The following is a 69,887-nucleotide window of genomic DNA, read 5'->3' as shown; positions in this document are numbered from 1 at the left end:
GTCTCCCCCCTGTCCGGGATCCACCCTACGGGCCCATTCCTTACATCAACCATTTACCGAGCATTTTGAGATAAGTGCCTTATGTCCGTTCAATAGTCCTCTCCAGCTGTGCCCCACTCTCCCATCTGCAAATCTCACCAGCCCAAAATCAAAGTGTTGGCAGGTGAGCGTTTCCTTCTGGGGGCTCTAGAAAAGGATATATTTATTTCCTCGCCTTTTCCGCTTTCTAGAAACTGCTGACATTCCTTGGTTCATGGTCCCTTCCTCCATTTTCAGAGCCAGCAACGTGACACTTCTCTGGCCCTATTTCCATTGTCATCTCTTTCTCTGCCTCCCTCTTCCACTTTTAAGGATGCTTGTGATTACACTGGACCCAACAAAATAATCCAGGATACCCTTCCTATTTTAAGATCAGCTGATTAGAGGGGGCGCCTGGGTGGCTCAGTCGTTTAAGCATCCGACTTTGGGTCAGGTCATGATCTCGCGGTTTGTGGGCGCGAGCCCCGCGTCGGGCTCTGTGCTGACAGCTCAGAGCCTGGAGCCTGTTTCAGATTCTGTGTCTCCCTCTCCCTCTGCCCCTCCCCCACTCGTGCTGTCTCTCTCTCTCTCTCTCTCTCTCTCTCTCAAAAATAAATAAACATTAAAAAAAAGATCAGCTGATTGGCGACCTTCTGCAACCTTGACTCCCACGTGTCATGTAATATAACATATGCTCAGATTCCAGGACACAGACATCTTTGGAGAGGCCATTAGTCTGCCAGCCACATTAACCAGCAGGCAGTGGTAGGTAGCACAACAATCCACACCGCGGATACTCCTTACGCAGACAGCTGCCGCTCAGCCCTGGCTGATCTCATCACGCGTGAATACGGGTTCAGTATGGCTACATCTACCCATATTTCAAATGAAGCTGGAAAACTAGAGTCTCAGGTGAAATTTTCCAATCTTGAAACCATTTGGCAAGGCCAAAAAGAAAAAAAAATTTTTTTTTTTCTTTTATGGGCCAGATTTGGCCTGAGGCCACCCAGGTGTGACCTCTGGATCCACTTTCACCCTATCAGCCGTGGGGAGACGATGAGCTGTTCTCTGGCATTTACAGGCTCTGCAGGCTCTGGGGTATGAGGAACAAGCTGGGCCTGGAAGTGGGAGGGAATGTGGTCAGGAGCCTAGCGGGTGCTGGTGGGGATTCCTCAGGGGAAAGTTTGGAGGGAGAAGGGACAAACCATTTCCCTAAGGGACCAACCATCACCTGCAGGAAGCAGCCGTGCATCAAAGGGCACAGGAAATCAGGCAGAGACTGACCTGAAGAAATCAGCCAGAGTGAGGTAGGCTTTATGCCTCATGACTTCAGAACAAATTAAGCACACACTTTCTAATTTCAAAAGGTATCAGTTCTTCCCTTCCCCTTGAAAAAAAAAAAAAGAAAAAGAAAAAAAAGAAGAAAAAAAAAGAAAAAAAAAGAAAAAAAGAAAAAAACTAGCAATACTGGCTGGCTGGGAGGAGACTGGCAGGCTGGGGGGATGGCAGGAAGCGGGGTGAGAAGGAGGCTTTCACCTTATGCCTTTTCATGCTTTTTGAATTTTGAGGCAGGTGTGTTACCTATTTAAAACATTAAATTGAAATCCTTTTATAAATTTTAAAATGGTTTGACATATGGTAGTTTATGTTAAAGGTAAAAACATAAATGCAGTTGTCATGGCAACTCTACTGTACTTCCATGAAGATGGTATATGTGACCTCAGGGCAGAAAGATTTAGAAATGGTGAAATGTTGGGGCGCCTGGGTGGCTCAGTCGGTTGAGCGTCCGACTTCAGCTCAGGTCACGACCTCACGGTTCATGAGTTCGAGCCCCGCGTCGGGCTCTGGGCTGATGGCTCAGAGCCTGGAGCCTGCTTCCGATTCTGTGTCTCCCTCTCTCTCTGCCCCTCCCCCATTCATGCTCTGTCTCTCTCTGTCTCAAAAATAAATAAATAAACATTAAAAAAATTAAAAAAAAAGAAAAGAAATGGTGAAATGTTAATAAATTTGGCCAGTTACTTTGGACCTGTCATCGTAACTGACTGACGCTTCTCCTGGTCCTCACATACCAGGACTTCGATAAACCAGACTGGAATCAGTCTTTCTGTCTTTCTTTCTTGAAGTTGTCTTTTTAAGTAATTTCTACACCCAACGTGGGGCTCAAACTCACAACCCTGAGATCAAGAATTGCATGCTCCACCAACTGAGCCAGCCAGGTGCCCCCAGACCGGGGTCTTCTTTAGGTCTATTCTATTCCATTCTAAATGGCAAAAGGCAGGGCACCTGGGTGGCTTAGTCAGTAAAGCATGCAACTTTTGATCGCGGGTTGTGAGTTCACAGCCCATGTTGAGCCTAGAGTTCACTTTAAAAAAAAAAAAAAAAAAAGGCCAAGAAGCTAAGACTTTGAAGTCAGTTGGCTTGCCCTTTCCACTCTGGGTGACCTTGAGGAACATGCCAAACTTATCTGAGCCTCGGTTTCTGCATCTGCAAAGTGGAGGTAGTAATAATACCAGCTTCAAGGGTTGTGATGAACATTAGTGAGTTAACATATGCAGAGCACCTGAAACAGAACAAAATCAGCATCCATAAATGCTGACTCAAATTATTTAACTACTTTTACTACCCTCTTTTAACCTTGTTTCTTTTGAGTGGGGAATTGTTAAAACCGTAACAACTTAGGCAATAACAATGTAGGCAGTCTAAAATGAAGTGAATTTAACCCCAAAGGATTGGTTCCCCAAATCCTTACAACCACCCCAGGGAGTATCATTGTCTCTATTTCACAGGTGAGAGAACTGAGGGTTGGAGGAGGTGAGCAAGTTGCCCAAGGACACTGAATGTGGAGATGGAGAAGATAGAGAGGCCTGAACCAGGTTTTCAAGATTCCAGATCCCATGACTTTCCATTCAAGTCTGTTCTATGGTGTGATTATAAAGTAACAGGGTTTGTTAGTTTGGTTTGGGGACAGTCCCTCCCCCACCATGGCCCCAGACCCAGTAAAGTCCAAGGTGGGGGTCAGGTCAGGCCTCTGGCTCACATTCTGGCCTCAGCTTTGGAGCCAAGTTCCTTTCTCCCCTGGGAGGGAGACAGGGTTGGGGAGGGGGTGTCAGAGCATGGGGGCTACCACACATGACCTTGGGCCAGCTGCTGCCGGAGCTTTCTCACGGAGGAGGTTCTCCCAGCATCCCGAATCTGCAGCCTCCCCCTGACCCTTGCCATCTAAGAAGTCGTTGTTGCAGCTCGAAAACATGTCTGGCACCAAACTGGGGAGTTAAATGTCCCCAGAAAGATGGAGGGCACAGCCCAAGCAGCCTTTATCAAGTGTGAGAGCCCAGAGGTCAGCGGCTAAGCTCACACGTTTCAAGCCTGGCTCCTTCACTTCCTAGCTGAGGCCTCTGCTTCACCTTTCTGAGATTTCCCCAGCTGTAAAATGAGGTAACGGTAGGATCTATCATAAACATTGTTGGGATACTTTTCTTTTTTAAAGGAGCTTTATTGAGGTATAATGCACATACCATAAAACTCACCCGCTTTAAGTATAAGTCAATGGTATTTCGCACATTTACAGAGTTGCAAAACCATCACCACATCCATTTTAGAATATTTTCAATCAACTCCCTTTCCTCCCCCCCCCCCCCCAAAAAAACCCTGTCCCATTAGAAGTCACTCTCCTTTTGGGGCACCTGGGTGGCTCAGTCGGTTAAGCGTCCGACTTCAGCTCAGGTCACGATCTCACGGTTTGTGAGTTTGAGCCCCGCGTCGGGCTCTGCGCTGACAGCTCAGAGAAGAGCCTGTTTCAGATTCTGTGTCTCCCTCTCTCTGCCCCTCCCCTGCTCGAGCTCTGTCCCTCTCCTTCTCTCAACAATAAATAAACATTTTAAAAAAAAAAGAAAGAAAGAAGTCACCCCCCTTCTTCCTCCCAGCCTTATGCAAACACTAGTCTACTTTCTATCTTTATAAATTTACCTTTTCTGGAAACTGCACATAAGTAAAATCACACTGTGCTCCTCTGTGTCTTGTTCCTTTCACTTAGCATAATATTTTTGAAATCTACCTATGTGTTGCATATATCATTACTATATTCCTTTATTTATTGCTGAATAAAATTCCATTCTATGGAGGTATATCTGTTTATCCATTCATCAGTTGATGGATATTTGGGTTGTTTCCACTTCTTGGCTACAAGGAACAACGTGGCTATGAGTATCTCTATACAAGCCTTTGGGTAGACATATGTTTTCATTTCTCGCCTACAAGAATTGCTGGGTTGGGGCACCTGGGTGGCTCAGTCGTCTAAGCATCTGACTTTTGGTTTCGGCTCAGGTCATGATCTCATGGTTTCGTGAGTTCAAGCCCTATGTCGGGCTCTGTGCTGGCAGCATGGAGCTTGCTTGGGGTTCTCTCTGCCCCTCCCCCACTCACGCTATCTCTCTCTCTCTCAAAATAAATAAACTTAAAAAAAAAGTCACTGGGTCATATGGTCAATTTATGTTTAACTTTTTTTTTTTTTTTTTTTTTTTTTAATTTTGGGACAGAGAGAGACAGAACATGAACGGGGGAGGGGCAGAGAGAGAGGGAGACACAGAATCGGAAACAGGCTCCAGGCTCTGAGCCGTCAGCCCAGAGCCTGACGCGGGGCTCGAACTCACAGACCGCGAGATCGTGACCTGGCTGAAGTCGGACGCTTAACCGACTGCGCCACCCAGGCGCGCCAATTTATGTTTAACTTTTTAAGAAACTGCCAGTTTTCTAAAGTTTTCCCTTCAGCAATGTCTGAGCGTTTGTTGAGAGAATTAAATGAGGTAATTAACATAACACACTTAGCATAGTGCCTGGTCATAGTGAATCTTCAATAAATGGTAGCTGGTGCTAATCGAGGTCTTCATATGGTCAACTAAATTACATTACCCACGGTACTGCTGCCTTCTTCCCTGAAAAGAAGGTAGATCTCAAAGAGACAGTCATTCTAAAGTAATAATGCCCACATTCTTGATGCTCTAAGCCTGGCACTCAAGCCTCTGCACACACCCTGCCTCCATCTACTTATCCAATCTTGGCCAGCATCCACCAACCGGTCAGCACTTTTGCTCACACCATTCTCTGCTCGCTCCCTCCTGTCTTCCTTCTGTCTGCCCTTCATGTATTAAAATCCCTCCTGGAGGCGCCTGGGTGGCTCAGTCGGTTAAGCGTCTGACTTCAGCTCAGGTCACCATCTCACGGTCCATGAGTTCGAGCCCCGCGTCGGTCTCTGGGCTGATGGCTCAGAGCCTGGAGCCTGCTTCCAATTCTGTGTCCCCCTCTCTCTCTGGCCCTCTCCGTTCATGCTCTGTCTCTCTCTGTCTCAAAAATAAATAAAAACGTTAAAAAAAAATTTTAAATCCCTCCTGGCCTTCGAGACTCAGCTCCAGTATTCTTTCCCCTCTGAGGTCTATCTCAACTTTCTAACTAATTAGATCAGTACTGTTCAATCAGTAACCACTAGCCATATGTGGCTACTGAGCACTTGAAATGCAGCTAGTCTGGACTGAGATGTGCTGGATTATAAAATGCACACCAGATTTTGATGTGCATGAAATCACATGTGTATAATTTTGATGGATGTGGATTTTCACCAGTGTGAAAAATAATGCAAAATGAATAGTTCTTTGTATTCATTGTATGTTCAAATGATAATATTCAGGGTTAGGTAAAACATATTATTGAAATTAATTTCACCTGTTCTTACTTTAAAATGTGACTGCTAGAAACTTAAAAAAAAAATTAATGTCGATTTTTGAGAGAGCAAGACAGAGTGTGAGTGGGGGAGGGACAAAGAGAGAGATGGAGACACAGAATCTGAAACAGGATCCAGGCTCTGAGCTGTCAGCACAGAGCCCGACATGGGGCTTGAACTCAGGAATGGGGAGATCATGACCTAGGCCGAGGTCAGATGCCCAATGGACTGAGCCACACAGGTGCCCCAAGAAAATTTTTATTGTTATGTTTTTAAATTTTTTAAATGTTTATTTACATTTGAAAGAGAGAGAAAAAGACGGAGCACCAGCGGGGGAGGGGCAGAGAGAGAGAGGGAGACACAGAATCCGAAACGGGCTCCAGGCCCTGAGATGTCAGCACAGAGCCCGACACGGGGCTCGAACCCACAGACCGTGAGATCATGACCTGAGCCGAAGTCGGACGCTTAACTGACTGAGCCACCCAGGCACTCCCCAAGAAAATTTAAAATACATACATGGCTCACTTCTATGGCTGTGTCATAGTTTTTTTGGACAGCATTGGTGTAGAGCACCAACCTCCTAACGGTTGCTATTTACTGAGCACCTATTTCTTAATTTTTCTATGTGTTATCTGATGTAATGCTCAGCACGATCCTGTGGGGTAGATATTATGAATATCTCCTTTTTACAGATAAGGAAGCAGAGGGAGGGTGTGACCTCCCCAAGGTCACACAGCTGGACATAGCAGATTCAGTATTCAAACCCAAGCTGTCTGAGTCCAAAGCGGATAGTCTTCCGCGGGATTTTGCTGCACAGACTACTAAAGCACCAAGGGCTTTGGGGGTCTCCCTGGGGTGTCTTCGGCTGGAATTAGAACAGCTCTGCATGGTAATGAATCATGCTAATCAGAAACTCTGAATGCTTGTCTTTCATAAATACAAATTGAGACAGCAGATTAATTAATATAAGCAATGCATTTGGAATAAATTGGATCTGGGGATCTGTGGGCAGAATGAAAGGCTGAGGGCCACTGATCTAAACAAATATCTCATTTTGCAGGTGGGTAGACTGATGCCCAAGGACGAGAAAGGATCTGCTCAGGGTTGTCAATTAGTGGCAGAGCCAAGTGCAAAAGCTGGGTTTCCAAGATTCTAGGCTGAGCTTCCCTGGATCTATGTCCCCATCTTCGCAAGGACGGTCTCTGCCCCCAGCTACTTGGAAGCCCTTTGTCTTGAATCAGTCTCCTCCTCCTTCCCCTAGGCCCATCCCAAGGACTATAGTGGAGGGGGCCAGGAGACCCAACCCATTTCCCACCAGGGTCCCAAGGCCACCATCCGGTCCTGGGCCAGGAATTCCTTTCAGGGACTGAACTAAACGGGGCGGAAAATAATGCTGAACCCCTGGAGGCCTCCAAGAGCCCCTGTTTCTACTGAACCCTGGCCTAGCAGGCCAGGCCTCCCCAAGTCTCCTCTCTGGCGGCTCTCCGGGCTCCCCCAGGCTTCCCCTTGTCAGCTCCCGTCTGCACACTCATATGTGTGCAGGGAGAGGAATGTTTAAACAAACTGCCCACATCCCGGGTTCCCTCTTCCCAGCCCTCTCCAAACAGGCAGGAGACTGTGCTAAACCCAGCACCGTCGTCCCTCTGAGCCAACCCAGGAGAGCCATGGTCAGAGGCACAGACAAGAAGCCACCAAGAAATAGAGACACGGACACAAAGAGACACAGAAAGTTGTGTCGGGCGACAAAGAGAGGAGGTACAGGATGAATGTTTAAATCAAGATAAAGAAAGACATGGAGTAAGAGGCGAAGAGAATAGAAATGAGAAGAAAGACGTGGAGGAGAAAAGGGGATTCGCGAAAAGGAAAATTAGAAGAAAGGAAAACGGGGAAAAGACCGAGAAATTAGAACTTGAGGAAAGTGACTGAGGGATCCATCTAATGGGCAGAAACGCGAAGGGAGAGAAAAGCCCAGACACAGAGGGCGAGGGCTCGTCGCGCTGGGGCGCGGGGGATGCGAGGGTCCCTGGGGGGCGCTGGCGGTGCGGGGCGTGGGGGACGCGAGGGTCGCGGGGGTCCGGGGTGGGGGGACAGCCCCTTCTCCGGGAGCCTCGCCCCGCTGCGCCCGTCCCAGCAGCCACATTCCTCCGGGTTTCCCACACGCTCGCCATCAAAGAGTCCCCAAAGCCCAGCTTTTCCCGCGCCCCTCCCCCGCCAGGGCTGGAGAAGCTATTTTTCACCCCCTCCTGGTCTTTAATCTGTTGTGGGGAAAGAAAGCGGCTTTTGTTGGGCGAGGGGCTGCGCGGGGGGTGGGGAGGGGGCGCCGGCGATTGTGTGTCCCGCAGCTGCGCGCCTGGGGCCGCCGGGGGTGGGGGCGCGGGGCGCGGGCGGGGAGGGCCGGGGTGGGAGCCGCAGGGCCCCGGGGAGCAGGCGGGGAGGGCCGGGGTGGGGGCCACAGGGGCGCGGGCAGGGAGGGCCCGGAGGGTCAGGCGGGGCCGAGGTGGGGCACCCGGGCGCTGGCGAGGAGGGCCAAGGTCGGGACAGGGCCAGAATGGGGGCAGCCAGGGCTCGGGGTGAAGGCGGAGGGGGGGGGTCACAGTGGGTGAGGGAGTGGAGGAAAAGGCCACCCGGGCGTGCAGGCTCATTGTCCTCTTGGCCCTGTTTGCACCTGGCCCCAAGATTGAGGGAGGATGGACACATCCTGAGCAGGCACATTAGGGAGAAGGCCGCGCGCCCAGAGAAGCTCATATACTAGGCAGGGGACCACGGGCACTTGGGGAAACACCCCCACCCTCACTGGCAACCCTCAAGGAGGGTCCCAAAACCCTGAGAAGGGCCAACGACACACACTCAAGGGAGGAACACACACGTTCAGAGAAGCACCCACTTACTCAGAGACGTACACACATGTAAGCTGCCTGACATCATGAGGGTCTGTTGAGCAAAATGGATTTCAAATGTGAATTTCCTTCCCTTTCCATCCTCAGTTCCTCCTTAAGGTAGTCCCCGTTCTCCAGCATTTGCTTCCTTTCTCCCTCCAGTTGATAAGCCTGGCGCATGCTTCAGAGCACAAGCTCTGGACTCAGGCTGCCCTGCTCTGCCTCCCAACAGCTGTGTGACCTTGGGCAAGTCACATCACCTCTCTGAGCTTCAAACGATAGGATTGAGAGAGAGAAACTACATGTAAGATGCCTGGCTCATTGTTGGCACTCATCAAAAGCTGTCCTTTAAGAGGCTGCTGGTTGGGGTGCCTGGGTGGCTCAGTTGGTTGGGCAACCAAGTTCAGCTCAGGTCATGATCTCATGGTTTGTGGGTTCAAGCCCCATGTCGGGCTCTGTGCTGACAGCTCAGAGCCTGGAGCCTGCTTCCGATTTTGTGTCTCCCCCTCTCTCTGCCCCTCCCCTGCTCACACTTTGCGTCTCTCTGTCTCTCAATAATAAATAAATGTTAAAAATTAAAAAAAAATAATAATAAATAAAAATAAAAGGCTGCTGGTGCTTGGTCCCCTGTGATGATTACACTCATGAGTAGCTCCTACCTGTGCTTTCGGACACCCCTGCATTTCCAGCTCACTGCAGAGCTCTGGCCTGGTTGGGGGTAGGGGACCCCCTTCCTCTCTGGCAGGGTCACCTTTATTCCTTTATTCACCTTTATTCCCCTGCCCTCGAAACCTCAGTACCTGTCCTCGAAACCTTTGAACTGTGGCTGGGACCTAGGCCAACCCTAGACAATATCTGGGCTGGGTGAACATTGCTTTTCAAGGCCTTTCTTTTTTTCTTTTTTTTTCTTTTTTTGCCATATTTTTTTCTTCCTTTGGACTTCATCTTTCTAAAGCCTTTTCTGACCCCTTGTTAGTGGGAGCCCAAATACAACAGTCAGCATCTGTCTGCAGCAAAGACCTGAGAGTCACAGAATCAGAGTCATCCAGTATAACTTGCATCTAAGTTTTAAATCCCCCTCCCCCCACCCCCCAGATGGTCTCCCCAGAGTGATGACTGAGGTGGAACTTAATTCAGTACATGTTTACTAAGTGCCCACTCTATGCCAGGCACTCTGAGGTCTACTGAAAACAGAGAGACAGATTCCACTGGCTACAAAGCAGGTGAGCTATCTGCCTCCTATGGTGGTTGGGAGTGTTCAATGAAATCCTGAATGAAAGTGCTTTGGAACTAGTAAAACCTCGGCAATATGTTCATTTCCTTTTGTTGTCATTTAAGTCACAGTGGAACTTCCACATAACCTACTGATGCTTTCCAAATTCTAAAAGTTCCAAACTGTCCCTGCTCGATAGGTGATTGCTGGCCATACTCATTAGTCTAGAAATGCTAGGGCGAGGGAGCCAGTCCTTTGTGTCTGCGCACTGTGTGAAGTTTGAATGTGTGTCTCCATCCTTGTGTGTATCAATTTTTGAACCACAGGACCGGATTCAAATCTCGATTGGTGGAGTTCTATTTCCTACCAGCTGTGTGACAAATCTCTTTGAACTTCAGTATCTTTGTCATAATAGTACCTATCCCCCAAAGCCTCTAGAAGAGATTGTGTAAGATAGAGTTTATAAAGCACCCAACAAAGGATAGGTACTCAGAAAATAAACTCCGTACCTGCTTCGCTGTGGGTGTCCACCCCTCCACCCCAGATGCCAAGCCAGATCCTGGACATCTCATGGCCACTGCCTACCTGTTGAAACAAGGGGTTAGTTAACTTCTGGGTGGCATGGCTGTACCAAGCCAGGCTGGATTTGGGTTGGAAGAAGGAGAAAGGGAGGAAATTCAATTCCAAATCTGACTCTTTAATTTTTTTTAATGTTTATTTTTATTTTTGAGAGAGAGAGAGACAGAGGCAGAGACAGAGTGCTATTGGGGGAGGAGCAGAGAGAGAGGGAGACACAGAATCTGAAGCAGGCTCCAGGCTCTGGGCTGTCAGCACAGAGTCCGACATGGGGCTCGAATCCACGAACCTCGAGATCATGACCTGAGCGAAAGTCGGATGCTTAACCGACTAAGCCACCCAGGCGCCCCCAAAACTGATTCTTAAAAACAGGAGTAGTGGGGTGCCTGTGTGCCTGTGCTGACAGCCCAGAGCCTGGAGCCTGCTTCGGATTCTATGTCTTCCTCTCTCTCTGCCCTTCCCCCACTCTCTCTCTCTCTCTCTCTCTCTCTCTCTCTCAAAAATAAAAATAAACATTAAAAAAAAAAAAACAGGAGTAGTCATTCTGCACTTTAAGAATAGATGTCTGTTGGGGTGCCTGGGTGACTCAGTCAGCCAAGTGTCTGGTTCTTGATTTCGGTTCAGGTCATGATCTTACGATTTGTGAAACTGAGCCCCACATTAGGCTCTGCGCTGGCAGTATGGAGCCTGCTTGGGATTCTCTCCCTCTCTGCCCCTCCCCCAGCTCAAAATTAATAAACATGAAAAAAGATTTTTAAAAAAGTATAAACATCCCTTAAAGTATGGACAGGAAAGAGTTTTTTTTTGGGGGGGGGGAAGAAAGCTCCAAATTTCCAAGAAATTTCCAATGCTGAGTCTTTCTGTTAGAAAACACAGGTTTTCTCTTGGGGCGCCTGGGTGGCTCAGTCAGTCAAGCAGCTGACTTCAGCTCAGGTCATAATCTAATGGTTCATGAGTTTGAGCCCTGCATTGGGTTGGCTGCTGTCGGTGCCGAGCCTGCTTTGGATACCCCTCTCTCTGCCCCTCTCCCATGCTTGCTCTCCCTCTCAAAAAATAAACATGGGGAAAAAAAAAGTATTTTTTTAAAAAAGAAAACAAAGGCTTTCCCTTAATGTTCCCAATACCTTAGTGTCTGTCTTCCTATCAAATGCACCACTGTCAGGTCCAGCTATGTTCCGAAAAGGTCCCTTGAAGGGACAGAAGGAAAAGCATAGGCACAGAAGGACAGAAGCTTTGACACAGGCAGACATGGGTGCAAATCTTGGGTCTGCCACTTACTGGCTATGTGACCTTGGGCAAGTTAACCTCTCTGGGCCTCAGTTTCCTTGGCCATAAAATGTGTCTATGAGCTAAGGTATGAGTAGGCACACAGTTAAGATTCAGTGAAGGATGATGATGATGATAGCACCAATTACTTCTGAACTATCGAGTAGCCTGTCTTGGAGGCCCCTGGAATCCTCACCCCTGTAAGGACTCATGCCTTAGATCCCCAGGCTTCCCACATTCCCCTTCTCAGTATTACCCACATTCCTGAGAACAGTCTCAGCGGGAGCCATTAAACTCACCTGGCACCACCCATTCCACACACCAGGGGCTATCGTGGCACAGAAAAATAACTAATTGGTTCCCACAGCACTTTCCATCCCTCCTCCCCTTTCATCCTCCCAGCTGTGAGGTAGGTGGGTATTATTTTCCTTCCCATTGTGCGGAGGTGACAACTGAGGCAGAGTGAGGGGAGGCAGTCCATACAGGAATTTGAGCCTGGTCTTGATTCTGAATTCCCTGTGCTTTCCTTGTATCATAGGAGTTTGTATCAAGCAGCACTTTGAGGTCTAGCCTTGCTAATGGGAGAAGGAGCATGTTTTTTGTTTTTGTTTTTGTTTTTTTTGGAACATGTTCTATGTGTATGGCTGGAAAGTCCTGAGCACACAGTTACAGGCACTTTAGGAGCAAACAAGTACCTATTAGGAAATGCAGCATCTGGGGATGTTCTGAGACCACAGCAGGCCACCCTAATGCTAATGAGAAGGGAGAGAGTGGACAGGGAGTCCAGTGAGGGGGAGGCCAGGGTCCTGGCCCCAGGTTCATGGCTGACATCCCCAGTAACCTTGGGCAAGCTTCTGAGGTTCCCTTGATTCCCACTTTAGAACACAACTGGAAAAAATAGATAGGTAGATAAATAGATAGAAACTCAGTTTAGGCAAAAAGACATCTGCGGTTCTCATCATCATTACTTTGGCTTTGAAAGCAACAGCTCAGAGACCCCCCACCATTTTTTAAAATTTTAGAGACAAAACACTATAACTTAATAGTTCTGCCAACTCTTCAAAAAACAGAGAACACAACACTGAATTTTTTTTTCTTTTCTTCTTCTTCTTCTTCTTCTTTTTTTTTCTTTCTTTCAATTTTGGCAAAGGAAGATTCAGTTCCTGGAAATGCTTACAAAATGATTCCTGCCACTGGGAGGAGATAGTTTAAAAAGGAAGAAGGAGACGACAAAGAAAAACTATATACTTATATAGATCAAGGAAGAATGTGGAAAGAAAGGATAAACAAAAGGAAGAAAAGAAAGGACTAAAGGAGGGAGGGAAAAAAAGACTTTAAAGGGCCCCAATTCAAGGAACGTTATCAAGTTCCCAGCATCTGCAATTGACAAGCCGCTCGCCTGTCCGGGCGGCGCAGACCCCGCCCCTTTCTCGGGTGTCGGGCGCTCATTGGTGGGGGCGGCAGTCGCCGACCGGTGACTGCCCGAGGAAAGGTTGCCTGGGACACGCATCCCTGTGTGAACGCATGACGTCCCACCCTGGCGCCAGGCTGTCTGGGGCTGAGTCTTAGATCAACACAGCTGTGGGACCGGGACCCACAGCTGGGCAAAGGAGCGGATTCCTCAACAAAAAATAGGATTGTGAGAAAAGTTCTGAAACAAAAACAGCGCAGACAAAAGCCTTAATGACATCCTTTCATAAAAATAAAAAATGCAAGAGGGGGGAAAAAGCTGGTAAAAGGAGCAGAACTGGGAACAGAAAGTTCAGAGGCATTTGGAATAAGAGGCTGAGGCCCCGCCACCACTAAACTAGTTGCAGAAGGCCTGAGCTAGCCCTCCAGTTCGCTGTTGGAAAAAGAAGTCTCTAGGGTTCAAACTTTATTCAGGATTCCCAACGGTACCCTGCTTCTTTCAGAATTAGAATCTTAGATTGGAGAAGACCCTCAGAGGTCGTTTGCTCTCCACCCCGCCCCCCTGGCCGCCCCCCCCCCCCCCCCCGTCATTTTGCAGAAAATTCGGCTCAGAAAGGAAGGAAATTCGTCCAAGGCCACATTGCAAGGTGTTGGCATGGCCAAGCCACAATTCTGCTTGCTAATCCCACTGCATCCTTCTCCTGCCTTGTGTCACACAGCCCATGGGTATTTCAGCCTGAAAGCATCTGGGGAAATAATAAACGTGAAGGTGCTTTGCAAACAGCTACACAAGCCTGAGGCATCAGTGGTAGTAACAGAGGAGGGGAAAGGAGTGAAGAGAACCTGTGTGGACCTGTGGACCGAGCACCTACCACACACCTGGCCCCATGCCGTGTCCCCAGGCACCAAGGAGAGTAACAGATCTGGTGGAGGGAGCATGTCAGGTGCCTTGCAGAGCAGAGGCATGCAATAAGTACTTGTTGAATAAATGAGGTAGGTCTAATTAGCTTCGTTTTATAAATTGGGGGATCGAGACACAGAGAGTTGACTTAGGACAACATCATTAGTAAAAGAGAAGAGATTTGAACCTAAATCTGCCTGGCCCCAAAGGCCATAATTTTTCCAGAACCCCCCCCCCCCCCACACACACACACCCCGGGTTTGACCATTTTGCACAAACCACGGAAGTCTGCATGATAGAAAAGGAAAAGGTTTTCTATTTGGTCGTTCAGGAGTCGGCATAGCCACCATTTTCCCTTCCCATGACCAAACAGCTGGAATTCTCTTCTTTTGATGTCTGTAGTTATAGACTGACTTGTGTACTCCCAAGTTGTTTTCTTCCTCCTTCTTGTGCTAGAGTATGAGAAACTTAAAACCGTTAATATTCTAGAAGAAATCTTTAGAAGACCCCTTTCTTGGAACAGAGCCCTGTGGTATGATGGCAAGCAATGGTACTTCAGGGTTAGCTCTGCCATTAGCTATGGCGTGACATTGGACATGTTTTATAGCCCCTCTCTGGGCCTTTTACCATCCCACACCTGCTTGTCCAAATTTCATAAAGCCTTAGATTCCTCCCCATATTATTCCCAAGGCAACCAAGGCCAGGGTACCTAGGCTTGTTCAGGAGTGTGTGGCAAATTATTGGCAAGGCTGGGATGTTGATTCCAGTGTCCTTTATACTATGACTATTTTGAGACTCTCTTAGCTCTGGGCTCCCATTGTCCTGTTAATCAGTGCCACATACTATAGAACTCTTAATTGTTTCCTGTGTTAATCTTGTCTCCCCAAATTGTGAGATTCTTGAGAGCAGGAGTCACTGTTTTATGTGAGGTGACTCCATAAATATTTACCAACTGATTGATTTAGGAAACAACCATTGGGGGATCCCACCTGGTCAGTTCCAAGATGAAAACCAGCACTTTGAGGCTGCAAATTCCCTAAAGTTCTGGGAAGTTACAAGAAAACAAGCAGAGAATACTTGAGTGCAATGTCCTGTTGCAATACAGAGCTTAGCTCTTTCCTGGGCTCTCAGATAGAGCTGGAGCTATTTCAGCAAGGCTAAGAATAATCAAGTCCAGGTGGCCTACCCTTCCATTGCAGAAAGGGACAGACAATAGAGTGATGACATTACCAAACTATTGTGTTCTGCATAGAGGTGTGTGGAAAGGGCAAAGCAAGAATTAAGAGATTCGCTGACCCAATGTGGGACTCCTAAAAAGACTAATGAAGAAACTATCCTGTCTGTAGGCCCATATTTAAAATCCAGTCCAAAAGTCTAATCAAACTCACTTCCAAAACACAATTGGGCATATATTTGGCTCCTTATGGAGTGCATAGGGCCAGAGGGTGGGACCTCCTTTCTTTCTCCATGCAAAAATCACGGATTCAGCCTGCTTTCTCCTTTTTTTTTTCTTTTCCCCTGTTGCTCAAATAAATAGTGTTCTTTGCTCAAACCCCCTTCCCCTCCTCCTTCTGCAATCTCAGCGCCTAGCCCAAATCTGTTTTCTTCATTGTAACCTCAGCTTCACCGCAATTAATTTTTTTCCCCTCTGGTCACAAGATAATTCCTGACGCCAGTGAGTCTGGAGGTCAGACGAACAGCAAATTGGGGAACAAGGCGGCACTAATTCCTTACAAGTTTCCCTTGAAAAATCCTTTGCTTTAAAAAAAAAAAAAAAAAAAAAAAAAAAAAAGCTTCTTTGCTGTTCAGGGATTTATGACCTCAGAGGAGCTGTGGGTTCGAACCAGTGTTGGGCTGTGGGTGGACTGGCAGGGGGCAGGGAACTCAAAGATCTGGGGCGCTGCCAGGAAAAGGCAAATTCTTAAAGTTAATAGTTTTAAGTGATTTTTAAAATCCTTGCTGGCAAAGAGGCCTGCCTCTCCCCAGTATCAGCGCTTCCTCATTCTTTGAATCCGCGGCTCCGCGGTATTCGGCGTCAGACCAGCCTGAGGAAGCCTGTTTGCAATTTAACCGGGTTGTGAACGCCCAGGGCTGGCGGAGGCGGGGCCGAGGGTCACGTTTTGCATAAGGGGGCGTGCCTTCGAGGCGGGCTCTATAAGTACGGGCCGCTGAGAGCGTGCGCGCGTTGCCAGCTGCCTTAGGGGTCCGTTGGCTCTCTGGGTCCTTTCGGCACCCCGGTCTCATTCCTCAATATGAAGGCGCTGAGCCCGGTGCGCGGCTGCTACGAGGCGGTGTGCTGCCTGTCTGAACGCAGCCTGGCCATCGCGCGGGGCCGCGGCAAGGGTCCGGCAGCCGAGGAGCCGCTGAGCCTGTTGGACGACATGAATCACTGCTACTCGCGCCTGCGAGAACTAGTACCCGGAGTACCGCGAGGCACTCAGCTTAGCCAGGTGGAAATCCTGCAGCGCGTCATCGACTACATTCTGGACCTGCAGGTGGTTCTGGCCGAGCCCGCCCCGGGACCCCCAGACGGCCCGCATCTTCCCATCCAGGTGTGTGGGGGCGTGCGCGGGAGCCGGGGCGGGGCTGAGCTCCAGAGCCCGGATGCTGCTGAGACCCCCCCCCCCCCCGCCCCGAGCGTTCCCAAATACCATGCATAACTTTCCCCTCTTTTTTTTCTCCCAGACAACCGAGCTCGCTCCAGAACTTGTGATTTCCAACGACAAGAGGAGCTTCTGCCACTGACCTGGCAGTCCTGGCGCCTCCAGGTGAGTATCCGCCGCCTTCTCCAGGGGCTGGAGGTGGGGCGGTGCTTAAACGACAAATCATGGAATTGGTAGGCCTGCCAAGGGATTGGGGCCTCCTCAGCGTAGGGAAAACGAGGCCAGAGAGGGGCTAGTGACTTACCCGTGGTCACATCAAATGAATGACGGAACCAATTCCCATCCAGTGTGCGTTTCAGCCTTCAACGCACTTTGCCCCTGCCCTCCCCCCCGTGGCCAAAGACACGAGAAAGTAGGCGCAGGTAAATAAAATAGCCGTTCTGTTTGGAGTTTGGTAAAGGAAGCTGTGTCTTTCAGCCCTTGTCCAACTAGTGTCAATTCCAAGAGGGCGGGGTGGTTGCGAGCTCCGCCTGTGGTCCTTTGGCGCCAACTGGGTGGGGGCAGCGTGGGGCGCGGAGTTATCAGCTGGAGGTAGAGACCAAGTTTCCTCCCTGGCGCCGGGCAGTCTGCGGACGGCCCCCGCCTCGGCGCGCTCGGCGGAAACTGATGGCTCCCTGGTCTTCTTTCCTCCCCCGCCCAGAACGCAGGTGCTGGCGCCCGTTCCGCCTGGGACCCCGGGACCCTCTACGGCCGGAAGCCTGAGGGCACGGATGGGCCCCAACCTCGCCCTGCCCACTTGACTTCCCCGAACCCCTGCCTCGAGGCTGGACCTGGCGCCCGGGAGCGAAGGACTGTGAACTTGGGTGGCCTAAAGGGCCAGAGCTAGCTCTGGGCACCAGCTGGGCAACGTCACCCAGCCCCCACCCCACCCCCAGGTTTTAAAGACTATCTTTCAGAGTGTGGAGGTGGGGGGTGGGGGGTGGGGGGGGGGGAGTGGCTGCTCTCCAAAGTCTGCCAAGGCAGCAGTAGAGCTGGTCTTCTGGTCTCCTTGGAGAAAGGCTCTGTTGCCCTGATTATGAACTCTATAATAGAGTATATAGCTTTTGTACCTTTTTTGCAGGAAGGTGACTTTCTGTAACCATGCAATGTATATTATTAAACTTTTTATAAAAGTTAACATTTTGCATAATAAACGGTTTTTAAACACTTGAGTATATAGTTTGGTTCCTTAAGTTGCTAACACTCTGAGAAGACTGAATTTAGGGGAAATACATGTCCTTCTTGGACCTTGGGGAAAAAGCAAACTTGCTTATTTAAGGGGGATGGGAAAATGCCAGCTAAGACTGGAGTGTGTGTGGGGGGGGGGGGGTGGAAAAGGCTCATGATGGGAGCTCCACATCCATTGAGGTTTGGGTGCAGAGAACATCCTGGCCCTTGTCCCTTCATTTTACAGATGAGGGAAGATGTGAGGGGAAGTGACTAGCACAAGCTCACCCAGCAGGTTGGGAGCTCAGGATAGAAATTAGGTTTCCTGAGCCCCAGTTCTTAGGTCCCTTGAGCTCTTTGCTGCATTACCAGATGGTCGTCTTCTTCAATGTCATTAATGATTCATGAGGTCTTTCTAGCAGGGGATGTGGAAGAGTAGTCTCACCTGGTGCCCAGACGGGTGGTGGTTGATAGACCCATTTCAGAGATGAATAAGCACATGGGGGCCTGGTTTCATTTCCCTCCTCATGCTCTCTGGTTTGGCTTCCCCTTGGGCTTTCAAATTTGGAAAAAGTAGGAGAGGGGTTTTTCTCGTCCCTCAACTCCCTAGCCACTCTGATCAGAATGATTTGGGTGCTCGTTGGAAATACTAGTTCCAACTAGATGGTAGTTGAGGGCTCTGAGACTAGACTGGGAATTTGAAGAAGCTGCCCTACAGCCTCCATTCCTTCCGGTATTTCCTTCCTATAACACCTCCATCGGGAGTCTACTCTGTAAAGCATCTTTATCCCGTTTTCAGAAATGGAGAAACCGAGGCTCAGTAGATAATGGGTCTCAGTCAGGTTCTCAGAGCCCCTTGAGAGAAAGCGATGGGATTTTAACCTAACTACAGTGACTATAGCTGTAGGGGACAGGGACAGAGCCTGAGACTGGCCATCCCATAGGTCCAGGTCTGAGAGTAGGGCAGAAGACAAGACCCTCCCCCAAACCCACACCATCCCCTTTTGCCCCCCACCTGGCAGCTCCCCAGGTGGGCTCCACCAGGCTCCTGGCCTCACTAGATTCCTGTTTATGATATGATCTCATCTGTGTTGGCCCCTGGCATGAGTTACTTCAATATTTCGTAACAAACAGGTCACGTCATCACCCTTCATGCCTTAACCTTGGTGAGCTTTCAGGGGTGAACAGGGGCATGTGCAGGGGGGCGAGGGGGGGAACTTCTGTCTTTGCTAACCGGCTGACCAGCCGTTCCTGTTTCCTGGTTTCTTCTGACGATCCGATGGCAGGTATGAACACTCTTCAGAAAATACATGCACACACCTTTGGAGAGTAATAGCAGACGTCCAGTCCCCTGGGAAGTTCTCAGTCCCCATGCGTGGAACTCTTGCTCAAACCAGGTAGACCCAGGTTGGGTCCACCTTGGTTTGGATTGTTGGGTGTGCTTTGCTGGCTCTGGAGACAGCCACACGGGTGCAGATCCTGACTCTGTCACATGCTAGCTATACAACTGCAAGCCAGACTGCCTCTCTTTGACCTTCAGGTTCCACATCTAACTAATTGCTGATCCTGAGCATACTATTGGGAGGCCCCCGGCTCTACATTAGACTATGAACTGCAGTAAAGCAGGCACTGAGCTTCTACCCTTTCTGCCACAGCATGCTGCTTCCTGCTCACTCAGAAGCGGTGGGACTGGAGAAGGCTGGAAGGAGCCTCATCTGCCAGGTGACCTTGAGCAAGCCGCTTCACCTCTCCAAGCCTCTCTCCTCCTTGGCCCAGCAGCTGGCAGCTCTCGAACTCTCCCTCCCTGGACAGAAGATAATGGTGGGAAAGTTCTTTGAAATGCATCACACACCTACAAGGTATTATTAAGCTAATTCCAAGGAAATTGCCTGTCAGGTCTGCTGAGACTGAGCTGTTCAGGTGGCCGGGACAAAAGCTGAAGCCAGGCTGCCAACTCATTAGTCATTAGAGAGTGAAAGCAATTTGGCCTCAGGTCGGAAAAGTCTGAGAGGATAGTGTCTTCTGTCATAATCACCTATTGAGTGCCTGCCAGATGCCAGGCTCTATTTTATCTTTTCTTCTAATCCTCACCACAACCCAGCAAAGTGGGTATCATTATCCCCATTTTACAGAAGAAACCGATTCAGAGGGGCTGAGGAACTGGATGCCGCTCACACCACAAAGAAGTGGCACAGCAAGGATCAGGAAGCCCAAGTCCGCGTAGCTTCAAAACCCACGTCTTCACGTCGACTCCAGGCCAGTTCTTCTCCCTCTCCGTTCCCTGTGCCGGGTACTAGTTCAGTCCCCAGTGGGTGCTTGCTGAAGGAACGACCCAGGGCCACCTCGGGTCTCTCCCTCCTTTGTGAAAGGGGGTGACGGTGCTTCCCTTACAGGTCTGGAATTCAGATGAAAGGGAACATACATGAAGCATATGTCAGGCTCTCTGAAACACAAGGGTCAGTAAGACTCAGCGTCTTACGTCCATTATCGCATCAGCTCTGAAATAGGGCCATTTGGGAGAGATTTGTACTTTGTAAATAAAAAACAAAACGAAACTAACAAAACAGGCTCGGAACACGCGAAGCAACTTGCCCGAGGCCACCCAGCGCCTAAGTAACCAAGCAGGGATTCAAATTCATGCCCGTGACACCGGAGATGATGCCCTTTGGAGGAGGCCAGTGATAGCTCTCCCCAGCTGCGGATGCACCCGACAACCGTCAATTATCTGTTTTCCCGGCCTCGTCACCTCTCACGGCCACCACTCTTCATCCCCCAGGCTACACTCTAAAGCCTCCTGTCGCTCTCTTTCCCGCAGAACTGCTTCTCGGCTCCCCTCTGCCCGCGCTCCCCACCCTGCAGCTGGGCAGCCGCTTTCCACCCGCCGCGGCTCGGAGCCCGGGCAGGGGTGGAGCCTCGGCCCACGTGGCCCGGAGCCCCGCGGGGCGGAGGAGAGCCGGCCCCGCCCCTCGCCCCGCCCCCGGCCCGGCGACCCGCGCTCCCCCCCCCCCCCCGCGGGCCCTGGGGGCCGCTCGCAGGTGTTCACTGGCGCCCGGATGTCTGAGCTCTGGCTCCGCTCTGGCTCCGGCTCCCTCCGCAGCCTGCGGGCGGGGCTCCCAGCCCATCCGGAGCCTCGCGGCGCCCCCGCCGCTCTGCCAGCAGCGCGGCCTCCCAGTTCCCAGCCTCCCGGCCTGGGGGGGGCCCCCCACCCAGCGGAGTCGCTGACCCGACTGCTCTCCCGCTGCCCCCAGCTGCGCTCGGGCCGCTGCAGCCTCAGCGTGCCCCCACCCCGCTTCCTGCCTAGGCAGTTTTGCCCTGGCCGGGCGGCCGCCCTGGATCGCACCCCGTTCCTTCCTTCCTTCATTCTTTCAGGCTACTCGCATTCCTCGAGCGCCTGCGACGTGCCCCGCACAAGGCCAGTCCGACCTTCCGAGTGTGGCCCCAGGCCCACCGGGGTTCTCCGGGAAGCCTCTGTCCTCCGCCCCAGTCTCCCTCCCCCTCCCGCCCCACTCTCCTCTCTGATGTCCTGTTTCACCCACAATTTAGCATTGAATTGTTCTCTGGCTATCTCTCCTGTTAAGGGTCAGTCAGTGACAAGGTCGAGGGGTCTCCTTGGGACCCAAGTCAGGGGTGAGTCTGAAAGTAGGGTAAGGAGTCAGAGTGTGGCCAGAGCTGGAATTCTTCCAGACTGCGGCACGGTTTGCGGATAAACCTGCTGGCGGATAAACCCAGAGCCTGGGTTAACAGACACGGTGGGAAGGTCAGTCTGAGTAGCATCAGTGGTCGAGGTTAGTGAGTCAGTCTATGGGTCGGGTAGGTGGACAGTCCAGATCAGGGCTGTAGGTTACTTAGGAAAGGATTTGAGGATTGCCTTTGACAAGTCAGATAAAGGAGGTGGGGGGGGGGGGTAGTGCTGTAACGTTTGAACTCAGATTCATATTCCTCCAGAGCTGGGGGCTGACTGTAGGTAGTCTCCCCCCTAAACCACCCAAGCTGTAGAACTGACTTTCCATCTGGGGACCCTCCTTCTCCTCAACACCACCACCCCACTCCACTTGGTGCCAGATGTAGGAGGCAGAGCCCTCACGGGGGCCAGACCATGGTCAAAGGGAGCCCAGGGGGGTAGTAACACTGGCCAAGGTAGGGAGGCCATAGGCTTCCTGCGAACCCCACCCTGGAGCCACCTTGGTCTGCAGGTAAGTTGATGTTCTTCCCTGCACCTTTTGTCATTTGCTCGTGAATCTAAAGCTTGTCATGGATAGAAGGGCTCTTATGGGTCACAAATGTGGCCCAGAGAGGAGAAGAAACCTGCTCGGCGACACACAGAAAGTTGCTAGTCAAGACAGGACTCAAACCCAAGCCTCCTACCTGCCTATCTAAGGGCTCTTTTTGTGATATCTGCTTACCCTGAGCAGAGACCGTCATTCCCACTTTAGAGATGGGGCAGCTGAGACCCTGAGAGGCTTAGGGCCTCACACGCTTTCTACAGAGAGACTGTCAGGGGCTGGTCCACACCCCTGTCCCTCCGTGCACCCTGAGGATCTGGAAATGTGAAGTCAAGGACGGTGGTTCGCTGGAGCATTGCCTCGTTGTCATTGCCACCCAGCCACCTCCCTCCTGCTCTCATTAGGAGCAAATGAAACAAGGGTGGCCAAGCATGAGTTGGAAGCTGGGGAGGGGAGAGAAACACTTTTTAAGAACTGCTGGGGTAAAGCTTAGCTGGGTTCTTGTGGAAACATATGGAACTCATTACCCTAAGTCGAGGTGGTCCCTGGCCAGCTGGCAGTTGGTTTGGGGCTAAAAGTGTGAGCTGTGTGGCAATAAGGGTACCAAGGCATGGCGGACCCCTTGGAAATACCCCACCTGCTCACTGATCCAGGTTCTTCTTGAACCTGGTTTTGTTTCTAGTCCATGCCATTTTTTTTAGCATTAAACCAAAAAAAAAAAAAAAAAGTTTAAAAATAAGGGTTTCAAGCGTTCCAGGCTACTAGGCCACTGTAGGTCACGCGAGGAGGAGGTGAGGACTCGAGGACCATCAAGACAGATGCTACGGCACCACACACACACCCTGGCTCGCACACATCCCTTCCCCAGCAGGGCCCCTGACAGGTCTTACTGTGGGTCCAGATACACGAAGGATTGATCCCAGCTTCCATTCAGATGGGTCCCAAGGAGCCTAGATGTTGGTCACGCATCTCGTTAATGGCATTTTCCACCGTAGATTTGACTCCTTCTACAAAGAGAGCAGCAAGAAGGTGTTCAAAAGAGGCCACTCACTCGTGCACAGCATTTTCATCTACATGGTAATAGGAGACTTGAGGGGCTGCCTCTATTTCACTCCTGCGAGGCCCACAGATATTAGGGGACCCGCAAAAGGTCACCCTGGAGTAAGTGTCAGAGCCCGGGTCTCCAATACAGCCTCCACATCCAGTGTCGTTGATGTCTGTAGCTCTTTTAGAACTCTGTACAAACCAATGAATCATACAGAATTGGCCTCAGCCAGCCACTCGAGCCCTCCTGCACTTTCTGAGTCTGGGAATCAGACAGATGCTGGTTGAGATCCTGACTTTGCTATGTATCAGCTGCGCCCTTACAGGTAAGTTACTTATCCTCTCCGAGCCTCACATGACTGCTTTGATGATTCAATCAGATGACATATGTAAAGTGCCTGGCACTGGGTAGGCCCTGGGTGACCCCAACCACAGAGCTAGCTGGGCATGGCTGTCACATTCCTCATATAATTCTTTGCTCATCTTTCCAGGGAGGCAGTGTTGTTGGCATAATCCAATCACGGCATCTCAGCACTGCCTGCCCAGCACAGATGCCCTTCAGAGCCCTTTCACACGCACCCAGGAGCATCTGATCAGCAAGACAGCCAGGTGTCTTGAGGAGTAGAGCTGGGACTAAAAGCAGGACTCCAGCCCCCTAGTACCTCTATTCCCAGGCTGTGCCACATTGGACAAGCTCCTTCACCTCTCTGAGCCTCAGTTTCCCCCCCCCCTTTTTTTAAAAGTTTATTTATTTCTTTTGAGAGAGAGCAAGAGAGGGGCATCTGGGTGGCTCAGTCGGTTGAGTGTCCGACTTCAGCTCAGGTCATGATCTCACGGTTCGTGAGTTCAAGCCCCACATCAGGCTCCGTGCTGACAGCTCAGAGCCTGGATCCCGCTTTGGATTCTGTGTCTCCCTCTCTCTCTCTGCCCTTTCCCCACTCACACTCCGTCTCTCTCTCAAAAATAAATAAACATTAAAAAAAATTAAAAAAAAAAAAGAGAGCAAGAGAGCAAGAGAGAGGGAGAGTCAGAGAGAAAGGGAGAGAGAGAATCCCGAACTGACTCCATGCTGTCAACACGGAGCCCAGCGTGGGGCTCGATCCCACAAACCATGGGATCAGGACCTGAGCAGAGATCAAGAGTCGGATGCTTAACCGACCGAGACAGCCAGGCGCCCTGAGCCTTAGTTTTTCATCTGTAAAACTCCCAACGGCACCTCTTTCAAAGGGTGGTCGTAGGAATGAAATAAGACAACAGAGGTAGAGTACCTGGTACAGGTGAGGGGCTTGGGGCTGGCAGCCTTCCTGATTTCATCAGGAGAAGGTCAAGCAGCAGCCAACTGTTTCTTTATCATCCTCACCTGCAAGTCCTTTTGCCAGTGTTCAATTGAACTGACAACAGATAATGCGGATGTTCTAATTCTTGGTGTTGAAATGCTTCTGTGTGCCCACATTGCTCCACTTGGCGGCTGCGTGAACTTGATCGGGTGGCTTAACTTCTTTCATCCTTAGTTTCCGCATCTTTCTGCACCTATAAAACGGGGGTGATAGTGCCTGCAACAGTTGTGAGGATTAAACTAGTTAACACACAGAACTCTCAGACTGGTGCTTGGTACGTAAAAAGAGCCCCCCGATACTAGTTGTCTTTCGTTATCTTAAAAGACCACGGGAAGTTTACGTTCTCATGCATTCTATAGCCATCTGTGCTTTATGAAGTCATAATGTCTCAATTTTTTAAGTAACGTTGACATTTCAGAGAGATGTGCAGGTTTTCATCACATGCCTTTCTGAGACCCAGCCAACTTCGCACGTAGTCACACATGTGCACACGCCCCTGCACGTGTAGACACACACACTTTGAGAAAGCCATGCTACACTATGCTGCTTCCCAAATGGGCTGAAACCACCCCTCTTACCTTGGAGAACTGCCTGCACTCTCCCTCCCCCTCGTCATGCTTTGTGGAGTGAGACAAGAAAGGGTGGTCACCTCTCAGCAGGAGCGTACTCGTAGGCAAAACTGACTTGGGAGCAAGTCCAGGCTCCAGCTCTTAAGCTGAGAGTTAGAGCCCGGGTCCCAGTCCTGGCTCTATCCCTCTCTTGCTGTGCAACCCTGAGCAAGTACCTTCACTTCTCTGAGCCTTGGCGTCTCCTCTGTGAAAAGGGGCTGACCGTTTCTACCTTGCAGGATTGTTGTAAGGATTAGGGAAATCCTAGAAAGCCTGGCACACAGTGGCTGCCCCATAAATGAGAGCTGTTAAGAGCTTGGCTGTTTTTTAAATTTAGTAAAAGCTATCTTTTATATATTCCTCAGTAAAATGGGGCCATTGTTTCTATGCCTTACATAATATGTTTTATTGGTTTTATTTTTTTTTAATTTTTTTAACATTTATTTATTTTTGAGACAGAGAGAGACAGAGCATGAACGGGGGAGGGGCAGAGAGAGAGAGAGGGAGACACAGAATCTGAAACAGGCTCCAGGCTCTGAGCCATCAGCCCAGAGCCCGACGCGGGGCTCGAACTCATGACCGCGAGATCGTGACCTGAGCCGACGTCGGACGCTTAACCGACTGAGCCACCCAGGCGCCCCTGTTTTATTGGTTTTAAACACATCTGTTAATCCAACAAAGGTTCCCCCCCCCCCAAACATTATTTTATTTCCCATTTTATTCATATTTTACAATGTCTGGGCAAATCGTTGAAGCCTCCTGAGGCTCAGTTTCCTTATCTCTAAAATGGGGAAAATGCCTTCCTCACCAGGTTGTTTTGAGAATTTAATGAGGTGGTGTATGTAAAAGTGCTTTGTAAAGTCAAACAAGTGGAAGAGATTATTTTCTGCCCTCGTTGGTTGCCCTTCCCCTCTCACTAGGCTGAATTCCTCAAAGACAGGAGGGAGTTTTGTTAACCTTTGTATCCCCAGCACTGAATGTGTAGTAATAAAGCTAGTAATAACAGTGACAGCGATAAGAACTTTCATTTCTTGAACACCCACTGTGTGCCGTGTCCCAGACTAAGTGCATCATCGTAGGGCAAGGAGGAAGGATAGACATTTAGAAGTTTTTGGTTCCCTCTGCTGATTATTTAAAGGTGAAGGAATTGTTTCACTTTTCCCATGGGCAAGTTCTGTCTTCTATACCGCAGATAAATTAATCTCATTCTCGGGTCTTATACATTGTTTGGCCAACCCAGTCGGGTAACAAGAATAGTAGTTTTTAGCTTCCTTATCCACAAAATGGGCTTGTGAGCAACTTGCCTCATAGAAAAGTGCCCCACAGATGACAGCTTGCCTTCCCTCTTCTTTCCTCCCCACCTCCTCACACCTTTCCTTTGGAGAAGATGGTGATAGGTCAAGATGACTGGGCAGAGGGCTGAGTCCCTTCACCCCTCTGGGCTTTTGTTTCTTTTTGGCACAGGAAGATCTTTCTGGAATAATTCCCTGATTCTGAAACCCTCCGAGTCTTGCCTCTTTCAGAAATTCTCCCTTATCGGCTACGCTGCCAAATATTCGACTCACCCAAATACCACGTGCCCCCCATGAGCATGTTGTGTGTTCCAAGTAGATTTAAATTCTAGGGGCGCCTGGGTGGTTCAGCAGGTTAAGCCTCCGGCTTCAGCTCGGGTCATGATCTCACTGTTAGTGAGTTTGAGCCCTGCGTCAGGCTCTGAGCTGTCCTGGAGCCTGCTTCAGATTCTGTGTCTCCCTCTCTCTCTGCTGCCCTCCCCCCAAGTGAAATAAACATTAAAAAAATTTTTTTAGTCCTAGAAGGCAGAGTTGTGTGTTAGGGGTTTGATTTCTATTTCCCTAAGCATTTCTTCATCATCTCACTTCATCCTTTATAAACCTTTCAAAGTCCCCAGGTCACAGATGAGGCAGCTAAGTCTAAGAGACAAAAAGAGCCTCGGTTAAGACCAGAGAGCCAGTCCTATGACCCAAGACATGCCAGGAGCCTATGTGAGCTCAGGTACTCTCTAGTACCTTCTTTTCTTTTTTCTTTAAAGATTTTATTTGGGGCGCCTGGGTGGCTCAGTCGGTTAAGCATCCGACGTCGGCTCAGGTCATGATCTCACGGTTTGTGGGTTCGAGCCCTGCAGCGGGCTTTGTGCTGACAGCTCGGAGCCTGCTTCAGAGCCTATGTCTCCCTCTCTCTCTGCTCCTCCCCCGCTCTCACTCTGTATCTCTGTCAAAATCGACATTAAAAAAAAAGATTTTATTTATTTTTATCAGGTAAACTCAGCACCCAACATGGGGCTTGAACTCATGACCCTGAAATTAAGAGTCACATGCTCTACCGACTAAGCCAGCCAGGCACCCCCTTTGAGTGCCTTCTCGATACCAGGCTCTGTGCTTGGTTCATCCTCCCAGTAATTTAAAAAAGCAGATGTTGTCCCCACTTTCCAGACAAGTAAGCTGGGATTTGGACAGGTAAAGTAACGCGCCCAAGTCAGACAGCAGTAAGAGACAGAATCCTGATTTGATCAGGGCTGCCTCCTGAATGTGTGATTTTTGTTTAATATTTTGAGGCACTTTTGCCGTTTGGGGGCCTCGGAAGATGGCCTCTTCAAGTCTCTGCAGTGGTAGTGTTGTACCCCAAAGTAAGGAGTGACTTCCAAGGCTGACCCCATGCCCAGTTTTCTCAGCCTCAGCGGCAGGGTCAGGGGGTTCCTAGAGCACAGCACACAGAGCTCCTGCAGCAGCATCTGCATCAAGTGCCCCCATCCCCAAAGCCCATTGTCTCCCCAGGAGACAATACAGATAAAGGACCCAGCCTAGTGGGCTGCCTGCATCAATCTGTAACCATGGAAACCCCTAGGGAGACAATTCCAAAGCTCCCCCAGCCACCCTCCGCCCTGCAGCTGTGGCTCCAGGAACCCAGCCTCCAGCAGAAGGGGCATCGCTGATAATTGCCACCCCCCACCACTACCACTACCAAATGGGACACAGCTGGGCTCTCCTCCCCACACATCGTCCCAGCCTCTCAGTCCTAGAACTGGTGTTAGCAAAGGGGCCTTGGATACATTTAAGGCCTAAAGTTTATTTCTGTTGCAGGAAGGTCAGTTCCGTGAGATTCGGGCACAGGCTGAGATAGATCATTGATCCCAGGGTTGCCCACAGTGGGAAAGGGGACTCTGAATCCTTAACCCTTGAACTGTCAACCGGGCGTCCCGGGAAGGGCTTAGGTCCTCAGCACATGACTCCCCTCTGGTGGCCAGTTGCTGTAATTGTCAGTGGAGGCTCCAGGGAGGAACAAAAATGACTTCTTCCTGGGTAGCTGCTGTGATCCAGACACCTACACATATTAGATCTAATCCTCATAACTACCCTGTGAGGTGGGTATTCTTACCCTACTTACACGTACTGAAGCCAAGGCTTTCTGAGGAAATCCTGAAGTAAGGCTAGATGGCAGAGTGGATGAACCCTGGCTCAAAACCTGCCCCATCATCACCAGCCCTGTGACCTTGGGCAAATTACCTAAACTTTCTGAGCCTCAGTTTCTTCATCTGCAAAGCTGGGGTGATAACAATACATAGTTCATAGGGATGTTATGAGGATTACATGAGTTAAGATTTCTAAGCTGTCGGAATGGTGACTGGCACATAGTAAATACAATTCTGGGCCCTCATACTCAACCTCTGTGCCTTCAAGGCATATCATTGAACTACTCCTGGCCTCAGTTCTTTCATCCGTAAAATGGGGCTAATCGTGGCTTCCCCACAGGGCTGTTGTGATCACGTGGATTTGTGGATTTGGGGTATGAATGTGCTTGCTTTGCTACTGTTAGCATTGTTGCTTTTAATCTGTCTGTTGGGGGAGGAACAATCATGAGGGTGGGGGGCAAGTGGGATTAGAAAGTAAGGGGACGCCTGGGCTGCTCAGTCAGTTAACTGTCTGACTTGATCTCGGCTCAGGTCATGATCTCATGCGTTGGGCTCTGGGCTGACAGAGTGCAGCCTGCTTGGGATTCTCCCTCTCTCCTCTGTGCCCCTCCTCCCGCTCTCTCTTTTTCAAAATAAATAAATAAACTTTAAAAAAAAAAAAACCAAGGAGAGTAAGGCCAGGAGAAGGTGGTGCCTGAGAATACTGGCCCCTATGACCTCTTTGGCCCCACAAGGTCCCCAGTTCCCCTAATGCAGAGTCACAAAGAGATTCTGACAGTGGCCAGAAGCTTTCCTGGGAAGAGATTGGGAGTGATCCTTCAGCCATTCTAAAAAACTTTCATTGAGTTCAGTTCAGTAAGCAATTCTCGCACTTCTGCTCTGTGATGGGCGCCGGGCTGGATACTGGAGTGTAATGATAGACAAGACAAGGAACAGCTTAAATCTGGAGAAGAGGATAGAACAGAAGAACCACTGTAATTACACTGTGAAATGATGACAGCTTGAGATTCTTAATAGGAGGTGGGGAGCAGGCATCAGAGTTCTGATGGGGGGTGGGTGGTAGGAGCTATCACCACCCAGACCCATATGAACGTCACCTGGACTCCAAAGGCTGGGTGTCTTACTTATTTCAAGAGGATTCTGAGTCTTCTTTTCTTAGTTTTTTTAAGTTTATTTATTTATTTTGAGATAGAGAGAGAGAGAGAGAGAGAAAATTCCAAGCAGGCTCCGCACTGCCAGTGCAGAGCCCCACCCGGGGCTCAAACCCACAAACCCATGAGATCATGACCTGAGCTGAAGTCCAGAGTCGGATGCTTAACTGCCTGAGCCACCCAGGCACCCCGAGTCTTATTTTTCAATGTTGGTAATTGATCTGGATCCTTGATTTTGCTGTCCCAGGTTCCGGTTTTGTTAATCTGAAGAGTTCTAGAATACCCACTGTTGGGGCGCCTGGGTGGCGCAGTTGGTTAAGCGTCCGACTTCAGCCAGGTCACGATCTCGCGGTCCATGAGTTCGAGCCCCGCGTCGGGCTCTGGGCTGATGGCTTGGAGCCTGTTTCCGATTCTGTGTCTCTCTCCCTCTCTGCCCCTCCCCCGTTCATGCTCTGTCTCTGTCCCCCAAAAAATAAATAAACATTGAAAAAAAAATAGAATACCCACTGTTATTGAATGTTGTTTGAGATCACATATGTATACAAGGTACACAGCATTCTCAATGATTTGTGTATCTGAGAAACTTGTGTCTGAGAGCAGACCTTTTTTTTTCCTGGTGGAAGAGACAAGACGCATGGGTGGCTCAGTCGGTTAAGCGTCCAACTCTTGGTTTCAGCTCATGTTGTGATCTCGTGAGTTGGAGCCCGCATGGGTGGCTCATGAGTGGAGTGGGTCAGCTGGAGCCCCATATGGGGCTCTGTGCTGACAGCACGGAGCCTGCTTGGGGTTTTTTCTGTCTCTCTGACCCTCCCCCCTCTCTAAATAAATAAACATTAAAAAAAAAAAAAGAGGAGAGAGGACATAGGTAAACAGGGAAGGCAGGGATGTTAGAGGGGAGTCAGAAGTGCATTCGATCAGAGCCTAGGGTCCTTGTGTGAAGGGGGCTGAAAATCAGAGGGGCTGGGGGCAAAGGGGTGGCCAGGCCATGGTGGAGAACTTCTTGCCAGAACTTACTAAGCTAGAGAGTGACAAGGTCAGGTGTGCATTTTAAAGAGTTCCTGCAGGAAGAGGAGAGAATTAATTGGTAATTGCAGGAATTGTGGGTGGCGCTTGCCTACCCTACTAGTCTGGGCATCTCTATTGGGACTTGAATCCGACTGCCCTCCTACAACATGGGACCACCTTCACAGGACCCAACATCTGTGAAAACCATCTCCAGGGTCTGGAGACATCTGGGAAGAATCCGGCCAATTTGGTAGCCCTGGCCTTCCAGCAGGGCTGCGTTTTTCACATCTTTTTTCTCCTCCCCAAGCCCACAGTGTGTGTGTCCGGGGGGGGGCGGGGGGGGGGGGTCGGTCGTGGCTGACTTGTTGACCAGAATAGATAGCCTTGCAGATTTAGGGCAGTTGCCTGAGTTTACCTCTAGATGGCAGCCTTAACCCTTAAACCTCACCAGCTTCCACCCAAAGGCCAGAGAGGAGAGAAAAGGAATAACTACCAAGCTTGCCCAGCCACCTTAAGTGCACATCATTATCTCTGGTTTACAGTTGAGAAAACTAAGGCTCCAAGAGAGGCGAAGTCATGGGTCCAAAGTCACACAGATAGGCAGGTGGAGTGGAACTCAGCTTCTCTTCAGCTTCTCTTGAGCCGTAATTTCCTCACCTGTGAAATGAAACTGATCCACCTCTGGCAACACAACCCTATTTTCTGTCACTATAGATTTACCTATTCTTTTTTTTTTTTTTTTTTAATTTTTTTTTTCAACGTTTATTTATTTTTGGGACAGAGAGAGACAGAGCATGAACGGGGGAGGGGCAGAGAGAGAGGGAGACACAGAATCGGAAACAGGCTCCAGGCTCTGAGCCATCAGCCCAGAGCCTGACGCGGGGCTCGAACCCACGGACCGCGAGATCGTGACCTGAGCCGAAGTCGGACGCTTAACCGACTGCGCCACCCAGGCGCCCCAGATTTACCTATTCTTGACATTTCACATTAATGGAATCATACAATAGATGGCCTTCCATGTCTGGTTTCTTCCACTTAGCGTAACGTTTTCAAGGGTTTCCGTGTTGTAGCCTGTATCAGTCCATCATCCCCTTTTATGCCCGAATAATTTTCCATTGTACGGCTAACACATGAAATGTATCCATTCATCCACCGATGGACATTTGGGTTGTTTCTACTTTTTGGTTATTATGAATAAGTCTGCTGTGAACACTCATTCTCAGTTCTTTTGGGTATACATCTAGGAGTGATATTCCTGCGTCTTATGGTAACTCTCTGTACAACTTTTTGAGGAACCGGCAAACTTTTTTTCCAAACCGTCAAACCTTTTTTCCAGTTTACATTCCTCCTGCAGTGTATGAGAGTTCCAGTTTCTCCACATCCTGGACACTTGTTTTTGTCAGTCTCATCAATTACAGCCATCCCAGTGGGTGTGAATCTCATTGTGGTTTTGATTTCCTTTCCCTAATGGGCAGAGATTTTTCTCCCTTCCTTCCCACAGTGCCCATTTGGCTTCTCTCTTGATTTTAGGTTCATTTGAACAGGGAAAACACTGGGGAGCCCCCAAACAGGAGGTCTGTACCTTCAGGAAGCTTCTATAAAGAATTTTGTATTTTGGGGGCACCTGGGGGGCTCGGTCGGTTAAGCCTCCGACTTCGTCTCAGGTCATGATCCCACAGTCCGTGGGTTTGAGCTCCACGTCGGGCTCTGTGCTGACAGTTCAGAGCCTGGAACCTGCTTCGGATTCTGTGTCTCCCTCTCTCTCTGCCCCTCCCCTACTCATGCTCTGTCTCTCAAAAATAAATAAAATGTTTAAAAAAAAAAGAGTTTTGTATTTTGATAAGCAAGACTTTGAACAGAGGGAATCTGAGCATTTTTCAGGAGACGATACACCAGAGATGAGGTACACCAGTTGGAATGGAAGTTTGCTTGGGTTTGGGGACTTTTCCAGAGTTTTGGGGTGTGTCTGGAATAGGGTCTTTCTCCCTTACCAGCTGTGTAGCCTTAAGCAAGTTCTTTAACGTCCCCCATGCCTTGGCTTCCTCGTCTGGGAAATGGCACTAAGCATCCCTAACTTATTTAGTTGGGCGGGGCACACTCTTTCCACCCTCACCAATGTCTGCAGCAGAACCCTGGATTCAGTAGCAGAACGTACCCTCCTTCACCTGGGAGACTGGGGATAAGCTCTTTATTCAGAATGACTCAGTGCCTTGGGAGCCAGAGGTCTGAGTTCAGTTCCCGGTCTCATCTCTAACCAGCCCTTAGTCAAATCTCCCTGTATGTTTGAGCCTCAGTTTTCTCATCTGTCCAAACCGCACCTGTGTTATAGGGAAATATCAAGGTGATAGTGCATATAAAGTGCCTAGCTGGGTGCTTTATGCTGGGAGGTGCTCAGGAAATGTGAATTACCATCACCATATCACTGAGCACAGGCCTACTATGGCCTGGCACCCTCAGAGAGGAAGGCAGAAAGATGAAAACAAAGCATGGGTCCTGTTCCCAAGGAGCCTAGAGTTTCCTTCAATGTCTGACTTCAGGCTTTTTGCTCCTGCCACTCCGCCATTTGAGTCGGGCCTTAAAGCTGGGTCAGAGTTGAACATGAGGGGATGGAAGGGAGAAGGGGCCTTGGGGATATGGAGCCACGGTAGCAAAACCTGGGAGATGGGAGCGTGTAACCCAGGAATGGAAAACTGCAAATGTTGTAGTTTGGTTCCACTGGGGCTTCTTCTGGTCCATCTCACACAAATCTTAGATAAAATATATTAAGTGCCGGGGCACCCGGCTGGCTCAGTCGGTGGAGCATGTACCTGTTGATGTGGGCGTTGTGAGTTCAGTCCCACGTTGGGTGTAGAGATTACTTAAATATATGTTAAAAAGAAACAAATAAAATAAAATATATTAAGTGCACAGTAGTGCCCCTCTGAGGACTTTGAGGACAACTTACTGAATCGCACAGTAAATAGACAGGTCACTTTTGCCATCCCCATTTCAAAGGTGAGGAAATTGAGGCTCAGAGAGGTCCAGTAACCTGATCAAGAGCACAAGCTAGGAATGGATGGGGCAGGGATTCGTGTTTGGGGAGATAGACTACAGATGTGCTCCCACAGGAATTAGTCAGTTCCCAGGCAGTGAAACTAAAGCCAGCCCCAGCTGCCCGAAACTCAACCACAGAGAGCTGGCTCTTGGCCCCCTTGCTGGCTCCCTTTAGTCTCAGCCCCACCCTACCACCCCCATTTCCCTTCCCGGCCCTAGGGCTCTGCTCCTCCCCCAAACCTGCTCTGCCACAATTCCTTCCAGGATCCTTCATCTGTAAAATGGGGATAATGATAGTGCCTGTCTCAGGGGGGTGTTGTGAGAATCGTCACCACCACCATTTCAATAGTGCCTCAGAGTCCTGTGAAATCAGCCGAGTAGAAGCATTGTCAGCGCTTGATAGTTGAGGAAACTGAGGTTGAGGGGTGGAGCAGCAGCCTGTCCAGGGGTGCTCAGCTAGGAAGCAGAGAACGCGACTTGACTTGGAGCCTCCTTACCACTAAACAGAGCTTTGTTTGTTGAGTCGAAACACACTACGCATGGGAAGAGGTCAAGAAGCACTCTGGGAGGGGGAGGCAGGCAGGGAAGGCTTCCTGGGGGAGGTGAGGTTTAAGCTGGGCCTTGAAGGATCAGTGAAATGTGTAGACTGGAGTAAAAGGGTCTGTGTACTGGAGATAAGGCCAGAAATGTAACCACAGCTGCTATTTCTTTATGAACTAGGCTCCGTGCTGACAGCTTTACATGCATTATCTCATGAGATTTCCCCACAATCCAATGAGGTGGGTGTTAATAGGGATGAGAAAAGTGAGGCTCGGAGAGTTTATAAAACTTGCCTGGGATCACACAGTTAGTAAAGTAACTACCTGGGTTTGGGTTTGAACCCAGTGCTGTCTGCTACAAAGTCTGGGCTCTTAATCACCGTGCATTAGTGCCATTTCATCCATGACATCTGAGTTTGAGGACCTGGTATTAAGCTGGGGACTGACTCTGGAAGGTTTTGAAAGCCAGGCTCAGACCTGCATAGAAATCACATAGCACCAGGCAGGAACCGGCGGACCTGAATTTAGCTTCTGACAGCTGCACCACTCACTAGCCAAGGTCACGTCTTGGAGCCTCGGCATCTCTAAACTCGAGAGCCGGGGGATGTAAATGGATTACCAGCAAAGAAAGTTTTGAAAGAGAGAGGGAGGCTCTTGTGACCCAAAGGATTGTTTAGGAGAAACACGGCGATGTTCAAATATTTACTGAGTATTGGGCTCTGGGAATGTAACCGAGAACAAGAACGAGCTCCGCACTCCAGACCCAGCCCCCACCCAGGCCGGCATGGGGCAGGACACAGCTTGGGAGAGTGGAGGAGAAACCTCATATTGAAACAAACAAGGGCTCTGGGGCGCCTGGGTGGCGCAGTCGGTTAAGCGTCCGACTTCAGCCAGGTCACGATCTCGCGGTCCGTGAGTTCGAGCCCCGCGTCAGGCTCTGGGCTGATGGCTCAGAGCCTGGAGCCTGTTTCCAATTCTGTGTCTCCCTCTCTCTCTGCCCCTCCCCCGTTCATGCTCTGTCTCTCTCTGTCCCCCCCCCCCAAAAAAAAAAAAAAACATTGAAACAAACAAGGGCTCAGAAACAAACAAGGGTACACCTCTCTGTACCCGCAGACTGTGCCTCCCACTTGGGCCGGCACCTTGTCCAGATTGGACTGCCAGTTCTCAAATCAGTGAATCTCTGTGTGAGCTTGGGCAAGTTACGGAGTCTCTCTGTGTCTCCATCTTTACCACGAAGACCATCATGCCTCTTCCCAGGATTGTTGGATTCAATTAAATAAAACAACGCGTGTAATGATCTAACTAACGGGAGCCTGACATATTGTAGGCACTCAGCAGATGTTAGTATCCTCCTATGAAGAGGTATAAATGTTAGTATAAATGTTAGGCTCCACCCATCGCCCCCTGCCAAGAAAGAAAACAGGTTGCTGGCTTTCATTTTAGCGGGGGAGAAAAAGGATATAAAAGCGTATATGCTAAGTAAGCAACCGTGCAAACTAACAAAAGGCCTTTGGCCTGGGCAACGTGCTGCTGGGTCTGGGCTCAGGACAGGACTCCGTGCCCAAATCTGCCCCCGCCCCGGAATCCGGGCCCATTACTCAGCGGGCCACCGTGCAGCTCCGGCTGCCTCTGCACGATACGGGACCCACCCTCCCAACCTGTTTCGCGGGCTGCGAGGGCCAGCGGGCGCCAGGCGACAGCAGGTGTGGCGGCCCCTTTAAGCAGCAAAGCTCGTGTTGCAATCGCAGCCTTGGAGACCGGTCCTTTCCGGGGGGTGGAGCCTGTGCGTGGTGCGGCGACCAACCAAAGCGCGGCATTTTCCGCGGGAGATCCGAATTTCGCGGCACGCAGTTTGGCGCTAAAAAAAAAAAAGGAGAAAAAAAAAAGAGGCACAGAAAGGCTCGGGGACTAGAGAGCCAGGCGCGAAGGAGTCGGTGCAACCGCGCCCCCCCCCTTCGCCGGTCCGAGCGCATCGCCTCTCCGCCTAGCCCCCGGCGACCCCGGAGACCCCTCCCGCGAGCTAGCCGGACCCCAAGCGCCGAGGCCTTTCTGGGGCGCGGGGCCGTCCGGGTCGCCGCCGTCCTCGGGGCGGCACAGCCCCTGGCCGTGTCGCCGCCGCCGCCGCCGCGGGGCGATCTCTAAGCGGGGATCTCCAAGCGCTGCTCGGCTCGGCCGCGGGCCAGGAGGGGAGGGTCCGGCCTTGCCCCACAGGCGTCCATTGGCGGCTTCCCCCGGCCTCCGCGCCATGCCTCCGGCCGAGTGAGCCTCTCCGGGCTCCGGAGCCCGCAGGTGCCTGAGGGCGCGCCAGGCCCGGTTGGGGAGGGGGCGCTGTGCTCGCCATGCTGCGAGGGCCCCGGGCCCTGGCTCCAGCCGCCGGGCCGCCCTCGAAGGGACTGCCCGCGATGAGCCCTACAGAGCTGTGGCCGCCCGGTCTCAGCAGCCCCCAGCTCTGCCCGGCCACCACCACCTACTACACCTCGCTGTACCCGCAGACTGTGCCTCCCACTGCGGCGCCCGGCACCTGCCTCGACGCCACCCCCCACGGACCGGAGGGCCAAGCTGTGCGATGCGTGCCGGCTGGCCGGCTGCCGGTAATGCTGGGGACCTCCCCACCGCCACCCACCGCTTCTCCCTGTGCTTTTGCGGGTGTGGGAAAGGAGGGAGGGGCGCCTGGGACCCAGTTTGAGCGAAGCAGGTCGAGTTGGGGAGGGAAATGAGAGCTTTCGGCTTCCAGAACAACCCACTGCCCTGCATACCTGAGCAGAAGAGCCCTACGTTTTCGGATTTGGGATGAAATAACCTCATCTATTGGAGTGGAGTGGAATGAACACTGGAGTGGGATTGTGGAGACCCAACCCACCACCCCCAGTGCACCGTGTGACCTTGGGGAAGTCCACGGGGGCAACACTGCCACCATTCATTCATTGCTGGATCCAGAAACTCGTACTGGGCATCTGGTATTGTCCAGGTTCAGGGCTTGACCTAAGGACAGTGGGGACTTTAAAAAAAGCAGGGCAAGGGGGGGGGTGTGTGTGTGTGTTTCAGGTCCAGTCTGCCTTGGACAGACTCCAAATTTCCCATACAGCCAACTCTTTCCCAGTTATCTGCCCTAGGTCTCCCCCCAGGCCCAGCCTTCCCTCCCAGCCAGCCAGTAGCAGGTGCAAATTGAGGGCAGCCCCTTGGGTTTCCTATTCAGATTGTTCCTTTCTCAAGCCCCAGGCCACTGCCAGGGAGGGCCCAAAGTGTGGCACCGGGTACAGGGTGTGTTTTGTGGGAGTGGAATTCCTGGAGCCCTTGAGAAGGGAAACAATCATAGGGTGGGGGTAGGTGGGGTGGGAGAAGCCCTGGGGGTACTGGGGGGTGGGGGGAACCTGGTTTCTGGTCCCTTGCATCAGTCTTGGCACCAGTCTGGGCTTACATTTCCTTTGCTTGAAAACGCATGTGTATATGGGGTAGCTGGGCTAACTTATCTGAGGTCACTTCCAGCTCCAGGTCCTGGGTTTTGGAAATAGGCTCCAGGGAGGGGAAATGGGGGGGTGCTGTAGGCTTACTTAGTGGTGAGTGGTGAATAAGTTCAGGCACAGAGCTAAGACCACCCCCCCCCCCACACACACTGCCATAGAGACATCTGCTCAGACCTGTGTCAGTGAGCAGGCACGGACCCCCAGCCCTCCCTGTCAGTGGCTACCACTCCCTGCTACTGAAATCGTGCTTTGCCCATCCTCAAGGCTTTGAACCTTTCAGAGCCCCTTCCTGCACGTGATTTCTAACTAGGAGGAAGGAGGCAGGGGTGTTACTCCCATTTTGTAGGTCAAGCAGCCACAGATAACTTGAGACCAGCTATCTATCTTATGTTCAGCATTACCCTGTGAAGTAGAAGGTATTAGTAGCCCCAGGGAGAAACTGAGGCACAGAGTGGGGATGTGATCTGTCCAAGGTCATTCAGGGGGATGTATGACCAAGGCTGGCGATCATTGGGTCTCTTCTCTGCAGCCTTAACTTTCCCCGGTGCAGCCTGACCTAGGAGCTGGGTGCCCCCGGGGGAGGGGGCTCTGTGGCGGGCACAGTCTCTTCTGGCCAGCTGCTTTCAGGCGCTCAGGCGGAGTTTCAGTGGCTGAGTTTCAGTAACAGCTGTGGTTTTGAACTGCTTCCCTCCCAGAGGAGCCCGAGTGCATCTGTCTGTAGCTCCCTCCCAGAGGGGCTCAGTGATCACAGCAAGAATGGCCCTCTTTTACTGAACGGCTCTCGTGTGCCAGGCACTGCTTGGCACTCTCCGCATTGTTATCTTGGCCAAGATGCCTGGGATGAGGCATCTCACAGATGAGGAAACTGAGCAGAGACGTGAAGTCACTTGTCCAAGTCACAAGCCAAGAAGTGGTGGGAGAGTCTCCTTGCATCAGACTGCCCTAAAGGCCTGCCGGGCCCAGAGCCCCCTCTCCTGTCGGATGCCCCATGGCCCCCTGCCTGTGGGCAGGCTTGGCCCCCTGCTTACTCATTTTACCAGGGTGTGACCTGGAAGAGCTCCAAACCCAACCCTGGGTGTGGCCGCTTGTTTTGTGGCCGGGTTGCAAAGTGCAGGGTGAGCAGGATTTGTTGAGGAGCTGCTGTTTAAAAGGACCTCAGGGGTGGCAACCAAGTTCAATGGCAGAACGAAGCCCTGAGCCCTGGTCTCCTCACTTCCTGTCCAGGGCTCTTTCCAGCACCTTCTGGGGAAGGCTTGCGGTGCTCCTCCGTGGCGTCCCTCCTCCGGCCGGGCACATCACGCTGTTCTGTCTCATTCCCGCGGGAATCCGTGAAGAGGGTGGGGTTCTGTGCACAGTTCTCCTTCCTTTTAATTTCTCTGCGTTTTCCAAATTCCCTCCGAGAGCCATGAAAGCAAACGGACATTTTAAGGAACAACTATACAAGCCAGGTCAGAGGAGGAGACGTAGGCTACCGAGTGGCAGAGCTGGGATCTGGAACGCTTGTTCCTACCCCCGCCGTCTAAATGAGGACTTGGGGCTTGGGAGAACCCTGGCTCCGGCCCGTGTGGGCCCTCGGGCAAGTCAGCTCCCCTCCTTCGAGCCCCAGCTTCCTCACCGCGCTGCCCATGGTGGGGTTGTGCCAGGTGGTCTCGGACCCTCTCACTTCTGGGGCCGCCTGAGGAAAGAGCTTCGCTTTTGTCCTTTGGGGTTGGCAGGGGAGCTCGGATCCTGAACAGGCCTTTAGGAAACAACCGAAGGGGCTGCCTACGAGGGTCCAGGTTCGAGCCAGGCTGGCCTTTGCCCTTGGCACATCTCCGTCTCTTTCCAGCTTACCTCTGAACTGTCTTTCTCCTTGCTGGTGCCCCTCGTGTTTTAGTGATAGCCGCTTCCTTGTGCGAGCGAAGCGCTTTGCTGCACGGTTGCTGAATCCCCAGCCGTGGGGGAGCAGATTATCCCCATTTTACAGGTGGGGCTCAAGAGGTCGACTGTCTTGATGAGCTCCCCCAGCTGAGAAGGGGGGAGGCCTAGATGGGAACCCAGATGGGTCTGACTCCGAGGTTTGTGCTCAGGGCCCCCTTGGCCCTCATCTTCCTGGGCTTGTCCTCTGCCGCCTCTGTTCTGCAGGCTCAGGCCCATCTATGGGCTGACTTTTCTCTGGGGAGTGCCCCAAGGTGTCAGGGAGATGTCCTTGGATGAGGGACATTTTGCTGCTCAGGAACACTTGGAGTATAGCATAAGGGTGAGGGAGAGTAAGAGAAGGGAGGGAACTGGTGTGGGTGTATAAAAAAATGGGGGCAGGTGGGCACAGCCGGGCCTTGGCTCAAATTCCAGCAAATTCTGGGGAGATGTGTGTGGGACAGAGCTGAGGCAGCCTGGTATGTGGCTTTGGCATCAGACAATCCCACGTTCAAACTCTGGCTCTGCCCTTTGTCTGTGTGACCTTGGGCGGGTGTCTCACCCTCTCTGAGCCTCCATTTCTCGTCTGCCAAGAGGGATTGCCAATACTGATGTTGCAGAACCGATGAGCACGTGATAGGCCCAGTGCAGGTACTCTGTTCAAGGTCCTTCCTTCCTTCTCCCCGCCTTGTAGGTGGTGAGATTCTTCCTCAAGTGTTCTGTGAACTCAGCAGGGCCTGGCTCCTGTTGGGTGGGGGAGGTGGATGGGGTTGGGGAGACTCTGGGCTGCCCCACCTTTGCCTCAGGTAGAACTCAGCTTGGCTTCCCTTCCCCTCCTTGCTCTTGGCATTCCTTCTTGAGGGTGTTGGGATGGACAACCTCAATCAGGATTGATAAAGGCCTTGGAGCTCACCAGGTCCTGCTTACTTCAGCTGTTAAATGGGGGTTGGTGGTGCTGGGGAGACTCAGTGAGGTGATGAAGGTTGGGGCCCAGCCCAGGGCATGTGGAAGGTCTCAGTGAGTGACTGGGCCTTTCTCTAGAGACAAGATGGGTTACATTCCCTAGGATCTAGGTTCTCACCAGCTGAAAGGTTAGAAAAAGAATATCCCAGAGAGACTTCAAGAGGAATGAGCAGGGAAGTGTTTGGATTGTGTCCAGGTCTGGGTAGGGGTGGAAGAGAGTGGCATCGTATCCAGGCTCCTCAAACCCAGGAGCAGGTCTCCTGAAATCAGTCCGGGAAGGCTTCCTGGAGGAGGCAGGAGCGGGGAGGGAAACTGATAGCAGGAAGCGCTGTCACCACCTCCGACACCTGTCAGCCCAGCTGTGCTCAGCAGCAGTTAGTCTCAGCCCTGCCGAGCATGACCTCACTGTCAAAGGTTAAAATAGGCTTCTCTGTCCTGACCAGCTTAGGGGTGTCTGGGCGGTTGGGGGGAGAGGGAGAGGAAGGAAATGGGTTCAGTGGCCCCCAGAAGGGTGTGTCAAGGAAGAGGCCAAGCCTGGATTTCAGAGAGGGGACTCTGCATTTTCTGAACACCTACTGTGTCTGAGTCACAGGGTGAGCACTTTGCAGGAGTTAGCTCCTCGATTCCTTATAATCATCCCACAGGGTAGGTGATTTCTGCCTCATGTTACCAAGGAGGAAACTGAGGCTCCTAGATGCAGAGTACATCCCCAAGTCACACACAGACACAGTGAGTCCCTGAAGGAGCCGGGAGATTCAAGTCCAGGCTGGCTTATGCCCCCGTGCCCTAGTGCCCTAGCCCTGCCCCTGCCCAGCCCTAACCAGGAGAGAGGCCCCTTCCGGGCCAGTGCAGCTTCTGGGCCTAATTGGGGCCTGGTGGCAGTGGGGTGGAGAAGAGCAGACGGGTCTGTGGTTTGATTTCCCCAGCAGGTGTTTCCCAAGCTTGGCGGGAACAGGCAGGGGGAGCAGGGGGACCTCAGCTGTTCGTCCTTGAGAAGCAGGGGAAGGATTCATTGTCTGCCCCTCTCAGCAAAGAATGGCAAATGGAGTCTATTCAGGAGGCCCTGGGGCCCTTGAGCCAGAGCCCAAACGTGGGGGTGGGGAATGTTTGCTCTGCTTCCCGATGTGGGCACCTCCCTGGGGTGTGGCACTGAGCCAGGAAGTCCCCTGGGCCTGGGCGGATGCCCAGCCCCACCCTGATAAGGGCCAGCTGTGGGGCTGTGATGGGCACCAGGGCAGGCTGGGCCAGCTGCTTTTGCACTTGGTGAGGCGGGAGGCTCTCCCCAGCCTGGTGTGGTTTAGGTCCTACCCACTCCTTCCTCCCCGCATCATCCTCTGGGCATGGTGCCGATAGAAGTGACCTTGGGGCCTGTTATTAAGGAACCCCGGGCTCTCGGCTGGACTGGCTTCCATAGTCTTCAGGAGCATGGACCTCAGAATGGGAGTGTTGTGTGCTCTTCAGAAAATAGGACTCCCTGCGGCACCTGGCTGGCTCGGTCTGTGGAGCATGTGACGTGACTTGATCTCAGCGTTGTGGGTTCGAGCCCCATGTTGGGTGTTGAGATTACTTAAATAATAAAATCTAAAGAAAAAAAAAAAAAAGGTGGGGCGCCTGGGTGGCGCAGTCGGTTAAGCGTCCGACTTCAGCCAGGTCACGATCTCGCGGTCCGTGAGTTCGAGCCCCGCGTCGGGCTCCGGGCTGATGGCTCGGAGCCTGGAGCCTGCTTCCTGATTCTGTGTCTCCCTCTCTCTCTGCCCCTCCCCCGTTCATGCTCTGTCTCTCTCTCTCTCTGTCCCAAAAATAAATAAACGTTGAAAAAAAAAATTAAAAAAAAAATGTAAAGAAAAAAAATAGGATTTCCTTCCCATGAAAGCTCACTTTTTGAGCCCCTCCTATTTCCTCACCAAGTGCAATGATGTTTTCACCAGGACTGGTGGTAAACTGAGGCACAGAAAGTAGCTGCTGGTGGCCTCCATGCTTGGGCCCCAACTTGGGGAAAGGCTGAAGGAAGAATGATTCTCAAACCCTGTCTCTCTCTCCTCTCTCCAAGGCCAAAAGGAAGCTGGACCTGGAGGGGATCGGGAAGCCAGCAGTCCCTGAATTCCGGACCCCCAAGGGGAAGTGCATTAGACTGGACGGCCTCCCCAGCCCCAAAAGTAAGCCTTGCCGATTGGGCATCTAAGGGCGGGCCCCGGATGGGGGATGGGTAAGGGCAGAGGGCAGCAGCCCTGCCCGAATCATCTGGAGTGATATTTGTAGCACACTTCCCAGTTTACAAAGTAGTTTCCTCTGGGTTGTGTCACGGGACCCTGCCAGTAGGTAGCTCTGTCCCCCTCTCAATGATGAGGCAACTTGAGACGCAGAGCTTGAGCGACTTACCCAAGGTCACACTGCTGGTGAGTGGGGTCAGGACTCAAAGCCAAACTAGCACCGCTTCTCTCACACCGCACACCGCTCTCGTGACCTGAACGTGATGACCAGCGTTTTTCGTGGGAGCTTACTATTGAAAAAAAAATTACATTTCCTGCAGTCTGATCTTTTCTAAAAGAGAGAATCCAGGGTCTTTCTCCCACATGCAGAGGGCTAAATGAATAACTCAAAGGGAAGTGAAACTTGGGTTGATCTAACCCGCGTGGCCTCAGAGATTTTTAAGATCCAGGGGGCTGCCCGGGTGGTGCCTTCCTAAAGTTCAGCTGCAGGGAATTTCTGCCTCTGCCTGCTGGTATTTTCAGTCAATATCCTGGTTCCAGCTGGAGTTTTAGAAACTATGTTAGAGAGGAACAGTAATTTGGGGGGGGGGGTGGGGTCAGAGACCTAATGAAGAAGTTATGTGACCGGGTGGGAAACATGAGGGGCAGGAATTTGGGGATCTTGGGGCACCTGGGTAGTTCAGTCGGTTAAGCGTCAAATGTCCAACTTTGGCTCAGGTCATGATCTCATGGTTCATGGGTTCGAGCCCTGCATCGGGCTCTGTGCTGACAGCTCAGAGCCCATAGGCTGCTGCGGATTCTATGTCTCCCTCTCTCTCTCTCTGCCCCTCTCCTGTTCACACTCTCTCCCCTCCCCCTTTCTCTCTCAGAAAAATGAATAAATAAACATTAAAAAAATTTTTAATGAAAAAAAAAGGAATTTGGGGGTCTGGACAAGGCTCTGCCCTGATCTGACTAATCACTCCTCTTGTGAGCGTTGGTTGTCTCATCTATAAAATGAAACACACCGAGATCAGGAATAGCAATAAAGTTTGCTCTCTCTTTGATTGGTAGAGGCTGCCGGGATCATTTTATTGAAAGGTACTAAGTGCACTGATCAGTCAGCAATGTCTGTCAAGGGTGCAAAACCTGACAAAAACAGCCCGTGTGCCAAATGCTTGCCATCTGTGTGTTAGGGGATTCTAAAGTCGCCTTCCGGAGGAATCTGAGACTCTCTAAAACTCAGTTTCCAAAACTAGTTTGGCCACTAGCTTGCTCTATGACTTGCAAGTCACTGAATTTGCAGAAGTCCTCTTGTGGTTTAAGATGCTGCAGCTGAGATGTGGTCTTGGGACATCCACCTCATTAAGAAAGCATCTTTTTTCATGCGCCTGCCCCGTGTGATAGTATAGGGCTGATTCCTTTCAGATAATCATTGGGCTGCACATGGAAAGAAAAAGCAAATCTATACACATGTTCTCGAACCCCAGCCCGTTATTCTCTCCCTACCATAATCCTCGATTCCTGACCTAGCTGGCGGGATAGGGTGATGGTTAAAAAGGAAGACTGCAGCCGGACTGCCCGGATTTAAATCAGCTTTGTCACTTTCTAGCCGACTGAGCTGAGCAAGTTCCTTCACCTGTCCGTTCTGAAGTGTACTCACCCGTAAGATGGGATGCCTCTCAGGCAACAGCCTGAGAGGGTGTTGCAAGGATTAAATTTGTGGTATATGGAGAGTTGCTTAGAACGGTGACCAACACACGGTAACTATTTGTTGGTGTTGATGGAGGTGGTGTTTCTAGGGCTGCCCTAAGCTATAATGGAAAGGGGCTGTGAACTAGGAGTTAGGATGCTTGGTTTCCAGTGGCGCCCCTGCCCCTGCGAGACCTCAGACAAGTCACGTGTCCTCTCTAGGCATCAGGGCCCCTGCCTGGATGGTGGTGGCGAACGACCTCCTGTCTCACAGTGCTCTGTAAACTGGAGAGTGGTTGCTCCGGCCCTCATGCGAAGGGTGGCACTTAACGGGTCCAGATCAAAGGATGAGGTTGTGACTGGGCCCCTTTCCTCTTAGCCCCCAAGTCCCCTGGAGAGAAGACTCGGTATGACACGTCGCTGGGGCTCCTCACCAAGAAGTTCATTTACCTCTTGAGCGAGTCCAAGGATGGCGTCCTGGACCTGAACTGGGCGGCTGAGGTGCTGGACGTGCAGAAGCGGCGCATCTACGACATCACCAACGTGCTGGAGGGCATCCAGCTCATCCGTAAGAAGGCCAAGAACAACATCCAGTGGGTGTGAGTGCCTGGGCTGGGGCCGATGGCACCAGTGGGTGCACGTGCTGCGGGTGAAGGTGCGGGGTGCCCCGTATGCAGTGGGTGTGTCGGGGCTGGAGCTCAGGGCGGCGTCCGATAGGCTCACGTACCTGCCGGGGGCAGAGCCAATGTATTTAAGAGGGAGGTGGAAGGACAGATGTATATGCTGGGGATATATTGGGAAAGCAGGTTGGGGCAGCGTGGAGAATGGTTTCTAGGACACGCAAAGGCCCAAGAGAGGACCCAGATCCTCTTGAGTTGGGATCCCAAAGATTCCCCTCTTCCAGCTTAGGAAAGTCCCCTGGGAGCTGGGCTGTAGCCACCCACACTCCCTGCAGCTCTGAGGTAGGAGTCCGCCAGGCTTCTTTCCTCCTACAGAGAGCAGAGCGGACCTGCAGCCCCTGGCGCGACCCTGAGGGAACCCAGGCAAGGCGTTTGGGGGAGGCGACGGCGGGGGGGGGGGGGCATAGGCATTGACAGCGCCCCAAAGTGGGGTGAGGCTTGATTTGTTTCTTTTCCCTAGCCCAACCCTCAGACCTCAAGTTCCAGTTCCTAGCAGCTCCCCGGGAGCTAGGCAGGGCCCCTGATCTGCACAACCCAGGGGGCGCCGTTGTAGACCGCGCGAGTGGCCCCATCCTGGGGTTTTGCACCGCCTGTTTAGGTCTGCACAGCCGCCCTGGGGTTGGGGCTCCTGGATGTGCGCTGAGACTGACACTGGGGGACTGCTCTGTTCCCAGAGGCAGGGGAATGTTTGAAGACCCGACCCGACCCGGGAAGCGGCAGCAGCTGGGGCAGGAGCTGAAGGAGCTGATGAGCACGGAGCAGGCCTTGGACCAGCTCATCCAGACCTGCTCTCTGAACTTCAAGCACCTGACCGAGGACAAGGCCAACAAGAGATATCCTGTTTGGTGGGGGGAAGAGGTCAGGGAGCAGGGCCTTATCGGAGTTGAGGCAGCACCTCCCTGCAAGGCCTAACTCAGCCTCGGGGGCTGGCATATCTGTTTCTTCCTTCTTTGGTGGCCTGTCCTCACGAGCCTATCGAGGTTACGCCTTATAAAAGTAAGTCCAGTTCCTAGGGGCGCCTGGGTGGCGCAGTCGGTTAAGCGTCCGACTTCAGCCAGGTCACGATCTCGCGGTCCGACTTCAGCCAGGTCACGATCTCGCGGTCCGGGAGTTCGAGCCCCGCGTCAGGCTCTGGGCTGATGGCTCGGAGCCTGGAGCCTGTTTCCGATTCTGTGTCTCCCTCTCTCTCTGCCCCTCCCCGTTCATGCTCTGTCTCTCTCTGTCCCAAAAATAAATAAACGTTGAAAAAAAAATTTTTTTTAAATAAAAAAAAGTAAGTCCAGTTCCTTAAATCTGGGAAATGGAGAAAAGAACTAGGTGCCCCCTTCATGTAGCCATTGTTTCTTAACTATACATACACAAGGGCACGGGTTATTAAATGTAGTGTGTGCCTGATATACATAATTTTAAACATATTTTTTTAACATTTATTTATTTTCAAGAGACAGAGTGCGAGTGGGGGAGGGGCAGAGAGAGAGGGAGACACAGAATCCCAGGCAAGCTCCGGGCTCTGAGCCGTCAGCACAGAGCCCGATGTGGGGCTCGAACCCACCAACAGCGAGATCATGACCTGAGCTGAAGTTGGGCACCTAACTGACCTAGCCACCCAGGCGCCCCTACATAACTTTTTTTTTTTAAAGTATTTATTTTTGAGAGGGGCAGAGAGAGAGGGAAAGAGAGAGAGAGAATCCTAAGCAGGCTCCATACAGCCAGCAAGGAGCCCGATGTGGGGCTCAAACTCACGAATCGCAAGATCATGACCTGAGCTGAAGTCTGACACTTAACTGACTGAACCACCCAGGTGCCCCATATGTAACATTTTATATCCTGCTTTCTATCACCATAGACTGTTTTTATGTTGTTACAAATCCTTCCTAACTATTTGCTTGATCCATGAACTTGTTGCTCTTGGACCATTTTTTGCAAAACCGCAGTCTCATAGGATTTAGCCTCATGTTCAGGATGCTTTGAGAATGTCCTAGTCAGACCACATTCTGGTTTGTTAAGGCCTAGAGTCAACACTTAGATTGATTTGAGATTTCTGCTTTTATAAAGCAGCATTGTGATGAATATTTTTGTATAGAGAACATTTTCCTATATTTTTTACTTCTTTCCTTAGGTTGGATTCCTAGGACTGACACTATAAGCATGGGCTTTGCTGAGGCTTTTCATATACTTTTCCCAATCAGATGGTTCTACCATCTAATCGGTCTTTGGATCTTTGTGTTTTTGGAAGGATTCTAGGCATGGTGAGAAACATAAAGAAATAAGACGGAGCCCTCCTGTCTCAGAGCTAATGATACAGTCTGAGATGAAGTCTTTACATAAAAAACCGTTATGAGGCAGCATTAAGAAATGATTTATACTCCTGTTTGTTTTCAAAAGGGATGCGGGGTAGCCTATGATAGTAGAAAAACAGGTTATGGTGTTTGGTTATTTCTAAGCTGTAGATGGACTGAGAAAGAGATGTCCAGAGGCTTAAGCTGGCAGGCCGGGGGTTTGAATTGTGACCAGCCACTTCTCTTGACTCTCCTGCCCCTACACTGGCCTATGTGACTTACCAGGACATCCGTGCTGTTGGAAGCTTCAAGGAGCAGACAGTGATCGTTGTCAAGGCCCCTCCTCAGACAAGACTGGAAGTGCCCGACAGGAGCGAGGTGAGAGGGAAGCATTTGGTGGAGAGCAGGGTTAGGAGGGTCCCAGGCTGCTCTGTACGCTCTGTCCCTGGTGCTGCCTGACCCCAAGCTTCCCAGGTCCGTTCTGGTACCCATTACAAGATCAGTGGTCCCCGAGCTGGGGGCAGAAATGGCAGAAGCTGGAAAGGGCAACAGGCATCAGATGCTGGCCCGAGAAAATCTCCGTTCCTGGTATCTTTCTGCATCGTACGGCCCCCAACATTTCTGGGCACACGCACACATGTGCCCATACACCGTGGTGTTAGCGCTCACAGTAATCCTTTCCTGCTAACTGTGTCTGGTGAGGTTAAAGACCAGAAATTCTTAATACTTCCTTATGGGGTCCTCTGTGCTTTGACCTCACCAACCTCTTCTCATATGCTGCCCCATGGTGTCTTTGCTTCAGCCACACTGACTTACCTACAGCTTCCCCGCCACACTAAGCTCGTCCCCATTGTAAGACCTTCACCCAGGCTGTTCCCTCCAGCTGAAATGCTCTTTTCTTTCTCTGCCTGGTTTACTACTGTTCATCCTACTGGTCTCAACTCAAACATCACTTCTTCAAGGAAGCCTTCCCTGATTACCCCCCTCTCCCCAGATTTCATTACTACCTGTGCTTTTCTACCACACTTGACCTCCGTTTGCTGGGTGATTGGTGATTCTGTGATTGTGTTCTGCTTCACCTATTAGAGTGTAAGCTCCACAGAAGCATGCCGCACTCCTGTGGTACCCCCCCCAGCCAGAGCTGGACACATAATAAACGCTCAAGAAATAATTCGTTTAATGGAAGGACATTAAGATAAAGGAGGCCCCACCTCTGTCTTGGAGGAGCTCGGGACCTAGTGAGAAAAAGACCCAAGCAAGCAGTCATCCTGCCATTTATAGACTCCAGGTGCCCAGAGAAAGGACAGTTGGAGGAAGAGTCCATAGATGGCTACAGGTTAATTGGGTCCTAAAGCATGAACAGGAGTTGTCAGGGGAAACGGGTGGGCAGAGGGCAGTGCAGGTGCACCGGGTGGAGACCTAAATGCCTGTCGGAATAGCATGTGTGCAGTTAATCATGGAGGGAAGAAGCAGGGGCGGGAAGGCCAAGTTATCAAGACGCTTTGTTACAAGTAACAGAAGGCCAAGTCCAAATGGCTTAAGTTGGGGGTGGAGGGGACTAAGGGGAAGCAAGTGACAGGTCCAGAGGAAAGACTTGGGGATTGCAGGCAAGGCTAGATGCAGGAGCTCAAACTATGACTTTCAGTTCGCCCCATGCTCTCCATCTTTCTCTGCCATTCTTTGTGCTTCCATTAAGGCAGGCTCCCCTTTTCTGGTGGCAAAGCTAGTTTTCATGATAACCAGCTCAGTGACCCCAGTGGGAAGGGAGCTTCCATTTCCCACGGGTCCCGCACGAGTCCTGGGTCCGATGCTCCTGGACTGACCTGAGTCATGCGCTACCCTGAACCAGTCACCATCACGGTGACTTTCCCAGCCTGTACCCCAAGCTCACCCATTAGAGTGGGGAAGAGTGCTGTCCCCCCAAAGTACATGAGTTGGAGAGGAGTGGCTGCCCAAAGGAAAATCAAGATATTCTCCCTAAAAGAAGGGGACCTGGGGACCGGACAGGCAGCAAGAGCGGATGCCGACCACAGGTCAGACAGGGCAGGCGTCAGCACCAAGCTCAGGAGTTGCACTGGCTCACGTGGATGGCGGGAGCCGTGGGTGTCCATCCATACACCCCACCCCAACCCATGAGTCAGTGCGCAGCTGCCCAGAGCCATGACCTGGCTTCTCTTCTTCCTCCAGGAGAACCTCCAGATATATCTGAAGAGCACGCAGGGACCCATCGAAGTCTACCTGTGCCCAGAGGAGGTGCAGGAGCCGGACAGTCCGACCAAGGAGCCCTTCCCCTCCCCCTCCCCCCTCGGCCCCATCCCTGACTCCACCCAGCCCAGCAGCAGCACTGACCCTGGGATGACAGAACCCATGGCATCTCCAGGTAGGACCCTCTGTCCAGAGGGACAGGAGGTGGGGAGAGCAAGCAGCCTTAGCGTTTCCTCTTCCATGTCAACATTTGTTGGGCGGCGAAGAGGGGTACAGTCCTTCTCCCCCGCTTGTGTGTTTGCACGTCACACTTTATAGAGCACATGCGTGTTCTTGTCCCAGTGGGGAGGCTAATGCTGCTCTGGGCCAGAGGGGTCCTGGGTCTGAATACCAGCACTTCCAGTTACCAGCGATGTGACCTTGGACAAGTCACTTAACCTCTCTTTGCTTCAATTTCCTCATCTGTCAGTTGGGCATAGTAATTAACAAGATCTACTTAATAGGGTGTGAGAATTAGAGGGAATAATACAGGCAAAGCACTTAGAACGGCACCAGGCAGTAACGGCTAACTATTCTTGTCATTATTACTGCCACTAGGGCTGGTACCACACTTCCGTGGTGACTACTAACGACAACGCCCCTGGCACTCAGTAAGCCCTCAGTGAATGGGAACTACAGATGTTTGAAGGAAGGCTCAACTAAGATTTTTTAAAATTAATTAATTAATTAATTAATTATCTATTTATTTATTTTGAGAGAGAGAGAGAAAGCATGAGCAGGGGAGGGGCAGAGAGAGAGAGGGAGAGAGAGAATCCCAAGCAGGCTCTGTGCTGTCAGCACAGAGCCTGACATGGGACTCGATCTTACAACTGGGAGATCACGACCTGAGCCGAAATCAAGAGTCAGAGGCTTAACCGACTGGGCCACCCAGGTGCCCCTGGGAGTTTGGAAAATTAATTAATTATTTTTATCTTTTATTTATTTTATTAATTTTTTGTTATAATTAAGATTCTTAATTTTTCTATTAAAAATTTTTAATGTTTATTTTTGAGAGAGAGAGAGAGAGAGAGAGAGAGAGAGACAGAATCCGAAGCAGGCTCCAGGCTCAGAGCTGTCAGCACAGAGCCTGACCTGGGGCTCGAACTCACAAACTGTGAGATCATGACCTGAGCCAAAGTCGGAGACTTAATGGACTGAGCCGCCCAGGCGCCCCATGACTAAGATTTTTTTAAACCATGACTGTATCAGGTACATCTATTATCACGTTACTTTTCACAGCCATTGTTGAGGTAGGTGTTCTTGTCCCCAGTTTAGAGATAAATAAACTGAGGCATAGAGGTGATGTGACTCTCCCCATGCCCTCTCCCAGGCCTCTCCCCACGAGGCTCAGAACAAATCGAGGAAGGGGTTCCTGACTAGAGAGGCTCACCCCTGGCTGGGAGGTCGCTGTACGGCTAAAAAAAGCTGGCTATACCTGACAGGAAGTAGCATGAGTTCAGTCATGAGCAAAGAGGCGGGAGAAGTCCCAGGGAAGGAGTCTGGAAGAAGTAGAAATGGGAGCCCGGGAAGGCCCTTCCTCCAGGACGGTTTATGCCCTTTACTGGGATCACACATCAGGTCAGACTGACAGATCCTTTCAGGTTGTGGAGGCCAGTGTTCAACTTTCTGTTTTCTTAGCAGCAGAATTCCCTTGAGTAGAACCCTGGTGTTTAAAGAAGCCGGAGCTCAAGCTGGTCTGACGGAGGAGGCTTGGTGGGGGGGTTGTCCACAGAACACACATATGGATTCCATTTCTTTTTTTTTTTTTAAATTTTTTTTAACGTTTATTTATTTTTGAGACAGAGAGAGAGAGAGAGACAGAGCATGAACAGGGGAAGGGCAGAGAGAGAGGGAGACACAGAATCGGAAACAGGCTCCAGGCTCTGAGCTGTCGACGCGGGGCTCGAACTCACGGAGCGTGAGATCATGACCTGAGCCAAAGTCAGACGCTCAGCCGACCGAGCCACCCAGGTGCCCCTTCCATTTCTTTAACTCAAGGGTTCACAAACTATTGCCTGCAGGCCAAATCTGGCCTGTTTTTTAGCAGCCCATGAGCTAAGAATGGTTTTCACATTTTTGAAGAGTTGGGGGAGAGGAAGAAAGTGACTGTGTGACAGAGATTGTAAGTGTTCTGCAAATCCTAGAATACCATCCGGTCCTTTACAGAAGTTTGCTGGGCGCCTGATATAACTCAGCCCTTCATTTTACACATGAATAAACTGAAGCGCAGAGAGGGCAAGTGACTTCCCTAAGGTCACACAGAGGTTGGCGGCAGAGCTTGGACAAGAGCCCAGACCCCCAGCTGATCTCTCCTGTATCCTGGTCTGGTCCGGGGATCCGGGCTTCTCCCGGCACCAGCCATCTGTCCCTCTGGGCACCTCCCAGTGTCTATCTCCCACTCCAGACCTGTGCCCCACCCTGTTCTCTCTCCTCCCTCGCTCTGCTTTCCCACTTCACTGTCAACATGTGCGCATCTCTCCTGAGTTAGAACCACTTTCGCTTCGGATGTCCTCTGAGACTTGGGGCAGAGGCGGGGGACCCTCCAACATAAGCGAGGGCGAGGTTTTTGCCTCAGTTTTACAGATCAGCTGTGCTCCCAGAAGGAGTAGAAGCTGACAGAGCAGTCGGTGGTGGAGCCAGCCCAGAAACCAACCACCCTGGCCACGTGGTCTCTTGGCGACATCCTTGCCGAAGGGAGCAAGGGGGGGTGTTTTCTGGAAGGTATACGTGCCTGCACGCACGCGCATACACACACTCCGTGTTCTGGCCCGAAGCAGAGTCATTTTGAGGTCTGAGCACCAGGGTCCACATCCAAAGAGGAGGCCGCAATGGTCTTGGCACCCAGGTTCTGGCGTCGTGCAGGGGAATCACTAACCCTTTGGGGCCTCGGTTTCCCTCGTCTGTAACGGAAGGGCTTTGGACGGAAGGGCTTTTGGAATGGTCTCTGACATTTCCCCACCTCTGACATTCTGAGGTCAACCTAGATGTGGCTGTAGCACAGGGGATGACTCTGAGAGACTCGGGCTTGAGTCTGCACCTCACCTGCTGTGACTTGGTGACTGTAGGCGAGTCACTGTGGCCCCTTGGAGCCCCCGTTCTCACGTCTCTAAAAACTGGGACATTTAAAACTCCCTCACGATTCCTGGACGGTTTACAGAAAGCGACACAGCGTGAATGCGATTTTTGAAAAAGCTTATACGAACCGGGTGCCTACTCTGTGCGGTTTGGAGATAGAGGAGTGAGTCTGAGCCATCGGAGTGCGCGGAGGCCCAGATGTAAAGAACGGCTCCCTCTGGGGGGTGATAACCGTGCAGGAGAGCAAGGCCCAGCGGAGGCTTTCACGCACGTCGTCTGGTTCCTGCTCAGCACGGCAGTGAGCTGGAGCCTTATTCTTCCTCTCGAAGAAAACGGGGGCTTCACCCGGTGGGGTGGGCGGGGCTGGGGTCCGAGCCCAGGTCCTCCCCCTCCTCCCGAACCAGGCCTTTTGCTAGAACACCTCCCTGCAGGCCTCTGCAACACGCTAAAAAATATTCCATTTTTTTTCCATTCAGATATGTTTAATTGACTTCTTTGAGCCTCAGTTTCCTCATCTATAAATAGGGGTCACAATATTGCCTCCTTTGGGGCCCCCTGAGTGTCCGAGGAGGTCAAACACACCTCTTCCTGGGAACCCAGCCAGCCAGGGTAAGCCCTTGGTAAAGCTCAGTTCTTCTTCCCATTGGCCAGGGCAGCACTCAGACAAGCTGCCCTCTACTTCACTTATCATTGAATCCTCTCAACAGCCCTGGGAGGTGGGTATAATCATCCCCATTTTAGAGGTGAGGAAACAGAAGCTCATGCACATTAAGTCGCTTGCCCATAGACACACAGGATCAGGCAGGCTGACAAACCAGCACAGCTGTATTTTCCAAGGAATGCGTGGTTGGGCTGGTTAAGTCATGGCTCAAACGGAGATTCTGGGTATCAGGATATATTTGGCGGGGGCGGGTTCTGGTGCCCTATTCCTCATCCCTGTGTAAGAAGTCACCTTTTTACCTCTAGGTAGAAATGCACCTGGCGTGCTGGAAAATAGCTGGGGCCAGTGTGGCTGGAGAGGCTGAGTGTGAGTGGAGCGAGGCTGGGACAGAGGGAGTAGAGAGGCAGGCAGGGGCCAGATCACGCAGGGCCTTCTTAGCACTGGTTGAACTTGGATTTTATTCCCAGCCATTCAAAAAAAAATTTTTTTTTAATGCTTACTTATTTTGAGAAAGAGAAAAGAGAGGGGGAGGGGCAGAGAGAGAGAGAGAGAGAGAGAGAATCCTAAGCAGGCTCTGTGCTACCAGTGTGGAGTCCGATGTGGGACTTGAATTCAGAAACCATGAGACCGTGATCTGAGCTGAAATCAAGAGTTGGACGCTTAAGCCACTGAGCCATCCAGGTGCTCCAATTCCCATTAAAAAAATTTTTTTTAAATTTTTATTCATTTTTGAGAGAGAGAGAGAGAAAGAGCACAAGCTGGCGAGGGGCAAAGAGAGAAGAGGGAGACACAGAATCCCAAGCAGGCTCCGGGCTCCGAGCTGTCAGCACAGAGACTGACGTGGGGCTCGAACCCACAAACTGTGAGATCATGACCTGAGCCAAAGTTGGACACTTAACCGACTGAGCCTGCCAGGCGCCCACACCCCCCCCCACCCCCTCCGCCAGCCCTTTTTAAGCTAGAACACAGACTTCAAGAGTCGAGGCAAGCTGACTGGTAAGGAGGCCCCGTGGAACTGGCAGAATTCATTCAGTTGTGGAAATGACCCATCTCGCTGCCAGGCTGGGTGCTAGGGAGATGGCGGGACTGCGTGCAACTCTTGGGCCTTTTGGCTTAGGCAGCTGAGTGGGTGGTGGTCCATTCACTGAGGGGGGAAGACCAGGAGTGTTTGGTTTTGACGTGCTAAGTTCTGGGGTACCTCGGTTCTCTAAGCAGAGGCGTTGCAGGAGCCGAGAGCTCGGGGGCGAAGTCTGTGCCAGACGCGTCCACTGGGAGCGGGATTGAAAGCCAAGGGGCAGCTGTGGTCACCCGAGGCGGTGTGCAGCCAGAGAGGGGAGTCTGAGGCTGGAGCCCTGGGGCACTGAGGGCTTAGAAGTTAGGAAGAGGAGGATACAGAGCAAAGGGGACAGGAGAAGTAGCCAAGGAGGTAAGAAGAAAACCAGGAGACTCTAGTCTATTAGAGCCAAGTGAAGAGGTGTTTCCAGAAGGGTGTGAATAACGGCACCAGATTCTGCTGGAAGGTCAAATAAGACCATTGGTTCGGCAACGTGAGGTCACTGGTTCAGTGGCATGGTGGGGACAGACCTCAGTGGAAGAGTGAAGAGTGGCGGGCAGGTAGAGGATACATTTGGAGGGGGTAGAGGGTAAGCACAGGCAATTGCTGAGAAATTTTGCTATGAAAAGGAGCGATAAGCTGGGCTGGGAATTGGAGAGAGTCATGAGGCCGGGGAGGCTGCTTTTTAAAGATAGGAGTCATTAGCGTGTCTGTGTGATGATGGGAATGATCTGGGAGAGAGAGAGAGGGATTGGTGATGCAAGAAACAGAGATTGTGGTTTGAGGGGCCAGGAACTTGATGGTGAGAGGGGGTAGGGGTTTTGGGGTTTTGTTTTTGGTATTGTAAGATTTTTATTTATTTATTTATTTTTTTCAAATTTTTTTTTTCAACGTTTATTTATTTTTGGGACAGAGAGAGACAGAGCATGAACGGGGGAGGGGCAGAGAGAGAGGGAGACACAGAATCGGAAACAGGCTCCAGGCTCTGAGCCATCAGCCCAGAGCCCGACGCGGGGCTCGAACTCACGGACCGCGAGATCGTGACCTGAGCTGAAGTCGGACGCTTAACCGACTGCGCCACCCAGGCGCCCCTATAAGATTTTTATTTTTAAGTAATCTCTACACCCAACGTGGGGCTCGAACTTATGACACCAAGATGGAGAGTCAAGGGTCGCGTGCTCTACCGACTGAGCCAGCCAGGAGCCCTGAGGGGGTGGGGTTTCGAGAGCTGGAGATCCCATCTCCTCGGAGAGGAGGGGAGGGAGGCTAGGAAAAGGAGGGCGGTGGCTAGAGCGGTACCAGGAAGGTACACAGGGAGAAGGGCGCACGGTCGTCCAGAGGACGGGAGGGCTATTCTTGCGCTCCGAGGTCTGACCAGACTCTTTGGGGCAACAGGCCCGGGTATGACCTTTGTCCGTTCGTCTCCAGGACCAGCGCTGACTCCCCAGCAGGCCCTGCAGCTGCCAGCGCCTCCGCCACCACCACTGCCGCTTGTGCCCCTGGAGGCCACCGACAGCATGCTGGAGCTGCCACACCCACTTCTGCAGCAGACCGAGGACCAGTTCCTGTCCCCCACCCTGCCGTGCAGCTCCCCCCTGATCGGCTTCTCCCCGCCTTTGGACCAGGACGACTACCTGTGGGGCCTGGACGGGGGCGAGGGCATCAGCGACCTCTTCGACTCCTATGACCTCGGGGACCTGCTGATTAACTGAGTGGCCCTGCCTGCCCCCGGCAGCCCGCCCCTGTCTCTACCTCCTCACAGACTGGCAGGCCCTCTGCCCGCACAGGGACGTGGGACACAAGGTGCCGTCCTCAGGGTACGGGGGTCTCCTTTTCTCCTTTCTTACCCCCAGCCGGCCGAAGCTGTCTCGGGGGGCCATGTAGGGGATTCGGGTGAGGAGCGTATCAGAGGTTGGGTCCCCTCCTTCCTAATGGAAGCTGAGCCCGGAAGGCCCATCCGGCTTCTGACCTCTGACCTCTCATGCGAAGAGCCACAGGTGAGGCAACCAGGTCCAGGGAAAGGGCCCCGGCCCCCCCCCCCACCTTTTGAGGGGGAATTAGGACCCTGAATTTATCAAGAAGCACTTAATGCCTTTGTATTTATTTCAGGTTGAGTTTTGTTTGTTTGTCTTCCCTGAGTTTTTAGCAGGGAGATCATTCCAGTTTCTAGTAAGACTTCTCAAGACAGGCCCGGAGCTGTCCACTGTCCAAGGGCAAGCCAGGGCTTCCAGAGCCCCAGGCCAACTCCCCAGTCTCCCCACATCAGTGGGCTGGGTCTCTGGGGGGCCGTCCCGTCTGCTAGAACGCAACTTGCACTTAGGCCTCTCGTGATTCTAGTACGTGGTGGCCTGGCATCTCCAGCTGAGGCGCCAGCCTTGGATTCCTGGTCTCCTCTGTCCCAGAGATGGTGGCAGGGAGCCACCCCAGGGTAGGCGGCATCGAGGCTCCAGTTCTGGAAACCTACTTCCTAGGGAATCCCCTACCTCTCCCTCAGGACATGAAAATCAACCTTGCAGGGAGTCGGCACAGAAGAGCTCCCGGGGAAACACGGACAGGGACGTGGAAGGCGCCGAGGGCACCCTTCCTCTATTTCTGCCTCTCGCTTGGGACAGGTGCTGTCTTGCAGTGAGGACCTGGGAGGGAGTGGCAGCCCCCCCAAAGAGACAGGTGGGCTGAGAACAAGAAAATGCCAGAAAGCACCCCCTCTGGTCGCTGCTGGTATAGTCTCCCCCTTCCCTGGAAGGATTTTTTTTCTTGGAGACAGTCATTCTCTAAGGACCTCCTCTCCCCAACAGCTCTCACACAGAAAGACCTCCCTCTCCCCGCCACGCCTCCCCCCCCCCCCCCGCCCCCAGCCAAGGACAGAGGTGACCAGGACTTGGTGGCCTTTTGCCTCCTTTTGTCACAGGAATGCCAAAGGGCTGACAGGAAGCAGTCTTAAGTGCACACCAGACCTTGGCAGCTAGTGAGGCGATGGGTGTACGTTAACTCTTCAGGCGTAGGGTCCTGAGAAGGTCTCTTGCCCTCCTCTCTCGAGCCCCCACAATGGCTTGACCATCCCAAGGTGTCTCTGGAGCCCGCTTGGGTGTGGGGGGATCAGCTCTCCTCCCCACTCAACCTGGGGTGGGGCTGCTCTGGGCTGAACCAAGGCTGTGCCCTCTGGAGAGAGGCAGCCAGGGACGGTGGTCTGAAAGGCCCACCACCCACCCTCAGGGAGCTAGGTTTCCTCAGGGGCTCAGCTGGGCAGCACTTTTGTTTTTCTTTTTTTGAGTTTGTAGCATTAAGTTGGTTTTAAATATGAAGTTGGCCTCACGGGATTGCTCTTGAGCCGACCAGAAGCTGGCATCTGAAGTTTGGGAGGTAGACTTGTTTGGACATGGGGGTCTGATGGGAGCTAATGCCCACGTGGGGACAGTCTTGCCTTGTCATTTTCTCAACTTCCCAGGCCCCTAACTGCCCTCTCAGGAGTGGTCAACAGGCCACAGATGCCTCGTGCTGTGAACAGGGCTAATTTTGTATGCTTTGCAGAAGCTCCCCTGATACTCACAGGGGGCTTGTCAGAAGCCTGTCTCGAAGCCCAGTATGTCCAGGGTCAAGGGACTACCTTGGCCCTTGGGCAGGGGGAGGGAGTGTTGCATGGAATCTGGTTGGGGGCATGTGGGGCCAGAGATTGAGATCTCTGGGCTGCCAGTTAGCCGTGCCCCATCTCTGAAGACAGAGACGTTTGACTTCCATGCCTTTGGCTCTGTCTAGAGTGTTCTCCTGGAATTAAAGCAGACAAAGGGGAGAAGAGGCTTGCAGGACCCACTGGGAATGAGTTTAATGGCAAAGTCTGGCCAGAATTCAAGCTCATTCCCCAAATTCCCAGCCATAGTGCTGGACAGACGGGCTGCCCCTTGGGCCCATGGCCTGTACCCTGAGCAGCTGCCCCTGTCCTGTGCTATCCCCTCCACACCCTGTCTGGCCCCCGGGGCCGGACCGCCTAGGCCAAGCCTCCGGCTAGGGGCAGGGGGGTTGGGAGGGACACAAGCTCATGCCTGTTTCTTGCCAGTGACACTTGAAACCTCTCGAGTTCCGTCAGGTGCTTTAAGAATGCATTTTGGCTGGAATTTCCTTTAGGGGCCACATGTAAACTTGAGACCTAGCCTCTTTCTGAGATATGTTATTGCTGTCAGGATGTTTCCCCAGCTCCATCGGCAGCCCACAAGTCGCCTGTGTCCCCAGGGGCACCAAAGGTTCGGGGGCTCCAGGGAACTCGGTAGCATTAAGTTGTGCGGTAGAGTTGGAGATTCAAAGAGATTTCTTAAAACCAGGGACATGCTCCCATGTCCCTTCCCATGAAAAGTGTTCATTAGATCAGTGTGGTGTCCCTTCTCCACAGCAGTGCTGTGGTTGGACTGGTGTAGCTGTGGGGGGTGGTGAAGCTCAGAAAGCTGGTTCTGGGATGGTTTTGACTTTCCTTTCCCTCCCCAAGTTTTCTCAGCCTCAGTTCTGCACAGCGTGTAGTTTTCAGTAAAATCGTTTGGGTGTTCGCACATCTGAGCATCGTGTGGCTTTAGTGCATTTGAAGTGAAAAGCCTTTAGGGGTTGTTTGCAAACAGCTTTCTGGTTCTCATCGTGTCCCAGGGTCCCCACCTCATCCTGGGACACCATTCTCCCACGAGGACCCTTGGTGACCAGAAGCCCAGCCAGCCTGCTGGCTCCTGGGTGAGTGAAGAAGCCTTGAATATGGCACGTGTGTCTCGAGGGTAATTAGGCCCAAGAGAACTCGGTCCCCGTGCTGGGACTCTGTACAGGTCACTTCCCTCTGGTCTGGTTTTTCCCTGGGTCCTGCCTTGATGAGCACCATGTAAACCTCCTTGTGTTGTGATAATTGGGCATTAAATGGCAACTCTGGACACCTTGATTCTTGTGTTTTCTGAAGGTCATTACCAAGTGTGAGTCTGGGGACTATCCTGACCACCTGGCTGATTTCTCCCCAGAAGCAGCCTCCCTTTCCCACATTGGCTTCTTACCATGCCTGACATGTCACCACTAAGACACTGAAAAGTTAGCACCCAGATCTAAAATGTGAACATCTCCCCTGCTCTGGGTCCGTCACCTCTCATTGGACTATTTGGACAGCTCCCTTCATCTTCTCACTGCTACCCATTCTTCTCCGTCCCATCCTATCAGTGGTTCTCAAAGTGTGGTCCTCTGATCCGGCATTACCTGAGAACTTGTGTGAAATGCATATTCTCAGGTTCTGCCCCAGACCTTCTGAAACTCAGGGCGGGACCCAGAATCTGTAACACAGTGAACCCTTCAGGTGATTCTAATGCAGCTGAAGTTTGAGTACTCATGCCCTCTACCACCCCCAGAGAGTTCCTTCTAAAATGCAGGGTTTTGGGGTGCCTGGGTGGCTCAGTCGATTGGGCGTCCGACTTCGGCCCAAGTCATGATCTCACGGTTCGTGGTTTCGAGCCTCGCGTCGGGCTCTGTGCTGACAGATCAGAGCCTGGAGCCTGCTTTGAATTCTGTGTCTCCCTCTCTATCTGCCCCTTCCCTACTCATGCTCTGTCTCTGTCTTTCAAAAATAAATAAACATTGAAAAAAAAATTTTAATGCAGGTTTTTTTTTTTTAATGTTTATTTATTTTTGGGAAAGAGAGAAGAGAGCAGGGGAGGGCAGAGAGAGAGGGAGACAGAGGATCCAAAGCAGGCTCTGGGCTGACAGCAGTGAGCCCGGCGCCAGGCTTGAACTCATGAACCGTGAGATCACGCCCTGAGCCGAAGTCAGATGTTTAACCAACTGAGCCACCCAGGCGCCCCTAACATGCAGTTCTGATCGTGTCACTCCTACTTAATGGATGGCTCCTCCCTGCCCTCAGGGTCCCTTCACTTGGCATGAACGTCCATTTACAACATTACTAGTGGCTTACCCTCCCTTTTCACCTCACTGGCCACTCCATCCCACTACCCATAGCCACACTGGACTTCTTAGATCCTGAAAACATGTTTTTCCTCTGCTGGGTCTTTATACATACTGTTCACTTCACCCAGCATGCCCTTCCCTCCATTTCAGCCGAGCAGGTGCCTGCTTCTTCCTTAAGGCCCAGTTCAAGAGCCTTTTTTCATAGAGTTTTCTTAGACACTAACATGTAAGCATTAATGTTTTGTACATGGATATGGTTATCTATGGGTTATTGAATACCTGCTATGTGCTAGGCAGGGAGGAGACAGAAGTAAATAAGAATGGTCCCCATCCCTAGGATGTTCATGAGACACAGATGCATAAAAATATAGTCACAAATAATGTGATGGTTGCAGTAATATGTATTTTAGGAGTTAGGAGGGTGGTCGTTAGGGAGGGCTTCCTGGAGGAGGTGAAAGCCTGGGACATTAGCAAAGACAAGGGAACATAAAAAAAGATGTCGTGTATTGAGCTTTGTGTGTGTCTGGGCTCAGCGCCATGCTAAATCCTTCACACAACCTAATCTCTGACTTCATAAAGTCAGTGTTCTCGTTGCCACCACTTTACAGATGAAGAAACAGCTTAAATGAATGCTCAGGTAACCCTCATACTTTGCTCATGGGAATGTAAAATGGTACAGCCACTTTCGAAAGCATTTTTGGCACAAAGATAAGCTTAAAACTATCGTAGGACTTGGTGATGCCACCCTTAGGTGTCTACTCAAGAGAAATGAAAACATATGTCCATGCAAAGACAAGACTTGCACATGAGTGTTCATTGCAGCATTATTCATAATAGCCCCAAGCTAGAAACATCTAAATATCCATGAATTGGCTCCTCTGAACAGAGTTGCAAAAATTCTCAACAAAATACTGGCAAGCCAAATCTAGCAACGTATAAGTAAAAAGGACTGTACGCCGTGGGATTTATCCCAGAAACGCAAGGCTGGTTTAAAATCTGAAAATCGACTAATGTAATGTATCATATCAGTAGAATGAAGGATAAAAACCACATGATCATCTCAGTAGATGCAGAAAAAAACATTTAACAAAATTCCATACCCCTTCATGATTGAAAACACACACACACACACACACACACACACACACACAGACACTCCTACACTGAAACTAATAACTATACTAGAATTAAAATAAAACACTTAAAAAGAAACCTCAACAAACCAAGGATAGAGGGGAACTTTCTCAACCTGATAAACGGCATCTATGAAAAATCCACAGCTAGCATCATACTCAATTGTGAAATACTGAATGCTTTCTCTCCTAGATCAGAAACAAGATAAGGAGATCTACTCCCTCTGTTTCTATCCAGCATTATACTGGAGGTTCTAACCAGGGCAATTAGGCAGGAAAATTAAATAAAAGTCATGCAGATGGGAAGTAAGAAAAACTAGCTCTATTTGCAGATAACATGATCTTGTATATAGAAAATCCTAAGGAATCCATTAAAAAATATAAAACTAATAAATGAGTTCGGTAAGGTTGTAGGATATAAAATCAACATACAACAACCAGTTGTAATTTTATGTACTAGCAATGAAAAACCCCCAAAATGAAATTAAGTAAACAATTTAAATTATAATAGCATCAAAAATAATAAAATAGTTAAGAATAAGGTTAACAAGGGGCGCCTGGGTGGCTCGGTTGGTTAAGCTTTTGACTCTTGGTTTCGGCTCAGGCCATGATCTCGTGGCTTTGTGAGTTCGAGCTCCGCATCAGGCCATGTGCTGGCAGCATGCAGCCAGCTTAGAATTCTCTCTCCATCTCTCTCTGCCTCTTCCCCACTCACGTAAAATGAAATAAAGAATAAGGTTAATACTAAAGAAGGGCAAAACTTATATTCTGGAAACTACGACGCATTGTTGGAAGAAATTAAAGAATACCCAAATAAATGAAAAGACAGCTCAATAGTAAAAATATAAATAACCCAATTAAAAAAAGGTCAAAGGCTATGAATAAGCATTTCTCCAAAGAAGATATACAAATGGCCAAAAAGCACATGAAAAGATCTCAGCAACATTAGCCACCCATCAGGGAAATGCAAATCAAAACTGTGAGATATTGATATCGGGGCACCTGGCTGGTTCAGTCAGTAGAGTGTAAGACTCTTGATCTCAGGGTTGTAAGTTCAAGCCCCACATTGGGTGTAGAAATCACTTAAAATAAATATCTTAAAATGACAAGATAATCGCCTTTTATCTACTAGGGTGGCGATAATCAGCAAGACAATCAGTGCTGTGGAGGGGCGCCTGGGTGGCTCAGTCGGTTAAGCTGCTGAGTTTGGCTCAGGTCATGATCTCATGGCTCGTGAGTTCAAGCCCCACGTTGGGCTTTGTGCTAACAACTCAGAGCCTGGAGCCCGCTTTGGACTCTGTGTCTCCCTCTTTCTCTGCCCCCCTTTGTCGTGCTCTGTCTCCCTCTCCTTCAAAAATAAATAAACACTGGGGCACCTGGGTGGCTCAGTCGGCTGGGCTTCCGACTTGGGCTCAGGTCATGATCTCATGGTTGGTGAGTTCGAGCCCCGTGTCTGGTTCTGGGCTGACAGCTCGGAGCCTGGAGCCTGCTTCAGATTCTGTCTCCCTCTCTCTCTGCCCCTCCCTCACTCATGCTTTGTCTCTCTCTCAAAAATAAATAAACATCAAATAAATAAATAGATAAATGAATAAACATTAAAAATTGTTTTTTAAAAGTGCTGTGGAGAACTTGGAGCCCTTGTGTACTGCTAGTGGGAATGTAAAATACAACAGCCACTTTGAAAACAGTTTGGCAATTTCTCAGAAAACTAAACATAGAACTACCATGCAGCCCAAGTAATTTCACTTCTAGGTATATACCCAAGAGAAACGAACACATATGTATGGCCACACAAAAACCACACAAATGTTTGTAGCAGCATTATTTACAATAGCCCAAGAGTGAAACAACCCAAATGTCTCTCCACTGATGAATGGACAAATAAACGATAGTATATCCATATAATGGAATGTATGCCATGAATGAATACATGCAATGAAAAGACATGACTACAACATGGATGAACCTTGAAAACATAAGTGAACGAAACCACACACAAATGGCCACATATTATATGGTTTTATTTATATGAAATGCCCAGAATAGGTAAATCTATAGAGACCGAGGGTAACTTAGTGGTTGCTTAAGACTTTAGAAGAAGGGGAAGGGGGGGGGGGTGACTGCTAATGGGTACAGGGTTTTATTGGGAGGGAGTAATGAAAACACTCTGAAATTTACATGGTGATGGACATACAACTATGAATATCCTAAAAACCACGGAATTGTATACTTTCAGTAGGTGAATTGTATGACATATGAGTTATAACTCAATAAAGCTATTATTTTACAAAAGGACATAGGGATCTTACTGGGGGCATGAAAATGTTCTAAAGCTGATTTATGGTAATGGTTGTAGTTACTTGATAAAATTTCTAGAAATCATTTCATTGTACACCTGAAATAGGTTAAAAAAATTTTTTTTGAGAGAGAGACAGAGAGAGAGAGCGCGAGCCCGAGCAGGGAAGAGACAGAGGTTGACAGAATCTTTTTTTTTTTTTTTTCAACGCTTATTTATTTTTGGGACAGAGAGAGACAGAGCATGAACGGGGGAGGGGCAGAGAGAGAGGGAGACACAGAATCAGGAAGCAGGCTCCAGGCTCTGAGCCATCAGCCCAGAGCCCGACGCGGGGCTCGAACTCACGGACCGCGAGATTGTGACCTGGCTGAAGTCGGACGCTTAACCGACTGCGCCACCCAGGCACCCCGAGGTTGACAGAATCTTAAACAGTCTTCATGCCCAGCATGGAGCCTGATACAGGGCTCAGTCTCTTAACCACGAGATCATGAACTGAGCCAAAATCAAGAATTGGACATTTAACCGACTGAGTGACCCAGGCACCTCAGGTGAATTTTATATTATGTAAACTATACCTCAATAAAGTTGTTTAAAAAAAAATAAAGAGTTTCCAGGTAATGCAACCAATGACAGGCAAGGCTGAAAATGTATGTGAAAGGGAGAAGTTTCTAGAAAATAATAAATTTACCCAAATTGACTCAAAAAGAAATAGAAATCATTAACTAACTTGGATTGATGTTCAAGAGCTTCTGACTCCAAACGGATGCCAGAGCCAGATGGATTTATAGGTAGGTTTTTTTTTTTTCATTTTTAGAGTTTTTAAATTAATTCATTCATTAATTATTCTGAGAGAGACAGAGTGAGTGGGGGAGGGGCAGAGAGAGAGGGAGAGAGAGCACTGTCAGCATGGAGCCCGATGTGGGACTCAAACTCCTGAACCATGACCTGAGCCAAAACCAAGAGTCACATGCTTAACCGACTGAGCCACCTAGGCGCCCATACAGGCAAGTTGTATTGAACCCTGATCTTGAACCTGTACATATTTCAGAGAACAAGACAAAGGGAAGTCATCCAATTTTTTTTTTTTATAGGTAGGATAACCTAGATCTCCAAACCAGAAAAGGACGATACAAGAAAAGAAAATTGCAGGGGGAATTCTTTTAAACATAGAGACACAAATCCTAAACAAAAATTAGCCAATTAAATAGAGCCTTTAAAAAAGAATAATAGCCGAGTTAGACTGATCCCAGGAGTGCAAACACATTATCTGCACATTTGCTGCAAACCTCCAAGCCGTTCTCATGTGCAGAATGCAAGATAGAAATGCTACTGGGGTGCCTGGGTGGCTCAGTTGGTTAGGTGTCCAACTTTGGCTCAGGTCATGACTCAGGGTTCCTGAGTTCTCGAGCCCCTGTCAGGCTCTGTGCCGACAGCTCAGAGCCTGGAGGCTGCTTCAGATTCTGTGGCTCCCTCTCTCTCTGACCCTTCCCCCTGACCCTCTCTCAAAAATAAACACACATTAAAAAAAAAAAAAAGAAATGCTACTTTTGGGGGCACCTGAGTGGCTCAGTTGGTTGAGTGTCTGATTCTTGATTTCGGCTTAGGGCATGATCCCAGGGTCATGCTATCAAGCCCCACATCAGTCTCTATGTTAAATGTGGAGCCTGCTTGGGATTCTCTCTCTCTCTCTCTCTCTCTCTCTCTCTCTCTCAAATAATAAAAAATTAAGAAATGCTACATTAGGGAAGTTTCCCCAAGAATCTGTTGTTCCTCGTTTATTCACTCAGCAAATATTTGGGTGCCTATTAAGTACTGGTTACTGTTTTGATACGAGTGCGTAACGTAAATGCCTGCCCGCAAAAAAGGAAAGAGAGCAATGTATATGCTCCTCTACATTACTACATTAACCAATTAAAGGAAAAAAACCATGTAACCATCTCCACAGATATGAGAAAAGCACTTGAAAAATTCAACACTCATTTATGATTATTAAAAACCTGATACATGACAAGACCCAGGAGTTACTATATTATAGCGACTATCATATTTAATGGTAAAGCCTTAGAAACAAGATACCTACTATCACTGTTACAAATCAACATCTTCCTGGTGAACCGGGACAAAGCAATAAGACAAGAGGGAGAAAAAAGCCAGGATCTGACTGCCCCCAACCCAATGCAGTCGACTCCTGTGCTGTCCTTAGACGAGGGTCATTTATTTATCAGACATTTACTGAGCATCTACCCTGTGCCAGGGTGGGATCCTAACTACTGTTTCTTGTCAAGAATTGGCTTCTGCTTTCCATGGATGCCCACGGCCTGGCAGGTGTGTCTGCAGCACAGCTCTTGGGGCACCTGAAGGGTTCTAGATTACAGCAAAGAGAGAAGACCAGACCTCCCTGGGGATTCTAAAGGAGAATTTCTAACAAGGCTCAGCAGTGTGACAATACTATTTTGTTATATATATTCGTACATTTTGTTTGCCTCTCGATCCTTCCATTAATCCTAGGGGAGTAGAATGCAGCGTCCTAGTAAATCTTAATTCACTGGTGTGGGTCTTATGTCAATCTTCAAGTGACCACAGCCACGGGTGACCAGCAGGATGCCCAGTGTATCTGCTGGCCAGTGGGGCTGCGTTGACCCAATCAAAGCACACATCTCTCCTGGTGCATGCACTCACACGCATGCGCGCGAACACGTGTGCGTGTTTGTGTGCGTGTGCGTGTGTGTGTGTGTGTGTGTGTGTTCCTTCAAAGGGATCACTAATCACCAGGCAGGTTATTTTATTTCCAACATGGGGACCACTGCCCTCTGGTGGCCACTCTGCCAAATGCCAAATTTAGGAAAATTTGGTCTTCCTTTTTTGAGACCATTAGGAACCAAGTTTTATTTAATCTCCATAAAACCTTATAGAATAGGTATTATCCCCAGTGCAGCTCAGAGAGGTGAAGTTACTTGCCTGAGGTCACACAGCCAAAAGTGGTGGACAGGCTGTGATGGGTGAGGCAGTTTAGGGGGAGGAAGAGGGGCCCCTCATCTGCTTCACCCTAATCCCAGCCCTGGTGATGGCATGGGGCTGGAATAGGGTCAGCCAAGCTCCTAGGCTCATGGTCTTAACCACCTGGTGACCCAGCCTCCTAACGGTCATTATGGGGGTTCCATTCTAACCTTGGATGTTTCCTTTCTGTGTACAATGCTAGATGCTTGCAAAGCAAAGACACAGCCTTTTGCCCATGAAGAACGTGACTTGTGTCCTGCAAATGTAAGTTGTGAAAAGACACCTTGCTCCATGGAGTGCCTGGCTGGCTCAGTTGGTAGAGCATGAGACTCTTGATCTCAGGGTCGTGAGTTCAAACCCCATGTCGGGCATGGAGCCTACTTAAAAAAACAAAACAAAAACCCACCTTGCTCCAGGAGCAGCAAAGGAAGCATGGTGTGTGTGTGTGTGTGTGTGTGTGTGTGTGTGTGTTTGGTGTTCTAAGGGAACAGGTCCTGAGGGGAAGCTGGAAGGCAGTGTCCTGGCCACAAGGAGTCTTCTTCCCCGGGCAGTGCATCCCCCTGAGACAAGCCAGTCACCCCCAGGCAGGCTCCTTAGAGGTGCTGGGGAAACACTTGCTGGATAAATGACCATAAACTTGCAACAGCTGATCTGCTGTCCGTTGCGACGATACACATGATCCTGAGGCGCAGAGGGAAAATGCTCGCGGTGTGAAGGTAATTAGCATTCCGCTGACCAGACATACCCAGCTTGGCTGTTTTAGCTCTTCTCAGTTTGCCAGCATTTTGCATCAGAATTCAAGTCAGCAGTTTTCCCTGAAACTAATACCCAAGTTTCTATTGAGCAGCCACTAGGAAGTCAAAACACAGGGAGAGGGCAATTGGCAGAGGTAGAGCTCTAGGCCATTGAGTCAGCACCAGCAGGGCGCCTGGTGCTGTCCTAAGCCTGGTCCTCTTTACTTCAACCCAGTGGGGCAGGAGGTGGGAAGAATGAATCCTTTCAGAGATGAGAAAGCAGCTCAGAGAGGGCAGGGGATGTATCTAAAGTCACACAGTGAGAGGCAGAGCTGAGATCTGAGTCCAAGTCTAGCCTCACGCCAGCACCTCGACTGCTGTGCCTGTGGTCCTCAAAGAGTGTTCCCCAGACCGGCTGCAGCAGGATCACCTGGGCACTTGTTAGAAATGCAGATTACCAGGCTCCACGCAGAACTACTGAATCCAAAACCGTGGATGTTGGACCCAGCAGCCTGTGTCTTAGCAAGCCCTCCAGGTGATTCTGTGTGAATCTCAAGTGTGAGACCCACAGACCATTGCTATAGTGGTACCTGAGCCTCACCTGCCCGCAGTCAGATGGGGACCAACCGGAGTGGGACAAGCCAAATAACTCCGGTCAAGACATTTTAGGATAGAGCCAGGGGGAGGGAGAGAGTTCTGGGGCTTCTGAAAAGGTTTCATGAAAGAGATGACATTTGAGCCTGGCCACGACGAATGGAAGGACTTTAAAGATTATAAATGGAAGAAACAGGGCACCTGGGTGGCTCAATCAGTTAAGCGTCCGACTTCGGCTCCGGTCATGATCTCACAGTTCGTGGGTCTAAGCCCCGCCTGTGTCGGGCTTTGCGGTGACAGCTCAGAGCCTGGAGCCTGCTTCAGATTCTGTGTTTCCTTCTCTCTCTCTCTGCCCCTCCCCCACTCGTGCTTTTTCTCTCAAAAATGAAGAAACATTGAAAAAATTTTTTAAATAAATAAATAAATGGAAGAAAAAGCCTTTCAGGCAGAGCAGAGGCACGGAGGCCAGAGAGTGCCTGTTCGTAAGTGGGATAGAGGTCAGTTCATGAAAAGCTTTGCAGGCAAGGCTGAAGGGCCTGGCCCTTATCCTGGAGGCAGTGGGGGGCCGTGGTAGGTTTTTGAACAGAGGTACGCTCAGTGCAAAGTTCCAGTGTTTCGCAGCATTTTCCTGCTCACCCACTGTAGCAGGCAAAATAATGGTCCCCGAAGATGTCCATGTTCTAGTCCCCAGAGCCTGTGATTGTGTTATGTTACATGGCAGGGGGAAATGAAGATTGCAGGCGGAATTGAGGCTGATAATCAGCTGACTTTGAGATGGGGAGCTTGCTCTGGATTATCCAGGTGGGCCCAGTATAATCACAGGGTCCTAATAAGTGACAGAAGGAGGAAAGTCAGAGCCAGAGTGAGTGAGAGATTTCAAGATGTTGCACTGCTGCCTCTGGGGACGGAGGAAGGGGCCACGAGCCAGGAATGCGGGCGGCCTCTAGAAGCTGGAAAGGCAGGGCATCCAATGACCAGAGCCTCCGGAAGGAACCCAGTCTTGCCGACACCTTGATTTTAGCCCAGTGAGACCCATTTGAGGCTTCTGACCTCCAGAGCTATGGGATAAACCTTCAGAAGACTGCAGAAAACTGTCTTCTTTTTTTCAACCAAAGACAATAACATCCGTCACCATTTTCTGAGTGCTTACAGTGCGTACTTCACGAACATGCTCCCTTTAATCCTCACAACAGCCCCATGACATAGGCCTTATTATCTCCATTTTCCATGTGGGGAAACTGAGGCTCGCCGGAATGAATAAGGAGTACAGCCAGCACTGAAGCCCAGGCCTGTCTCCAAAGCTTGTACCCACCAGGCTGGAGAGGACTTTAGACCATGGTGACAGCTTTCACTTGGGGGTGCCTGGAAGGGCTTCGGCGAAAGGAGGGCCTTTCCTGGCTGGAGCAGGGGCACACTGTTGGAGGGCCCTGGACCCCTGGACATCCTCCCCTTCTAATGAGGAACTCGGCAAAGTCAAACTTGAACTTCTCGGCACAAACCCCCGCCCCCCTGCCTTGGATCTGCTTTCAACTAGGCCATGGAAGACTGACGCCCAGGTTCACAGCCAGATTGCTTGTGTTTGTCTCCTCGTCCCAGGTAAGTCCCTCACTTCTCTCGGTTTCATTTCCTACTCTGTAAAATGGAGATAATAATAGAACCTACTTTTGAGAGTGTTCTATGGGTTATGGCACGTATGTAACAGACTTAACTCATTACCTATACGAAGCAAGTCTAAACCTCGTTATCACTATTTTCTTTTTAAAAAATTTTTTTTAACGTTTATTTATTTTTTTTGGGACAGAGAGAGACAGAGCATGAACGGGGGAGGGGCAGAGAGAGAGGGAGACACAGAATCGGAAGCAGGCTCCAGGCTC

The 69,887-nt window shown here is 50.7% G+C and overlaps 2 protein-coding genes and 1 non-coding gene across 3 annotated transcripts; all 3 read left to right on the top strand.

The window, feature by feature from the left end:
- The first annotated feature begins 16,134 nt into the window (after positions 1 to 16,134).
- ID3 (inhibitor of DNA binding 3, HLH protein) lies at positions 16,135 to 17,787 on the top strand. The gene is made up of 3 exons (XM_043578562.1): positions 16,135 to 16,525; positions 16,659 to 16,741; positions 17,277 to 17,787. Exons 1-2 carry the CDS (start codon positions 16,226 to 16,228, stop codon positions 16,716 to 16,718), a joined length of 360 nt encoding a protein of 119 aa, XP_043434497.1. The 5' UTR covers positions 16,135 to 16,225; the 3' UTR covers positions 16,719 to 16,741; positions 17,277 to 17,787.
- Positions 17,788 to 36,231: 18,444 nt separating this feature from the next.
- E2F2 (E2F transcription factor 2) lies at positions 36,232 to 59,252 on the top strand. The gene is made up of 7 exons (XM_043574083.1): positions 36,232 to 36,740; positions 42,523 to 42,628; positions 44,733 to 44,952; positions 45,708 to 45,866; positions 47,576 to 47,690; positions 49,500 to 49,692; positions 55,775 to 59,252. Exons 1-7 carry the CDS (start codon positions 36,489 to 36,491, stop codon positions 56,056 to 56,058), a joined length of 1,329 nt encoding a protein of 442 aa, XP_043430018.1. The 5' UTR covers positions 36,232 to 36,488; the 3' UTR covers positions 56,059 to 59,252.
- A 7,731-nt stretch (positions 59,253 to 66,983) lies between these two features.
- Positions 66,984 to 67,056, top strand: TRNAK-CUU. The gene has a single exon. It is a non-coding gene; the product is annotated as a tRNA-Lys (tRNA).
- The last annotated feature ends 2,831 nt before the right edge of the window (positions 67,057 to 69,887 follow it).

Source organism: Prionailurus bengalensis, chromosome C1 (genome assembly GCF_016509475.1).
Source record: "Prionailurus bengalensis isolate Pbe53 chromosome C1, Fcat_Pben_1.1_paternal_pri, whole genome shotgun sequence".
NCBI lineage: Eukaryota > Metazoa > Chordata > Mammalia > Carnivora > Felidae > Prionailurus > Prionailurus bengalensis.
This window is presented reverse-complemented; position numbering and strand designations above follow the sequence as displayed.

Bases quoted from the DNA above. Each gene is read 5' to 3' on its own strand.
- ID3 (XM_043578562.1), top strand. From the start codon at position 16,226: ATGAAGGCGCTGAGCCCGGTGCGCGGCTGCTACGAGGCGGTGTGCTGC. The intron at 16,526-16,658 runs GTGTGTGGGGGC...TTTTTCTCCCAG, and splicing joins GCCCGCATCTTCCCATCCAG to ACAACCGAGCTCGCTCCAGA.
- E2F2 (XM_043574083.1), top strand. From the start codon at position 36,489: ATGCTGCGAGGGCCCCGGGCCCTGGCTCCAGCCGCCGGGCCGCCCTCG. The intron at 45,867-47,575 runs ATATCCTGTTTG...TCCTGCCCCTAC, and splicing joins GAGGACAAGGCCAACAAGAG to ACTGGCCTATGTGACTTACC. The intron at 47,691-49,499 runs GTGAGAGGGAAG...TTCTTCCTCCAG, and splicing joins AAGTGCCCGACAGGAGCGAG to GAGAACCTCCAGATATATCT.